Genomic DNA, 72,089 nt, shown 5'->3' with positions numbered 1-72,089 from the left:
GCTCGCAAGCTCGTCAAAAAGTCCACGGCAATTTGATTGAAAAACGGAAGCTCGCAGGCTCGTTAAAAACTCCACGACAAGAATCAAAAGAAAGGAATTAACAAGCAAGCAAGCTGGTGAATTAATTTAATCAGACACACAGCTCATTAATTAAAGCAAGCAGGCTAGTAGCTCAATCATATTTATTTCTTTTTACGATGAACTGCAATATATATTTTATCTTTGTTTCATTCGTACTTATGATTGGCTAACTTTTATACTGCCTGGGTTTGGATGAATACTTTGTAGACTCGTTTTATTTTTGTTCTTGGGTTATTTTTGATTGGTTCATGCTTTGGTAAAGTTTTTATTTTATTTGATTGTGATGCATATGCGTATTTGGTATTAATTTATGATCAATTTATTGTTCCATATGCGTCTTTGTGAATGTCTTTCAAGTATGGATTCATATTAGGTTGTTTACTGTGTGTTTACAACTAGTTTATGGTTTATTGTTAACGTATTCCATAGGAGCGTAATTGAGACTTTAGAGATACCTTATATTCTGCCACTTAAGAGACGGGAGGTAATTAAGTGTCGCTTGTTGTAACATCCCGAAATTTCTAAATTAATATTAATTATACTATTTATTTTTGGTGAGAAAGTTTACTCGGGTTAGCGGAGAAATAATAAATAGAGTAGGAGTTATCATGGGTCGTGCTAGTGTTGGGTAATGGATATGGGATATGGATTTGGGTTAATAAGGAAGGAAGATGGACCATGGGCTCAAGCCCATGATCCATAATATTTAAGCCTTAAGTCACCCTTTAATCCTTTCATTTCACATATTCCATACACCACACAAAACACACACTTAGCTCTCTCTCATCCTACTTTCTCTCTAGCCGAAATAGAAGAAGAAACCAAGCATCAACCCGAGGTAATGATAGTATGATATTGTAGAGATACAAACCCGTTAGATTTAGTCACGAAACAACGAGCCGGCACCGTTAAACCGTTGAAGTCATGAGATCCAGGTGGAATCGGGTATAAACCGAACCTAAGATGAGCTTAGGGATCACCCTAGCTCAGATTTGGATCGAACGGGACGAAAAACGGTGAAAACGGTGGCCAAACGAGTGAGATCTCGCTTTTCCGACGAGATTCACGTTTTTCCGGCAACGGCGGCGCCGGAAAGGCGGCGCCGGAGGTTGTGTCACATCAGATGTGACGTCTAACGTCTGACAAAACCCTAACCCTAATTCGTTACGGAATTCTAACGAATTAGCGGTGATTCGTTAACGGAAGGGTAGCCATTTCGTTATGGCAATTCGTTAAGGTGGGAGAACGAACTAGAAGCAACTTGCTAAGTGATTCGTTAAGGAGAAATGACGAATGAGGATAACGAATCAGACCATGTTAGCTGATTCGTTACTCGTCCATTCGTCATGGCAAGATAACGAATTAGCTCACTAAGTTCGCTAAGTCAAGATAACGAACTAGGCGGTGTTTTGATACCGAATTAGATAGTGTTGTGATAACGAATTAGGCAGGGGCTCTGCCCCTTGGACCCTGCTAGGGGTTGCCGCCCCTAGACCCCGCTGCCAGGGGCGCTGCCCCCGGACCCCCGTTCATTGTGGGTTGTAGTTGAACTAGAAAATACGATATGGATAGAAATATCTAATTGATATGTGTAATTGTTATACAGTTAGCCGAGCACAGCTCAAGAAGGGAATAACTATTAACAGTGAACGTAACCGAGTTCAGGTGAGTTTCTAGCCCCATTTCCTTATGTTTTCGGGGCTGAGTGCATACTCGATGTGAAGTGTGAATACACTTACCTTAAGTGGTAAGTGTATGTTATAGATGTTATACGAGGTAGCTATTATATAATGCTTGTCGATGCATGAACGATCTTCGGATATTGCACGTATCGCCAAGGATAGTGATTGCCAAGTGGATGTTAGTGTGTACAAATGCTATGATGTGACTTGCTTATTATGTAATGATATGAAGTGTGTTGTAGACAAGTAGAGGTAGAGTGTGTTAGAAGTGGCAAGAGTCTAGTAAGTGTGTTAGTGGCATGACGATAGTACGGGGTAGGGTAAGCCTATACGTGACTTCGTTATCAAAGTGGCAAAGTGGCATAACGTTATACGTTATTAAAGTGGCAAAGTGGCATAACGTCATTCGTTATTAAGTGGCTAAGTGGTAGGGGTAAATAAGAGGTTAAGTGATAAGGTAAGCAGGTTAGATAGTGGGCTACGTGTCTTCGGATATGTAGTGGTTGTATGATAAGTTGCTTGATTAACTAGAACTCACTCAGCGTAACTGACTTTTAGTATGCACGCAGGTGATCTAACCAAAGAGCTAGCATAAGGATGGCACATGGAATGGATTGAACGGCTGGCATCTGAAGATAGAAGAAAATATGTTTTAAATATAATGTTTTGTGTTATGGTATCAAAGAAAAGATTTAATGTTTTGTAATGAATGGTTGATGTTTTATATTCCGCGAAAAGTTTTTAATAAACTCTGATTTGTAGAACTGTGTTTATGAGTAAATCCGACGCTAAAGTGAGGCACCAGGAACGGGGCCTTACACTTGTTTTGGTCTTCTGTGGGTTTGGGTAGTGATTGCACGGGAGTGAGTTACCCTAGATTCTTTTAGATTCTTACAGATCCGAGTTATAACCGAATTAAATAAGAATACCCCTTTACGCCTTAGGGTGTTTTGTGATTAGAGAGACCGGGAGGTAATTTAGTCTTTGGGTACCTTAGCATAGTTAGGCAAGGTGAGACCGGGAGGTGATCCGAACCATTTAACCGTTGAGCTTTACTTGATATTTAGGGTTCTTAGGTATTGTTGGTGAGACCAGGAGGTGATCTAGCATACTTTAGTTATTCCTTAAGTTTCATATTTTTAGAATATGGTACCATTCATAAATCCAATTCCGAAAGTTTTCGAGTTGATTAGTAGGATTCCTTACCTAGGTAGTTGTTCCCCATATTTGAGTTCTTGTCCGATTTGTCCGTGTCTAGTTTTCATGTCAATTTTAGTTTAAGTATTATTTAGTTTATAGTTAATAATTAAAAAAAGACAAAAATAAATTAAATCAATTTACTTAAGTTATTAGTCAAATTCTAGTTTAGGTGTCGCTAGTGTCCTTTGGGTTCGATATCCGGACTTCATTAGCCTTTACTACAGTCGATAGGTACACTTGTCTGTATAGTGGTCTAGCATTAGGAGAGTCTAGGTTTATAAATTTAAAACTAGCGTGTCTAGGCTAGGTTATATTTTAATAGACTGTTTTGCACATCAAGTTTTTGGCGCCGTTGCCGGGGATACTTAGGCGATAGCGAAACTAGTTTTTATTGAACTTAGTTGATCAATTGGTCTTTTTGTGTCTTTAGTTGTGGTGTGTCGTGTGAGTCCGTGTCTTAGAGTCAGTGCATCTAGTCGTCTTTAGGATAATTTACTATGTGTTTTTTTTATCAAGTCTAGTTAATATGTTTAATAGATCAAGTCAGTTTAGGAGTATTTTATATCGAAGATGTTGGAAAGAGACGAACAAGAGGAACGCGAAAGACTCCAAAAGATTGAGGCAATCGAAGCCAGGCTTGATAGGTTGTTAGAATTAAAAAGACTCCGTAAGATAGAGGAACTCGAAGCTAGGTTAGACGAGATAAGTGCTAGATGTCAAAATGAGAGTTTTTCTTACAAGGAGCAAGAAGCCGTCTATGAACATATGATGACTTCTGGAATGATGATGATGAGGGCATGCTAGAAGATATGGAGTTAGAGCTACCTGATTACACGAATCCGAGTGAAGATGTTGTTGTGAAGCCACTTGACCTGATGGAAGATGACGAAGAGAAGGAACATGCACCATCTTGGGAGGATGAGTTTGGTGATGAGTTAGTGGGTTTACCAGTTTTTGAAGAACATGAAGAATTTGACCCTGTTGGCGATCTTATCTATTTAGAAACACTAATAATGGGTGAGCCAACAATGGAGATCAAAACGTCATCAGAAGAAGAAAAAAAAGATGAAGTGACAAAGAAGGAGGATCATAATATGGTGGTAGTTGAGTCGCCACATCGTAGGAATGTTAGCAGGTCTGTGGAGGAACTAGATAGTGGATCGCCACCGAAATCGACAAAGCCACAGAAAAGGGCACGGAAGTGCTTGGATCAGCACGTTTTGAGGGTTCAAAATGGTACATTAAGAGTTATAAGACAACACTAAAATGCAAGAATAACCATTGTCCTCATTTTATGTCACGTATTAGGTTTGGTCCAGGTAAGTTTAAGTATTGGTGGTTTGACACGTTTGAATGTTTTAAAATGCTTTTAAGTTTCACTATGTTCTATTTGTTTAAATATGTTGGAATGGTGGAATTAAACGGGTTAGACCGGGGTTGGATAAAAGAAAAGCCTCCTGATTGAGATTTTGGGAGCGAGCCCGGCTGAAGACTCTTCTGTAAACTTAGCGCCTACCGGGAGTCAGCCCGGTAGTATGTTTTTGTTTTTACTTTTATTTTTTGGGTTTCTCGCTTTCTTTTGTTGGCCGTGTGTTTTTGTTTTTGTTTTCAGGTTGCTTCAGGATTGCTTGTGGAAGTTTGATTATACTTGTTTTTGGGTAGTATGTTTTTATTTTATTTCATTTTTATTTTTGGTGTTTCTCGCTTTCTTGTGCTGGTTGTTTCTTGGTTTGCTTTCAGGTTGCCCCAGGATTGCTTGTGAAATTTGATGATACATGGTTTGGTTCAAGTGTGGGGAGGTCATTTGTTGATTGATTGTCGCATTCGTTCGTAAGTGATAGCTTGGTAGAGAGCACTGGAGTGTGAGGCTTTCGTTCGAATTGGAGGGCAGGGGATACGACTCGCAAGGCAATATCGTCATATTTATTAGGGGAGTTTGTTCCACTTTACTTATATTTGAATATGCTTTAATTTTTTTCTTTTTCCTGTCTCATTGAGAACAATGTGACATTTAAGTGTGGGGATGGGAAACTGGCGTTTTTATTTTAAAAAAATAAAAAAATTGTAAAAAAAAGTTTAAAAAAAATAAAAAAAAATGAAAAATGTCCCACATATTTATTGAAAATTTTTGCAAATAATGGAAAATGATAGAAAAATTTGAGATTGGTTTTTAAAACTACTATGATATATGAGATTAAATAAAAGATAACACACTAAGCTTGGCATGTGTCGGTATACCCAACTAGCTTTGGTAGCCCTCTCTACCAAATTTTGTATATCTAATAATTTGAAAAACGGTGAAACCGAATTTCGATGCTTAGGTAGGATTACCATAATTTAAAAATTTGAGATGGTAAGACTTAGATGCACTCAAACTAGCACACCACCGCCATATCCATTTTTTATACGAGCTTATAAAAATAGTTATATATTAGGATAAATATGCCTAAGAGCACAAAAAAAAAAGAAAAAAAACAAAAAAAAAAGAGTATGTTTTGAAAGTGTATTCCAAGAATTGGTCCGAAAAGCAAAAGAAAGATAAAGTTATGTATTGTAAGATGCCAAATAAGCATTCTCAAAATATAAAAAGAGGCCAAAGTTGCACATACTAGACGGGGCTCAAGGTTCTTAGTCAATAAATATCAAATTATGGATTTATAGGACAAAGTCCAATAATATTTAGGAATAGCTCGTGCGGCCTCCACATGACCATTCATCCATCAAATTTCACCGAGTGCATCTACTTAGTACCATCAACGAGTCCTTGGCTTATGGTGATTTGTCAAACCAGTCTGCTTTGACTCTAGTTTTTCTAGCTCTCTTCGTCTGAGATGGGGTAGGTGTAGCCTTGGTTTTTGAACTTAAAACGCTTAATGCAATTAGGGGCTAGATAGGCTAGTGGCTGGGTTTAAGTGGACAACAATATCGGCAATCGCGGTTTTGCGTTTATCAGTGCTTAAAAGATAACCTGTATGTTTTAAAGATCAATTTCGAATTGTGATTCCATTGCATTATATATTTTTGCAGGGACGAAAAAGGTTTAAGTGTGGGGATATTTGATGTGGTCTAAAATATACATATTATTAAATAAATATATCCTAAACTTTTAATACTTTTGAGCCATGTTTTTATTGAATATCATTCGTAATTGGTTCATACGTGGGGTTTTAAGTTTTAAAGATACAACGAGCTAAAATAGAGTATTTTACAAATCTTAAGACCAACGGTTGAAGGGGGAATACATTTTATATATTATCATTATTAGTATATACTTTTAAATTAAAGATGCATCGTAACACTAATTTAAAGAATGGAATATTAAATTTAATTGTAAGTTATCATAATATATTCTAAAGTTTTGCATTGATTTGTTTTGGGCAGTATTTTAACAAGGAAATATTGTGAGCTACAAGATTTGAATTAAGACTTTGAGTTTGGTGGTAGTAGGATTGACAGATCAACAAGATTGATGAGCACAGTTAAAAATCTTTATATGTTCAAGAATAATTACTACTAATAAAACTGGAGGCCCACAATTTAAGAGAGCGGCCCATGTGAATTTTGTAATGTGCCTCGAATATAAAAGGCATTACAATATCAAAAGAGAGAGGCAAGTCAACAGGAGTGGACGGCAATCAAAAGGGAGCCATCCCTTGTGGAGGGCTACTGAAGCTCGTAAGCTCGTCAAAAAGTCCACGGCAATTTGATTGAAAAAGGGAAGCTCACAAGCTCGTCAAATAGTCCACGGCAAGAATCAAAAGAAAGGAATTAAACAAGCTGATGCAGATTTATCACTTTATTAGAATTATAAATTTTAATATCTTTTATTATTTTATGTTTATTTAGTTTCCATGTTTATCTCTTTTTCTTTTACTATAAATAGGGTTATGATTGTTCAGTTTTATTAGTTTTTGATATTGAATTTGAATTATAAGAACTTTGTTCTTGAACCTTTGGTTCGGTTTTATGGTCTTTGTTAATCATGAGTGTCTCGAGCCATTGATCGCTTCCGAAACTGCATCAGTTGGTATCAGAGCTTTTGGTTCTCAAATGGCTCGACGTGGGGGCGAATACTTTCTTGATTGTAGAGTCGCCGACAGATGCAACGATAGGAGTGTTTTCTGTTCACGTGCTCATGGAGAAGATCGACATCCTACTCGCAGAATCCCCGACTGAGGCAGCGGTGGAGTCATTTCCGACCCACGAGATCTTATGAAGATCAAACGACTCCGACAACGAGTCAGCGATCTTGAAGAGATTGAACGGCTCCGAAAACGATTTCGTGATCTCGAGTCACAACGGGAGATGCGTAAGGTGGAAACCGAGTCGAGCACCGTCATCTGGGACGAAGGTGGCGACGGAGAGGAGCATCCGTTTTACCATCTCCCACCCCGGTACGATGAACCGATCTATTACAAGTGTGTCTCGGAAGACGGTCCAATGTTTGTATCAGAAGAAGACGGGTCGAGGTTCGATGAAGAACTGAGGTTATTCGATGAAGCTGGAGGGGAGGAGAAACAACCTTTTGTTGCTGGTTTTATCTATGCGTTTCCGCCCGTGTATTACGAGTATGAGGATGAAGAAGATTATACAGTGGGGGTTGGTTCAGTTGTAGTGACAAAAGATGAAACAAGTAAGTTTGTCAATCAGGAGATGAATATTAGTTATATTAATGTGGAATTTGAAAATAAAAATAATCAAATGGTTGAAAAATCTTCGCGTATTTGTGATGCGGATAAAAAAAATAGAGATTTGAATTTCCTTAAAGATATGGATGACAGTAATGATATTGATTTAGTTGGGAAAAGTGATTACAGACAAGAAAAATATATTGGGTTCGTGGATGGATCAAAAGTAGGTGATGGAGCATACAGATTATTGAATAACATTCTTGAGCCATTTATTGAACTAACTGTTTGTTACAAATAAGTGACACAAGTGTACAAGACACCTTGCAATGCTCCGTTTGATCCGGGTGATACAAGTTTAAAGTTGGGCAATGCGATCCATTACGTTGGAAAGTTTAGGTGGGTGGTGATGATAACAAAAATAGATGGAAGCGGGTTGATGTTCCGTTTGACCCTGGAGGCAAAACTCGAGGACGAGTTTTTTTTCAAAGACGGGAGTATGATGCAGATTTATCACTTTATTAAAATTATAAATTTTAATATCTTTTGTTATTTTATGTTTATTTAGTTTTCATGTTTATCTCATTTTCTTTTAGTATAAATAGGGTTATGATTGTTTAGTTTTATTAGTTTTTGATATTGAATTTGAATTATAAGAACTTTGTTCTTGAACCTTTGGTTCGGTTTAATGGTCTTTGTTAATCATGAGTGTCTCAAGCCATTGATCAATTCCGAAACTGCATCACAAGCAAGCAAGCTGGTGAATTAATTTAATTAGGCACACAGCTTATTAATTAAAACAAGCAGGCTAGTAGCTCAATCATATTTATTTCTTTTTACGATGAACTGCAATATATATTTTATCTTTGTTTCATTCGTACTTATGATTGGCTAAACTTTTATACTGCTTGGGTTTGGATGAATACTTTGTAGACTCATTTTATTTTCGGTCTTGGATTATTTTTCATTGGTTCATGCTTTGGTAAAGTTTTTATTTTATTTGGTTATGATGCATATGCGTATATGGTATTAGTTTATGATCAATTTATTGTTCCATTTGCGTCTTTGTGAATGTCTGTCATGTATGGATTCATATTAGGTTGTTTACTATGTGTTTACAACTAGTTTATGGTTTATTGTTAACGTATTCCATAAGAGCGGTAATTGAGAGTTTAGAGATACCTTGTATTCTGTCACTTGAGAGATCGGGAGGTAATTAAATGTCGATTGTTTTGGTCTTCTGCGGGTTTGAGTAGTGATTGCACGGGAGTGAGTTACCCTAGATTTCTTTAGATTCTTAGATCCGAGTTATAACCGAATTAAATAAGAATACCCCTTTATGCCTTAGGGTGTTTTGTGATTAGAGAGACCGGGAGTAATTTAGTCTTTGGGTACCTTAGCATAGTTAGGCAAGGTGAGACCGGGAGGTGATTCGAACCATTTAACCGTTGAGCTTTACTTGATATTTAGGGTTCTTAGGTATTGTTGGTGAGACCGGGAGGTAATCTAGCATACTTTAGTTATTCCTTATGTTTCTATTTTTAGAATACGGTACCATTCATAAATCCAATTCCGAAAGTTTTCGAGTTGATTAGTAGGATTCCTTGCCTAAGTAGTTGTTCCCCATATTTGAGTTCTTGTCTGATTTGTCCGTGTCTAGTTTTCGTGTCAATTTTAGTTTAAGTATTATTTAGTTTATAGTTAATAATTAAAAAAAGACAAAAATAAATTAAATCGATTTACTTAAGTTATTAGTCAAATTATAGTTTAGGTGTCGCTAGTGTTCTTTGGGTTCGATATCCGGACTTCATTAGGCTTACTACAGTCGATAGGTACATTTACATGTCTAGTGGTCTAGCATTAGGAGAGTCTAGGTTTATAAATTTAAAACTAGAGTGTCTAGGGTAGGTTTTATTTTTAATAGACCGTTTTGCATATCAACTTTCAATTAAAATTTTTGGAAATCCCATATAGATTATGATTTGGATTAGGTCGATTCTTTTTTAATCTCTATACGTTCAATTCCCTCGACGCCAGAAGATGTTTTCATATTTTTTTGTACATAATTCTTGATATAATCTCTTATTTTTTGATCTTCTTGTAGACGCTCAGAATAATTTTTTGGTTGTACGAACCAAAGGGATGATGATCTTGGGTTGTACCAAGTTTGAAACCAATTGAATTTATTTTTTGTCCCATGTTCCCCCATTACTATATATATCATAATACAACATAGTTGTATCCTTTTTTTCCAATTAGCTTTTTGTGACCATGTAATAGAGTCGGTATCTATATATTCATCTAAGGATATATCTTTCATTACAATAGTTACATGGCAGGTCGGTTTTTGTATTGCAAAACTACGCCCGCGAGCTCGATGTTTTAATCTATTCATGATCGTACCTTTATTTACTTCGGCTTTACTAATCTCTAAATTGGCTTCACTCGAACCCATATTGGAACTAGCATTTGCTGCTGCCGAATAAACTAATTCAAAAATGGGATAACATGCTCGATAAGGCATGAGTTCTAATATCATAAGTGTTTCTTCGTAGGAACGGCCCCCGAATTTGATCAATTACTCTTCGCGCTTTGTCAGCAGACATAAATATATGTTGACCTAAAGCGTATACTTCTGTTGTTCTCTTATTTAACATAAAGTCCATCTCCTACTAATCAATTATAGATATCTATATATATTATTATACATAAACAAAAGTTTTTTAACGACGAGATCTATTATCGTTTTTTGCATGTCCTCGAAATTTAAAGTAGGCCCAAATTCTCCTAATTTGTGTCCTACCATACGATCTATTATATAAATAGGTGCATGTTTCTTTCCATTATGGATACCAACAGTATTGCCCATCATTATGGGTATAATGGTAGATGCCCGGACCAGGTTATTATTATTTCTTTTTCTTCTTTTGTGTTAAGCTTATTTATTTTTTTAATAAACTATTCGCTACAAAAGGATTTTTTAGTGAATGTGTCAAAGCTTCCTCCTATTTTTTTGTAAAGACGAAGAAAGAAATTCTATTTTCTCTCCTATTTACTACGGCGACGAAGAATCAAATTATCACTATAATTATTCCTTTTTCGACTTCGTTTTCCAAGTGCAAGATAACCCCAAGGGGTTGTGGGTTTTTTTTTCTACCAATTGGGGCCCTCCCTTCACCACCCCTTTATGGATTGTCTACAAGGTTCATAACTACTCCTCTTACTACAGGGCGCTTACCTAGCCAACGCTTAGATCCGGCTCTACCCAAACTTTTCTGGTTCACCCCAACATTCCCCACTTGTCCGACTGTTGCTGAGCAGTTTTTGGATATCAAACGGACATCCCCATAAGGTAATTTTAATGTGGCCGATTTCCCTTCTTCTGCAATCAATTTTGCTACAGCACCCGCTGCTCTAGCTAATTGTCCACACTTTCGAAGTGTGATTTCTATGTTATGTATGGTCGTGCCTAAGGGCATATCGGTTGAAGTAGATTCTTTTTTTTATCAATCAAAACCCCTTCCCAAACTGTATAAGCTTCTTCCAAAGCATATGGCTGTCTGGATGTAGATGGTGATATCTATACAGATGGATCTTATATTTATGGTATAATGAAGTACCACATGGGTGGATATATACGAATCAAAATCTGCCGAATAACTCATCTACATCCTAGGTCTTCCCGTTCAATCATCTGGCTTATGTTCTTCATGTAGAATTCAGACCGAATGACTCTATGAAATTACGTTGATACTTCCACATATTATGGGTAACGTTGGAGACATATCTATCCCCCCCTGGGAATCTTTAGATTTACCACTACTTAGCTTTCAATTCGCCTCTGACCATCAAATGAAATGTGAATAATCCGTCCTTTTCTCTTTGAAAGAAAGGGCGCTTCTGATTCTGGTCGTGCTTGAAACAATTTTGTCTTCTCCATATTACTATATCTCTAGAGTCAATAGTTTTATATGAGGAACTATTGGACTCAATCACTTGTTTCCGTAACTCTTCAGTTTTCTCTTGAGGTCTATCATGTAGAGGTACTCAAATTGAATCAGTGATCGATTTCTAGGTTTCATCGTAAACCTAATTGGTTACTTCCAATTACGTAAATCAATAGTTCAAACCGCACTCAAAGGTAGGGCATTTCCCATTTTTATAGGAACTTCTGTACAAGAAACAATGGAATCTCCAATTATAGCCCCCCCCTGGGATGTAAAATATATCTCTTATCACCATCCCTATAGTGTATGAGACAAATGTATGCATTTTTATTCGGGTCGTATTCTATGGTTACGATTCTACCATATATTTCTTTTTCATTCCGTCGAAAATCTATTTTACGGTATAGACGCTTATGACTTCCCCCTTTATCCCCTGCGGTAATGATTCCTCCGGCATTACGACCTTTACCACAATGATGTTGTCCATAGATCAACTTATTTCGTGGATTAAATTTCACTTGACTGTCTACGGTTCCATTACGTGTGCTCGGGGTAGAAGTTTTGTATAAATGTATCGCTATGCTAATAATTATTTTGATTTAAGTTCTTTTCTTTCTAAGAGATGGAATAGAATAACCCGGTTGAAGCGTAATGATCATACGTCTGTAATGCATTGTCTGTCCCATAATGGGTCCCATTCTTCTAGCCTTTCCCGAAGTCGATGACTATTCATCGCGATTACCTTGACACCAAAGAAGAATTCGACCCAATGCTTTATTTATGTCCTAGTTGATCCTAATTCGACATTAGAAGTATATTGATTTTTCCTCAATAACCGAATACTTTTGTCTGTAAATGTTGCATACCTGATTGTTCAAATTTAGTGCACAAGATCAAGTTAATCTTTGAATACCATAGGATAGATCCTCTTCACTCGTAGGAGATAGACATTATAGCTATTCTCCATATGTAAACATAGTATCTATTTAGATACGCTCAAATGACCCCTTCTCACAATAAGAATGTATATAACTCTATTCCGATTTGGTCCGATATGAAATGAATTTATAATCATAGAATCGACTTGATCATCAGATTATAGATTATAAGTTCATAACCCAAGCCCATTTCCATTTTGGGCGGAACAGATCTACTAATTCTTTGAATCCAGTTAGTAAGGTTAGTAAGAGGTCATAAGAATCCCGTCTCCGTCTACCAAATACCAACTCTCTAATACCCTGTAGGCTGAGGAGCAAAAGGAGGAAGCCGCCCGAAGAGGGGCTCGCGTCTGATTAGCTAGTTGGTGAGGTAGTAGCTTACCAAGGCGATGATCAGTAGCTGGTCCGAGAGGATGATCAGCCACACTGGGACTAAGACACGGCCCAGACTCCTACAGGAGGCAGCAGTGGGGAATTTTCCGCAATGGGCGAAAGCCTGGCGGAACAATGTCACGTGGAGGGAGAAGGCCCACGGGTCGTGAACTTCTTTTTTCGAAGAATAAGCAATGACGGTATCTGGGGAATAAGCATTAGCTAGGAAGACATAATTTTTTCTGAAGAATTCGCCATGATATATTTGATCCATGCATAATATCATGAAAAATGGATACAAATTTTTGGCTGCTACTTAGTATTGGCAATAGGTCTGAAAAAGTATCTAAAAATAAAAACTTTAGATATCTGTACCCTGTCGAAGTAAGGAACCATGACATATATGTTTGGAATAGATTCCATTTTGAGAGAGTTGAATAAGCACTATCTCGTTGAAAAGTTCTATACATCTGCTCTTTCTCAACCCATTTCTTTAGACAAAGACTCCATTTTTCCTCTTTTCGGATGATAAAGATTTCTCAGAACATGGAGTGTGAATCAAACCCATGTTTGAATTGAAATTGAGATAATGATACAAGTTCTTCCCTTCTGAATCAAATAGATTCATATCTGAAAGAGGTTGACAATAAGTTCTTTCAAAATTGACTATTTGTCCCTCTGTTAGATTTTCCAGAAATGTCTGTGATCGAGTAAATAGCTCTATGAATGAATGGATTGGATTGAGTTGGAAAATAGAAAGATTTGTACAAGTTAGACGTTTCATCACCACTTTGTGAAAAAGCCTTAGGTATGAATATGTTAGAAACCTGTGACTCGATTGCTGAAATAATATCTCTCAAATTTCACAAAACATTTGAAGATGGAGTAAGTTTCAAGAATTAGAACTGCGTTATGCTAAATTCTCTTTATGTCGTAAGCATTTATGAACTTACAAATTATAAAAGGCTATGGAAACTTCTCGAAGGAGAAAAAATTAAATTATTAAAAAAAGGTTTTAAAGGAAATTAAATGAACAAAGAAAAAGTCTCGTTCAAAAGAAATAAAATAAAAAGAAAATTAGGGATAATTATGGAACTTAGGATAATCAAATATGAGACATTAGATTAGTTGCATTCTATTAAAAAAAATTATACAAAGTAAAATAGTTTAAAAACCTAAAAAGATTAGAAAAATATGGATATAAATGAAGAAAAATACAATTAAATAATAAAGAGAGAGTATGTGATGATTGAAGAGAGAAAAAGAGAATCAATATGAGATAGACTAAAATGCCTTTAATTATATAAAATAATATGATAAGATGGATTAATATAAGTATTGAGTTCTTAAAAACTTAAAATTGAGTTAAGTTTTTAATTGAAATCATACCCCCACCCTTCTCTCTATCTTGAATATACAGGGATAGCTTATACGAGAAGTGATTTTACAGCGAGAAGTCTATCTTAACTATTTATTATGTGTAATCAATGAATTAGCTAGTTTAATATTGGTTTACTTAGACCGGGTCCGGAGCTGTGGCCGGCGGCAAGTCGATCACCACTCTGTTCATCAAGCAGCAGCAACTATACACACTTCTTCCTGGTAACAAACAATCTCATCTTTACTTTATATTTTGTTTTAAAGCTTACTCACTTACTTCCAAAGGATATCTGCGTAATTGAATCTTTTTTGTGAAATCTAACTTCAAGTACAAATGCTTTAAACTCAATCATCATTATTTGTGCCTTGTCCATTGAACCTAGACATAGTACAATCTTGCACCATGCTCTTTCTGAATCCAGAATTCATTTTGTTACTTGTGGATTTTTCGCTTTTGATGCCCCTGTGGAACTTTTGACTAGGGTTCAGCTGGTTCGTGTTTTCTTTGGCCCTCAAGACCCAAAATTTTGTTTTTAGTAGAATTGGGCATGCTATCCAAAAAGTGCTTATGCTATAATCAATTTTTTCATATACTAGTGACAAGTTGTGGATATAATAACCAAATTATTTTACTTATAGGCAGGGCGTCTCCGAGAATTTATATACCTCGGCTGAACCGAAATAAAAAAGGCCCATAGGCCTTAACGAATAACGAAATGCGTAAGCTAATTTCTTTTATAAAGAACGATTAATTTTATAACAATAAACATAGTAAAAATATAGTAGTAATATTGTATAAATTTAATACTTATACAAGTATTATACAAAAATATTATGTTGTTGAAATAGAAGTTATTAAATTAAGGGTGGAGTATAATTGAAAAAAAATAAATAAAAGTGATGAGTATGTAAATAATAAATTTAATAATGAAATAAAGAGCATAGACTAAGTTTATCATTCCTTAACACTTGATTTTGAAGTCATCCCTACCTCGATTTCTTTTTTGGATTAGTAGGTTTAGGAAACAACTTATGGATACTAGGTGTACGGATACGTTAATGATGAAAACTAGGTATTTCGCCATCTCAAATGGTGGAATATGACACTTTATCATGTTTTAATGCTTTCAAACTAGTAATGTTAGTTTTTAAACTATATATGAATCAACAATATCTCTTAATTTATAAAAACACAAAAATTACGCTTTAATTGGTTTCAAATGCCATCCATTTTAGCGTGAATTCGTAAGTACATTCTGGTTAAAAATCTATTCTTTTATTTCTTTAGAAATCAAGTACAAGGGTCAGTAAAATAAGTTGTAAAACTTGAAGGTTAACACTTTTTTTGTTTAATTAATATTTATTGTAAGTCGAGATTGGAGATAAATATTTCTAGCATGTCCAAAAAAATAATAAAATAAAATTATTGTATATCTAAATTAGAGATGACAATATGTTAATATTAAATAGGAAAATTGGTTTTAAATACTCCTAACTATACTATATTGGCAAATAACGGTCCCAACTAAGCATTTGGTTAGTGGCGGTCCAAACTAAAGATGCATTTGTTTGTAACAGTCCGCGACTAACGGATAGTTAACTCTGTTAGTTCGGTGCTTACATGGCGCGTCTAGGTGTCCAGATATTGCTTATGTAGCGGCTTGTGTGGCAACTAATAATAATAATAATAATAATAATTTCTTTTGCATTTTTTCATAATAATAGATCATCTTCATCTTCATCTTTGGGGGCCTGGGCTTCTCTAAACCATAACCACCACAGCCAACCATCTTTGTCGGCTGCCACCCACTTCCACCATAGTTACCATTGTCGGCCACCACCCACCTCCACCACAACCCACCATCTCTTGCAACCCAACTCCCTCCCATCTCCCCTTTATTTTCGGTCCAATCATGCCACCGCCAGCATTTACTTAGTTTGGACCGCCACCAGCCAAATGCTTAGTTGGGACCGTTATTTGCCAATAGAGCATAGTTGGGAGTATTTAAAACCAATTTTCCTATTAAATAAGTCAGGGACTAGTTTTGCCATTTCTCCTAACTTGATTTGCAACAAATTTCAACTTCACGTGTGCCTGTCTTCTCCTGCTGGGCCTCTAATATTCCGGCGCACATGTCTTTTCCAGCGAGTTTTCTACAGCCAAATTTAAGGCCAAATCGACCAATTGACAGCGGCGTTTGACTTAGGATCATTTACCGATAAATACATATATACATAAAAAAGTTTTGGCCCCCGAAAATTACGTGCCCCGGCCGAGGGTGCGGCTCTCACACCCTCCGGGCCGGCCCAGTTATAGGACTTTTAGAAAAATGACTTGTAGTTGTTTGCATTCACATTTGCCATAATTGGTAGCTTTTGAGTTTTGATGATATAGCTTTCTGTTTTAACAAAACACTGCATGATATCCACTATGGAATTTACAGTTTTGTTTATTTTAAACATGTTTCAGAGATTTATGTAAGAAAATTGGTTTGAGACTAACTTGTGCAAAATAAGAGAGTATGTTGGTGTTTTACGGCATTAAAACTTGTTTCAACCGCTTCACTTTCTATCAAAAGTAATTTATTTATTTCTTCAACAAACACCTAGGCTTGTAACTAGATCCATATACTTCCTAGTAGATGCTTTCATTCATAGTTTTTAAGTTTATCCATTTTTTTTTTCTAGCGATGGAGTATGGACATTGTTTCAAGTAGCCTAACGGCTATATCATTGCTATGGACGCCTATCGAGGCATGTTTCTTTTATTCAAGAAAATTGGAAGAGAGAGTAAGAACACTACGGTGTGAGATGGAAAGACTAACCAGTAAAGAAAATGATTTAAAAGCGGAAATAAATAGTGCTGTGGTAAACCAAAGAAAGAAACTAAGAAGTGAGATACAATTGTGGCTTCAAAATGTTGAGAAGCTTGTAGCTGAAATTAAGCAAATGGAGACGGAAATCGAGAAATGTATGAAAGGATGTTCCCCCAATTATCTTTCGCGTTACAAATTAGGTAAAATGATGGTGAAGAGAATTAATGATATGAGTCAGCTTCATGCTGAAGGTGTATTTCCAAATGGACTGTTTATTGATTCTTCTCAAGATTCCGGTAGAATCTTACCAACAAGTGGATTGGTGGGCGATAAAACTTTTAATAGAGTTTCGAAGGCGATTTGGAAACTATTGACTGATACGAATACTAGTATGATCGGTGTTCATGGTATGGGGGGCGTTGGCAAGACGTCTGTTATGATGCATATTTATAACCAGCTAATCGAATGCAAGATTTTTGATCGGGTCGTTTGGGTGAATGTTTCAAAAACTTACAATGTGGAGAAATTGCAGCTAGATATTGCAGACGCAACAAACTTGGAGCTGTCAAAAGATGAAAATGTGATATGGAGATCAACGCGGTTGCTTGAGCATTTGAAAGGAAAAAAGTTTGTTCTCATCTTTGATGACATATGGCATAAATTTTCCATAGAAGAGGTAGGTATCCCACAGCCAATCATAGACAATGATTGCAAGGTTGTGTTTGTAACTCGCCTTATGGAAGTTTGTCGTGGAATGGAAACTCAACGGGAAGTTAAAGTCGACCTGTTGACCAAGAACGAAGCATGGGATTTATTCACCACCAAGTCAGGACCAATTCAGAGTGATGAAATAGAACCCATCGCAAAGGCGGTGTGTGAAAACTGTGGTGGATTGCCACTTGCGATTATCACTGTGGGTCGGGTCATGAGGAAAGTTAAAGATAAAAGATTATGGAAGAATGCACTGGAAGAGTTACAAACCTCAAGATCAGAACTTGTTGGCATGGAAGAAGATGTGTTTGCCCGTCTCAAGTTTAGCTATCTTCACTTAAAAGATGACCATGTCAAAGCTTGTTTTCTATATTGTGCATTGTACCCCGAGGACCATAAAATTGATGCTGCAGAACTTATTGAGTACTGGATGGCAGAGGATTTGATAGCTGAAGTGGGAGACCGAGAGAAAGAGATCAACAAAGGGTACATGGTGCTTGAAATGCTTAAAGACGCCTGCTTGCTGGAAGACATCGGATCAGATTATGTCAAGATGCATGATCTAGTTAGGGATATGGCTATCCGGATCGCTAGAGAGGGGCCGAGGTTGATAAATAAATCTTCAATGAAACAAAACCGATTGGCAAGGGAATGGATCGAAAATGTTGAGTGGGTTTCTGCAATGGATAACAATATTACTATTCTACCAGAATACCCAAACTGTCAAAAACTGTCTACTTTGCTTCTTCAGCAGAACCCTCTTTCTGAACTCATTCCCGATTCATTCTTTATGCAGATACAGTCTCTTAAAGTGCTTGATCTCTCTAAAACCGACATCCAGTCATTACCGGAATCGGTGTCGACTTTATCTAGCTTGCGTGCACTCTCTTTAAGCTTTAGTAAGTTGAAGGAGATTCCTTCATTAACCATGCTAAAGGATCTGAGAGTGTTGGGCTTGTCACATAGTCTTTTGAGAAAGCTACCAAACGATATAGACGAGTTGAAACATCTAAGGCGTTTGGATTTATCATGCACTGAGAAACTGAAGACATTCCCATATCGCGTTGTCCAGAAGCTTTCATGTCTAGAGAACTTTTCGATGTTTAGAAGCAAATGGAGATGGTCATCAGTTAAGGGAGTCGGATTTGATCAAATTTCAAGCTTAACCAGTCTTGGCCTTTCTTTTGAGGACCGAACCAGCTTCATAGAGTATGTGAGATCTAAGCACTGGCATGATTTGCAAAGTTACCATCTTGGTATCGGTCAGCTGTCCATTTTTCTACCCATTTCCAAGGGAATGCGTAGTATTGAAATTCAAGGTTATGATCTTGTTTTCCAAGGCGCGGTAATTGAGCTTCCAGACAACATCCAGCAGTTGGCCTTGCACGGTTGCCATGATATCACATCTTTATCAAAGTTATCTGACACAACCAACTTGGAAAATCTGAGAGAGTGTTACCTCTCCAACTGCAACCGTATGGAATTCATAACAACTTCTGGTAAACATTTTCCAAGTCTTGAGCTGCTAGTCCTACGAAAGCTACCCAAATTGATGGCTGTATCTGACGGCCTTACAGAAAGTCAGATTTTCACAAAGCTAAGAAGTCTTGAAATCCATAGCTGCAATAGCATGCAATATTTGTTTTCATCTGGTATGTTGCAAGACTTGCAGAACCTTGACGAGATTGAAGTATGGAACTCAAGCTTGATCCAAGAGATCGTACAAGACAAAACCGGACTTTGTTTGACTGCTTTACTTCCAAAGCTTCGTCGTTTGTCGTTGTCTGCATTACCAGAACTGAAATGCATCACAAAAGGGATTCTGATTTGTGATTCCCTTGAAACAGTTAAGGTATGGGATTGTGAGAAACTGAGGGCTCTTCCATTCTCCATTAGCTATTTGCCATCAACTCTTGAGCACATTAAGGGAAGAAGAAGTTGGTGGGATGCATTGGAATGGGATGAAACTGATTGCAAGAATCTTCTCCAACCATTTTTTGATCAAGGTGCATAAATTTGGCGGACCTAGCTTGTAAACTTTTTATCGGTAATGCAAATTTTTTAATCTTTTGGTCGGTTTTTCGTATTTCACTACCCCTGAAAAAATATAACGTTGCCCCTACTTGTATAAAGTCCAAACCAAATAAAACAATTGTTCGTTGTTCACTAATTCTTGGAAACTTGGTTTAGGTTGGACATCAACATTCAACAAAACAAAGTTTCATTAAGCCGATGGCTGCTTCCACTCTACGCTTCCCCGACCCCCTGATACCCTCCTCTTGTCACCCGACCTTCATCCTACGTCCGATACTCCCTCGGTCCCTCTTTTACAGTTCGACTTCTACTTGTTCAATTTAGGTGTTCTTCTACTTTAATTTAAAATTGTAATTGTTAATTTGTTTATATGGTTTATGGGCAATTTAATATTTAAATGATTGATTATGGTTTATTGGATATATGGATACTGTAAATTGGAAATTGGAATTGATTAGAGATTTAGGGTTTGTGTGTAAATTAAATTTGATTATGGGTTTATGGTTTAAATTTTGTTTCTTCTAAAATTAGGGAACCTAGAAGATGAAACGTCAAAATCTAATTGGCAATCGTTTTAAACTAAAATTCCAAGAAAACGATGATATCGGTCCAACACCAAGCTACAAAAATCATTGTATGAAATACGGTGAGAAAAAAATTTCGTTATTGTATGAAATACGGTAAGAAATAATTCGGTTATTTTATAAAATATGATAAAAATTTCCGTTTATATTGCATGAAATATAGTAAAAAAAAAATTTGAACGTTACCCTTGAAATTTTGGTATAGATCCGCTACTAGCATAAAACAAACACTTATGTATCATGGGCATTTCTTTTGGACCACTCAGGCTCCTGCAGATGACTTATGTAAGCCAACTTCTTGATATTATGGAACCTACACGCTTAGGGTTCTTGTTTCGAGATCCAAGTTACGCGTGCTTCTCCGCCCTTCGGTTGCACGGGTGATGGGCATATCAGACAAGATGTATGCATTGTGAAAATCATACATGCTTTAGTAGGCGGTATCCATGTATTTAAATTTTTATAATGGATGAAAACCACACTTTTGATTAGGGCTGTAAACGAACTGAACGTTTAGCAAATAGTTCGTGAACCGTTCGGCAGGACGTTTGTTCGTTTAATAAATGAGCGAACACTAAGAAGAAGTTTTGTTTGTCTAGTTAATTGAGCGAACATGAACAGAGGTCGTGTTCGTTAAATTGTATTTGTGAGCGTTGGGTAATGTGTTCATTTATGTTTGTTTGATTATGTTTTTAGTTAAAGGTTTGTTTTATATTTTTATAGTATTCTAATTGTAATAACCAACCTAACATTTAAATTTTATAGTTATTTGTTTATGTTCAGTTTATTTTTTTAAATAATTTTTATAGTATTTTATTTGTAATAACCAACCTAGCAAACTTACATGCAGATGTTTTGGGCGATTGCACGGCAACAAACATCGCATTCAAACTCCGGGTATGGATTCACATAAAGCATCGAAAGCGCGTTTTCATAGTCTTCCCGCCGTACAGTTTCTGGTCAGTTGGTGCATGTCACATGACTGCAGTGGTGGATCTAGACTTGAAACAATGGGGTAGTGCTAAAAATTTTTTTTACATATTCCATACAATGTTAACGAAATTTTGTTTTTTCATATTTTATACAATATCAACCATGTTTGAACTTGAAGTTGGAATATTTAAACTTGGTGATGAACCATTGTCATCGTTTTCTTTTCTTTGAAGTTTAAAAAGGTTGCTAATAAGAGGTTGCTTATTAGTCTTCAAAGTTCCCTAAACAAAATTTGAACCAAAAACCTAATAACAATTCCAATATACACATAGACTAAATCCCTAATTAATTCCAATTTAAACATAACCCTAAATACCTAATCAATTCCAGTTTAAACATAAACCCAAAATCCCAAATTAATTCAAATTTAAACATAACCATAAATTCCTAAATACAAGAAATCTTACTGGAAAGGAGAGGCCGGAGGTGGAGTGGCCGAGTGAGGTCAGGAGGTGGCGGCAGCTGTGGTGAACTGGTGGTGTGTGGTGAGCAGAGTCTAGAGAGGCAGAGAGCAGTCCGCTGTGTGCCCATGTTCACAATATCCCGATCTTTTTTTACTGTTAAACTTAAAAGGATTATTTGAGTTACTGGGTTTTTTGGTTTGTGCTTTATAATTTAAGTGGTTTTTGTTGGGTTTAAGTTAAATTGGTTGAGCTTAAAATACATAAGGGTAATGTTATTTTTTTCAGCCACGAAAACCGATCAATTTTTTTCTTTTTACACTACCGGCGAAACGTTGAGGGGTAGCCCCCTCCTCCTAAGCCAGGTCCACCCCTTGCCACAGGTGCGTCATAGCCACAAATATAACAATTGTATAAATCGCGGTTCAGGTTGAGGTTAGTACCACAAACATTACATATACCCAAACCACTTGTGTAAGGTGGTTTGGGGATATATTTCAATGGGTGGTGTGTAAGGTGGTTCGGGGATATATTTCAATGGGTGGTGATTTGAGCGTGTTTGACTATTCGATGGAGGGTTCGAACTCGGGTTAGGGTTTGGATTCACATGTACAATTTCCAGCGAACTAGTGATTTGATTTGGTGGATAGTCCGGGTTGAGTTTAGGTTATTATAATCGCCATAGAAGTCGAGATCGAAATCACAAGCAGAACCACCAAAAGAAAAACCCGAACCGGTTTTAAGATTTGCAAATGAAAAAGCAAACACAAAACTAGTTATGAAAGTATTAGCTTAGAAGAAGGATATGAAAGTATCATGCACTCTTTCATTAAAATCTCACTAATTCTATAAAAACAATAACAAAACTAGTTATGTCTAAAGAACACAAGACACACACAAACATAATGTTACATATTAAGCTTCTAGCTCTACCGTAACGGACCACCTATCCACACCCATTCGACTAACAACCCACTCGGTTTTATTACTTTGCTTCGTCTGATCCACCGGCGGTAGCCCCATGACCATCTTTACCAGCACCACCGTCGGCGGTGGCACCACCGTCTTGCATACTTCCCCTCCAGATATCACTAGCGGCTGAATTTGGCGGCACACCGCTTGGCCCACCGGGCCTAATGCCCATCTGGGGTTGCATAACTTGTGGGCTATTAAACTGCATGGCTGGCATTTGCTGTGGAAAACTAGAAGGTTGTTGAGCCATGACAGCCGCCTGAGGATGCTGCTGCATGAAAAATTCTGCTTGTTGCGGGATACCAGCGTGTCCAAGTGGGCCCATCTGCATAGTGTATGAAAATTCATAATCGCAACTCCAAACATGAAAATCTAAACACACATTTATACAAAGGGAGAATTCCATATATATTACCTTTAAAAACTAGTTAAAATATCACATTTACCCCCCATATTTTTTAAACCAATTCAAAGGTGACCGTTTTACCCTTATTCTTCTAAAGTTTAAAAAAAATCATATACACCCATTTTTAGCCTCAAATTTTATATTTACCTATCAACAATATTCCTTTTTATTTTTTTTTTGTAACTTTTTACTTTCTTTTTATAATTCTTTTTTAAAGTTTAGGTAAAAAACCTAGAAGTTTTAGAAAAATAAGGTAAAAGAATCACTTTTGAATTGTTTTTAATGAAACAAGTAAATATGATATTATATGAATTGTTGTTTTCCACGTAACGAGTAGATATAATATTTTATCATATACTTCCTTAAAAACTAGTTAAAGTATCATATTTACCGATTTCGTAAAAACAACTAAAAAATAATATTTCACCCTTATTCCTCTAAAGATTAAAAATTTCATATATACCGATTTTCAACCTTCACATTTTATATTAACCCATCAACAAACTTCTCTCAAAACTACGCAATTATTTTATTTAAAACAACTCATTTCTAACCTTTTTACTTTCTTTTTTAATTCTTTTTTACAGTTTTACAAAAAATAAGAGTAAAATAGTTGTTTTTGAATCGTTCTTAACAAAAATGGTAAATATGATAAATCAATTGGTTTCTAAAGGGCATATATAACATTAACTTTAGTTGGGTATATATGACAATTCACAAGTTTGTAAGGGTATACATGTAATTCTCGCTTAGATAATTATAGAAATGGACCTGAGATGAGATTGTCGGTGCGGGTGTTGGTGTAGGTGGTTGAGCATCAGCAATGGCTGCTAGATACATCAAATTCTTCTGCAATAGAGCCTGATACCTATAACATATAAATTAAATTTATTTTAGAAATTGCGATACATATTATTATATATATGCACATTGACATTTAAATATTTAATGTGATTGAAGAGTTCTACTCACTGGGCACATTCAGCAAGCTTTCCAAGGTTTTGGTTGGTCATTATTGCTAAAATTAACTGCTTGTTCTCGTCAAGAAACTGTAAACATGGATTTACAACAATAATAATGTATCAATATGTAACGTATAAGAAAAGATCATAAAAGATGATGTCATGGTCATCATGCATAAGTTGTTAATTTGCATCAGAATGTATATGCAGGTAGAACCAACTAAAATGCAGAAAAATTTGTTGACAAGTAACATTGCAAGAAGCATAATATAAAGATTAATCCATCACCGCTTATTGTGAACACATAATATAAAGATTAATCCATGACTAACACAAAGACACCATACAGACTTACACGAACATGACTCAGTTAATATTGTCAAATGAATCTTGAGTATTTAACATACAAACATTAAAGGTTTGAAACATATTTAACATTAAAATCAACTTATTGGTAATAGTACCCAAGTTAATTAAATGTTTTAAATTTTTTTACAATGAATCAAGCTCAACTAGGCTAACTAAAACCGTTTCCGGTTAAGTCAAACTAGTAACATAACATGTGTTAAGTGGTAATATCTGCATCAGTTTCTAGGTGTCAAAATTGTTTCAACTCAACATGTAATGTGCTTGGGTACAAGGTTTAAAAAGACGGAATCGCGCCTCGAGGCGTTTTCCCATAGCCTCATGAGGCGTAAGCCTCGAGGCGAAACGAGGCGTAAGCTCGAGGCGGGATTTAAAAATAAATATAAAAATAATATATCTTATTAAAAAAATAGTTAACATCAAACAAAGAACTTTCCAAAATAATTTCATCATCAGATTCACTAGTCATGAAAAACACACAAAAGTCTAAACCATAATAATAAATACAAGTTTGAAACCCGACACCAATTTGGTAGAAGAAGAGAAGTCCAGATCTTTGTATTTTCTTGTGTGATGTGCAGAGTTAAAATAGGCAAAAATTATGGTTAATACTAGCGTCAATTTTTTTACCGCCAAAATTTTTACTGTAAAAAAAAATAGGTTTTCCCGCCTCTCACGCCTCAGCCGTACTTTCCGCCTCGACCGTTTTTTTCCGCCTCAGCTATGAAGAGGCATACGTTTATTTTTATCCCCTGAGGCGCCGCTTCAAATTCGTTTTGTTACCGCCTCGAACTGAGGCGCGCCTCGAGGCGCCGCCTCACAGCGTTTTTTTAAACCATGCTTGGGTACAATCACACAGAAGTCGATTTCTATGTTAAATATGTTTTCAAAGATTCACCATCCCTTTGTTAAATCTCAATCATCATTCGATGAGTATTAAACTATTAATCGTGAGTAATGACCTTGAAAAACAATGTGATTTTTTATGTGTTTCATGGATTACGCTTTATATTATGTACTACTCACAGCAATAGTTAATGAAATATTTTTTACATTATGTTACTCAATCTTGCAATATTCATTACCAACATATTTCTCTTCATTTTAGTTGTTTTTATACTCGCAGAGAGTGTTTATTTTAGACATTATATACTTCATCTTTATTTACTTTATTTTGCACAACCCACGTGAAGGCCCAAAAAGCCCAAACTCTAGAGCCAAACCAAAGACACCCCGTTAGTAACGATTTGGTTTGATTTGGTGTTTATTTGTAACAGTTACGCTTCAATTCTATGTTTTCAAAACCCTTCTAACGTGCTCCTAGGCCAACAAATGAGGCAAGTTCGTTTGAGATTTTGGAGAGATACTGGTCAAGCCTAAACATGCCGACAAATTTAGAAAATTGTGAACAAACTAGTCTGAAAGATCTAAAATCGGCCTAGAGCCAGCCTAAACCTTGGTTTAAAAAAGCGTGAGGCGCCCGAGGCGTTTTTGAAAACGCCTTATTTTAGGTAAGGCGCTAAAAAACATGAGGGGCCCTGAGGCGCGCATTTAGCTGGCGAGGCGTGAGGCGCTTGAAGCAGCGCCTCATGTGATTCAGTCCAAATTAGATTGAAAGTGTAGCTGTTTGGGCCATCTACTTAAAATAATAACGTTGGGGCTCATTTATAAAACATTACCCAACCGCATTATATATATTTATCACTCTATTTAATTCAAACCACTCTTTAATTTTCATATTCAAAGTTTATCTTCTCCAAATATCAACCTTCTAGTAAAATATGTTTAGTTTTACAATTATGTTTTTATCTTTATGATTGATTTTCAAGTAAATATGTCATGTATAATTAATTTTTAGTATTTTTAAATAAGAACGCCTAACATACGTGAAGCTCTCGCTTCGCGCCTAGCGCTTAGCGCTTCGGATTTTTGAACCAAAACGCCTCGCCTCGCCTAACGCTTTTTTAAACCAAGGCCTAAACTAGACCTAAACAAGCCTAAAACCACAAATAATAATATGTTTATGCTATGCGCTTTGCTTATCTTAGGTAGGCTAAAGGCTCAGCTATAACACCTTGCAAACTATGCTTTAAGTTTCAATAACAAAAGACCGTCACTAAAACCATCAAAACCGGACCATGAACACCCCTTACATTTTACTAATGTATTAATAAAAGTACACAACTTCTATTGCAAGAATGTATTTCCTTCATGTTCTAAAATTCAATAGTTTATTCACCTTAAATATCAAAAAATAAACCCTAAAAAACCTAAATGTAGCAACCAAAAATTGGTCCTGTTTCATAGACGTTGGTCGGGTCGGGTTCAAGCAACTTGACACACTCATCCCATATGAACAATCCCCATTTAGTTAAAACTTTTCAATTTGACCCATTTATTTAGTACAAAACCAAATCGACCCGTTTGTAAGTAAAGGAGTCAAAAATGCAAGCTTTATATCCAACCTAGAAGAAATTAGTATTAGTAATGGGTTAGTGACAGCTCTATCTATTTCATCAATTAAAATTAGGGTTCTACAAGCAAACAACAAGAATCTTAAAAATTGAAATTCTAACTAGTGTAAATAATAATCAAGAAAAACTGAAATGAATTTGAATATGAAAAGGAAACCTTTTGGATCTGATCAGTGGTGATGTTTGTAGGAGGAAACGAGGAAGAAGACATCATGGGATTAGGCATCATCGGCTGCTTCATTTCTTCGATGGTTTTTAATCAATTTCAATTTCAATTTCAAAATCAATCTCAAAAACTTGTAACCTAATAATTATTATTGAAAGATATGAACGGTAACGGTGGTGTTAGGTGACCTCTCAATGTTGAATATCTATATATATATATATATATATATATATATATATATGATTTTCTTTACACACTTTTTTCTTACTCCATTTTCTTTTCTTCTCATTTTTAAACGCCAAATGGACTAGGATATGATCGGTTTTGGTCGGGTTTTGACTGTTTATGGTTTGGTTAAATGGTTTTGGTGGAGAAAGTTACAAATTGATTTGGTTTTGGTTTGATTTTCAGGTCGGTTGATTAACCGGTTTATTTGCCCATCTCTATTCAAGGGTAGTCGAAGCAATGAAGTCCATCATTTCCTATTTTAGAAAAAACCCGCGACTCAAAGACCCACAATAATAAAACCCTATTGGAATCGGATTCAAACCGCTTTATTTGTCGGGCTCTGCTTTGTGGATCCCAAATCCAACTTTACATTCACTTTCCTTGAAATACGTGCCTCGATCCCGTCGTCCCGATGATTCATTCTCGAAGTACGTGCAAGGTGTAGAAGTGTTATTAGTTCATTCCCTCGACACCGATGACAAGTAGGAGTGTTGCCCGCGTTAAGCTTAGGCATTTTTAGAAATACAAGCCATACAAGGTAGGGGTTCGACTCGAGTATTTTATTATATATGGCTTAGACCCATACCTTGAGTATGAAATAAGTGAAATATGATTTTCATAAGATGGTATAGATAAACTATTGATTCTTTATTAAAAATAAAGTTTTACAATGTTTTTTAAGAAAGAAGAAAGTTGGTATATACGTTTCTTCATGAGGAAGAAACGTAGTGTTTAATTGATAAATGTTTTGGACTAAAAGTTCTAGTATTTTATAAAAAGAGAAATGATTATCAAGGTAAAGAATATGCGAATAGAATAAAGGTCTAAAACTAGATCATTGATCTAGTATTTATAAAAAGTTATTCTCGTACTACAGGTCCAAGGTAACAAGAAGATCAAATTAGTGGGATACGCTGATCATAACAAAGGTGAATGTGTACAACTCTTTACAACTTATTAAATCGAGTCATTAAAATGATTACATGGGATTGCGTATCCCTAAAACGTTATAAACAAAGGTAATCGCTGGCCCTCAGGCTATTGTATACGTGTGTGTATCCTTTCATATGTGGGTAGATGGTGGACACACCACACCACGCTTGATTATGCCTCCGCCATATTGGGCTGGACCTACGATGTTCGAGTGAGGATGATCGTGTGTATATAGGTAGTGGCTACGATCTCGAATGCTGCGGTGTTCGCTGAGCGGTTTCAAGTTGAGCTAGATTTTGTAATAGTAATTCAAACTTTTAGAACTTGATTGTTTCCTAAGCCACGTTGGGTCGAGGCCTACGATGTCTCTAGGGGATAATTAAGTATTAAATTATTTTGTGTCAACATATTCACCAGCATGCGTTGCTAACGTATTTTATAACTGTTTTTCAGAAAACCGAGATTAAATGTTTGGAGATGATGATAGCCGTTAGACGATCAGATGGCTTAGCCGCAGTTTTATTATTAAAATATTGTAAAATATGGTTTTTCATGTTCAAACACTTTGTAACAAACTAACGTGTGTTTAAATTCCCGTCTTTTTGGAATATATTAATATCTAAATTATAAACGTCCGCTTTACAACCTTAAACTTTGATATATTTACAAAACATGTACCAACTATTTGACACACGCCTAGGCCCTAAGTTGGGGTGTGACAAGTTGGTATTAGAGCCATCGATCTTAGCGAATTAGGTATTTAATCGTACCTAAGTTTTGATCAAGGGATAAGTTTTAATACTAGATCATTGATCTAGTATTTATAAAAAGTTATTCTCGTACTACAGGTCCAAGGTAACAAGAAGATCAAATTAGTGGGATACGCTGATCATAACAAAGGTGAATGTGTACAACTCTTTACAACTTATTAAATCGAGTCATTAAAATGATTACATGGGATTGCGTATCCCTAAAACGTTATAAACAAAGGTAATCGCTGGCCCTCAGGCTATTGTATACGTGTGTGTATCCTTTCATATGTGGGTAGATGGTGGACACACCACACCACGCTTGATTATGCCTCCGCCATATTGGGCTGGACCTACGATGTTCGAGTGAGGATGATCGTGTGTATATAGGTAGTGGCTACGATCTCGAATGCTGCGGTGTTCGCTGAGCGGTTTCAAGTTGAGCTAGATTTTGTAATAGTAATTCAAACTTTTAGAACTTGATTGTTTCCTAAGCCACGTTGGGTCGAGGCCTACGATGTCTCTAGGGGATAATTAAGTATTAAATTATTTTGTGTCAACATATTCACCAGCATGCGTTGCTAACGTATTTTATAACTGTTTTTCAGAAAACCGAGATTAAATGTTTGGAGATGATGATAGCCGTTAGACGATCAGATGGCTTAGCCGCAGTTTTATTATTAAAATATTGTAAAATATGGTTTTTCATGTTCAAACACTTTGTAACAAACTAACGTGTGTTTAAATTCCCGTCTTTTTGGAATATATTAATATCTAAATTATAAACGTCCGCTTTACAACCTTAAACTTTGATATATTTACAAAACATGTACCAACTATTTGACACACGCCTAGGCCCTAAGTTGGGGTGTGACAAGTTGGTATTAGAGCCATCGATCTTAGCGAATTAGGTATTTAATCGTACCTAAGTTTTGATCAAGGGATAAGTTTTAATATTATATTATATTAAAGGGATAAAATAGGTTGGTATTCTTTCCTATCCCTCATCGTTCTAAAATTCAAAATAGATGTCTTTCAAGAAGTACATGGATACCTTTGCCAAGGAACGTAGAGAGTCGAACTGCCCGGAACCAGCGATTCCTAACTGAGACAAAAGTGACGATTATTATGTATATTGAGAGTTTCCGGGTATCATTTGATCGTATTCAGGATCCTTTGATTGTTCTCGAGCACATTTAAGGGTTTTTGACCAACATTCTGACTTCTTGGTGGATTTCATTGGTTCAAGGTCAATTTCTCGGGTTCTCGGTCAATCTCTTGAGATCTCGGTTAAGCTCTCGGGTTCTTGGTTCACAATCTGGGTTCTCGGTCAAAGCAAGTGGTTCTCGGCTGCTACTATATCATTGGACAGTAGGTTTGGGCCTTAGTGATTTTGGACCATGTAATTTGGGCTATCTAATTGGACTATATTTTGAAATGGACCAATTAACTAATATATCATCAAATGCTTCTCAACATCAAGAGTTGAACTTCATCATGGGAACTGCCACTGGTGTACCTCTTTTATTGTCTCATGAGGGGTTCGACGAGTGAAAGTTCATATTTGAGAAATATGTGAAAATGAAAGATGCGAAGATTGGAGGAGTATCGTACGGGGTCCTTAAGTTATTACTTATCAACGATAAAAATTCTGATGAGGTGGTTGTGAAGCTTGCCGAATAGTATGTCGACACAGATTTTGAGAAGATTGAAGAGGTGTAACATCGTGAAAGTTTCGGATCAAAAATATCAAGTTTCAAAAGTTAAATGACCAAAAATGACAAGTTCTAAACTCCAAGGTCTAAATTAAAAAAATCTGGTTCCCAGACCCATCACGATACGCGATAGATCAGAAGGGAAACCCAACGCATATCGCGATGGGTTGTCTGACAGGCAGAGCACGTGGCCTGCCACGTGTCCATACATGGCACACCGTCCGCCACGTGGCATCACGACTTCCACGTGTCGCCACGTGGCAAGCCTAGTGGTGACGAAGCAGGGCAACATCGCGATATGCGATAGGCTAGCCAAAGGGCCATCGCGTATCGCGATGGGCCCACTGGTTGGCCTATAAATAGCAAGCTCGGGTTCATCCATTTTCACACCCAAATTTCATATACATATCTCTCTCTAACATCTCTCTAAAGCCTCGTAAAGCGTACCCTCGATCACCTCGTAAAACATGCCCAAAATCCTCGATTTCCGTGCCCAAACCAAAGTAATCCCGAGATACCGACGATGTTAACTTGAAGAGCGTGCCATCCCGACGTCCCGAAGACTCGCCTAAATAAGAGTGCCGACGAGTGTGGTGAAGATTGGAGTGCATCGTTTTACATGCCAAGGGAAAGGTGTTGATCAAGAAGATAAAGAAAGGGTAAAGGAGTCGAAGTGCTGCTCGATTGTCTAGGGTGAATATAAGCCAAGAAAGGTAGGCATGATGCCCGAATAAAATAATAATAAAATATCAAAGGCTTAAAACCCTAAGTCGAGGATATACTCGATGCATCGATAAATAAAATAAAACATAACAAAGAAAAGAAAAGAAAAGAATATATATATATATATATATATATATATATGTATATGAATACGCCACAACTTTAAAAACTTGTTTAATTGAGTCAAAAGATTAAATTAAAAGAATTACATGGGACTACGTGTCTCTAAAACGTTTAAGCGCTAGCCCCCAAGCTATCCTGTACATTTGTTTGGATCCTTACATATGTGGTGATAAAGTCGGTGAGTAAACCGCGCCACACTTGGTTATGACCTCCGCTACGATGGGTCGGACCAAAGTTACGTTCGAGTGAGAATGATCATGTGTATACGTATGGTACCTAAGTAATGTCGAACGCTGCGGTGTTTGCTGGGGTGCTATGTGTAGAGTCTTGAGTTTATAATTGTGTTTGTTTTAAAGCTTGATTATTCTTAAGCCACGATGGGCCGGACCTAAGTTATGTATTGAGGGGTATTTAAGTAACGAAAATATTTTAGCATCAACATATTCACCAGCATGTGTTGCTGTAGTATTTTCTAACATTTTGCAGGTAATCAAGATTAGAGCTTGGAAGCTCGAAGTGCTCAAGATATCCGATGGCTCGGATTATTTTGTTAAACCTTAATTATAAATGGTGGTTTTGTAAATAACAAGTAATCTTACTTAAACACTAAACGGGAACTTTCATTCCGTCTTTTGTTAATGTGAATATTATATTTTAAATCCACATAATATAAAGACTTACGCTTTTGAATCTTTAACTCTGATATATTTACAAATGTGGTATCAACATATGTGTCGCGCGCCTAGGTCGTGGTTTGGGGTGTGACAAGTGTTGGTATCAGAGCCATCGATCTTAGCGAATTAGGTATTAAAAGATAATACCTAAGCTTCGATCCAAGTATAGGAAAAATATTTTATTTGTTTAAATTTAAAATATGGATAAGATAGGCTCGAAAAGAAGCCGAAAAAAGAAAAGATAAAGAAAAAGAACAAGAGAAAGAACAAGAAGAGAGAATACCTGACAACTACATGAATCAAATACAACAAATGATAAAAGAAGCCGTTAGGATTGAATCACAAGCTAGAACTCAATCTAGTCAATCTAGGCAATCTCATTCCGTTGAACCCTCTCGTAAATCGGTCAAATCCCGTCCTAAACCGTCTCACGTTGAAAAGAGTGTTCACGAATTTAATGCTGATGGTGATGTTAGACAAAGGTTTAAGAAACTCAAGATCGAAGGTTGCTCGTATAAGGATTTCAAGTATTTTGGACCCAAGGAGTTCTATGGCGACAAAGGCGATATTGCTACTGTTAGATGGTTAGAAGAGATGGAATCAATTGTGATTATAAGCAAGTGCTCTGAGCATGATAAGATCCAATATTCTGCTCAAATGTTTAAAGGGAAGGCTCTGGAGTGGTGGAACACGCTGATATTGAGCAAAGGTCGACAAGTGCTATACAAATTATCATGGGAAGAGTTTAAGGAAATGATGATGGAAAAATTCTACCCTATGCATGAAACCTACAAAATCCAAACGAAATTTCTTAACCATAGGGTCGTAAGAACAAATCTGTGAGAATACAACACAAAATTCCACGAATATTGCCAACTCGTACCTCAGCTGGTTAGCCCTGAGTCAGGCAAAGTCACCCGTTACATTTGGGAACTTCCGCGGGAAATCCGCGATATGGTAAGATCTCACTTTCCTCAAACAGTCGACTCTGCGATGGAATTGACTAGATATCTAATGGGCGGACTTGTACGCAACAAGGAAGAAGACAAAAAGGTCGTGTCAACCAACGACCAAAAGAAAGGAGTAAATGCCCGATTCAAGGGCAAAAGTGTTGATCAACACAAGTCTAGCTTCAATTCCAATATCCCACAATTCAAGACTTGCAAAAAGTACCATAGGGGTCGCTGCCACTTTGCTCCGTCTTCTACCACAACCGTTTGTGACTCATGTCACAAACCTGGCCACGCCACTGCCGATTGTTGGAAGAAGACGATGACTTGCTTCAATTGCAAGGAGATGGGACACCTAAGCTTTTAGTGCCCTAAGAACAAGCCCGCTGCTGGTGGTGCGGGTGGAAGTAGCCAAGGAAAGAAAGGAAATGCAAGCGTCTTCATGCTAGACACTAAAAAGGCGACCGACATGCCAGAAACCATCACCGGTACGTTCTTAGTTAATGACACATATGCTAGAGTTTTGTTTGATTCTGGTGCCAACTTAAGTTTTATAGATTATAGCTTTTGTAGTCTATTAAACAAACCATTAACAAAACTAAATAAAACTTTAAGCGTTCAGACCGCTAGTGGCGAAATAGTTAAAATCTCCGAAGCTCTTGAAAACGGAAAAATCTTATTAGCTGGTTATATTCTGCCTATTATATTGCTACCCATGACTCTTGATGGTTTTGACATTGTACTTGGTATGGATTGGTTATCAAACAGTTATGCCTGTATCATTTGCAATAGCAAAACTGTCAAACTTTGAGCCCCTGATAAACAAACCATTCGAATTGAAGGGGACAAAGACACTGGCCAAGTTAGAATAATTTCCATGGTTACAGCTAACAAATGTTTAAATTAAGGATGCTTAGCATTCATGGCCTACGTCACCGAAGAATCCAAACCGAAGGATATAAAGGACGTGCCTATTGTCTCCAAATTTGCCAATGTTTTTCCCGAAGAACTTCCTGGAATCCTTCCCTGCTCATGAAGTAGAGTTTAGGATCGATATTATGCCTGGTACTACTTCGATCGGTAAAGCCCCGTATCGACTAGCACCGACCGAAATGAAAGAACATAAGAAACAACTTGACGAACTGCTTGAGAAGGGTTTCATTCGACCAAGTTCATCACCGTGGGGAGCGCCAATTCTATTTGTCAAGAAGAAAGATGGATCAATGCGCATGTGTATCGACTACCGAGCTCTAAACAAAGTTACTATCAAAAATCGATATCCACTCCTCGAATCGACGATCTGTTCGACTAACACCAAGGTGCCAGTTATTTCTCTAAAATCGATCTTAGTTCTAGCTATCACCAACTCAAGGTTCAATTCGAAGACATTCCAAAAATCACGTTCTGAACAAGGTATGGCCATTATAAGTTCACGGTTATGCCGTTTGGTCCCACTAATGCGCCAGTCGTGCTCATGGATATGATGAATCGAATCTGTAAACCTTACTTGGATAAATTTGTTATCGTATTCATCGACGACATACTTATTTACTCTAAGTCTAAGGTAGATCATGAAACTCACCTCCGAACCCTACTTGAATTACTTAGAACCGAAAAGTTGTACGCTAAGTTCTCGAAATGCGAGTTCTGGCTTCACGAAGTACAATTTCTTGGTCACATCATCAATTGAAGCTATCTCTAAGTGTGAGATCCCAAATTCGCCAACCGAAATCCGAAGTTTCTTAGGTTTGGTCGGCTACTATCGTAGGTTCATTGAAAAATTATCTTGTATAGCCGTTCCCCTAACTTCTTTGACTCGCAAAAACATCAAATATGAGTGGGGAACTAAACAAGAAGAGGCGTTCGATATACTTAAACAGAAACTCACCCAAGCACCTATACTGGCCTTGCCAGAAGGTACTGAGGATTTTGTAGTCTTTAGTGACGCGTCTCATTCCGGTTTGGGATGCGTACTGATGCAATGATAGAAAGTGATCGCTTACGGCTCGCGTCAACTAAAAGTACACGAAAAGAATTACACAACTCACGATCTAGAGTTAGGCGCCATAATCTTTGCTTTGAAGATATGGAGGCACTATCTCTATGAAGTAAGATTTATCGTGTATATCGATCATAAAAGCTTGAAACACATATTCGAACAAAAAGAACTCAACATGCGTCAAAGGCGCTGGATGGAAACTCTAAAAGACTACGACTGTGAATACGTCTATCACGAGGGCAAAGCCAACGTTGTGTCCGACGCCTTGAGTCGTAAAGAACATGAAAAGCCAAGAAGAGTCCGAGCGTTAAGACTAGAACTCCAAGTTGATCTCATCGAACAAATCAAATCCGCTCAACTACAAGCGATTAATGAAAACAATATCTCCGACGAAAAACGAAACGGCACCATTTACTTGCTGGTTAAAGGTGACGATGGTATTCTTAGACTCGGAAATAGAATTTGGGTACCAATCGTTGGAGATTTGCATGAAAAGATCTTGAGCGAAGCTCACAAGTCCAAGTATATGATGCACCCCGATAGTGACAAAATGTATCAAAACCTAAAGCCCAACTACTGGTGGAACGGAATGAAAAAGGACATCGCTTCGTATGTTGCGAAATGTCTAATTTGTTTGAAAGTCAAGGCTGAACACCAAAAGCCATCGGGATTGCTTCAGTAACCCGAACTTCCCATTTGGAAGTGGGAGTTAATAACCATGGACTTTATCACAAAACTCTCGAAAACGACTTGACAACATAATGCTATTTGGGTTATTGTGGATAGACTAACAAAATCTGCACACTTCATACCCATCAACAAATCGGACTCAATGGATAGATTAGCGCATACCTATGTGAACAGCACCGTTGCTTTGCATGGAGTACCGTTTTCTATAATTAATGATCGAGACAGCCGATTCACATCTCATTTATGGAAAAGCTTCCAACAAGCGTTAGGCACAAAGTTAAACCTTAGCACCGCCTATCATCCACAAACCGATGGGCAAAGCGAAAGGACGATTCAAACGTTGGAAGATATGCTCCGCGCTTGTGTGATAGACTTAGGTGGAAGTTGGGACGACCATCTACCCCTAATGGAATTCTCGTATAACAATAGCTATCACACGAGTATTCAAGCCACACTATTCAAGGCGTTGTATGGACGTAAATGTAGAATGCCCGTGTGCTGGTTTGAAACTGGAGATAATCAATTATCTGGACCCGAGATAGTCCAAGAAACCACCGACAAAGTTTTACAAATCCGAGAACAACTTAAGACGACACGTGATCACCAAAAGAGTTGCGCCGATGTCCTTCGAAAGCCGTTAGATTTCAATGTCGGTGACAAAGTTCTTTTAAAAGTCTCGGTATGGAAAGGCGTTGTTCGCTTCGGTAAGAAAGGAAAACTTAGCCCTCGATTTGTAGGACCGTTTGAAATACTCGAGCGAATAGGTATTGTTGCATATCGATTGCGACTACCCGAAGAAATGCAAGGAATACACGATGTATTCCACGTCTCTAATATGCGAAAATATCTACCAATGAATCTTTATCTATGCCGTTAAAAGATGTTGAAATAAATGAAAATTTAAAATTCATAGAACGACCATTTCAAATAGAAGATTCAAAAACAAAGAAATTAAAGAGACGAACTTTAAAAATCGTGAAAGTAGAAAGTAAAGTGGGACTCACGAAGACGCCCCGAGTATACTTGGAAACTTGAATATGAAATGAAAAAGAAATACCCCCAATTGTTCTAAAGAAGCAATCTCGAGGACAGGATTTATTTCAAGGTGGGGAGGATCAAAAACATCAAGTTTCAAAAGTTAAAGGACCAAAATGACAAGTTCTAAACTCCATGGTCTAAATTGAAAAATCCGGTTCCCTAACCCATCGCGATACGCGACGGATCAGAAGGGAATCCCATCGCGTATCGCGATGGGTTGTCTAACAGGCAGGGCTCGTGGCCTGCCACGTGTCCATAAGTGGCACATCGTCCGCCACATGGCATCATGCCTGCCACGTGGCATCACGTGGCAAGCCTAGTGGTGACGAAGCAGGGCAACGTCGCGATACGCGACGGGCTAGCCAAAGGACCATCGCGTATCGCGATGGGCCCACTGGTTTGCCTATAAATAGCAAGCTCGGGTTCATCCATTTTCACACAGAAAATTCATATAACTTTCTCTCTCTAACATCTCTCTAAAGCCTCATAAAGCATACCCTCGATCACCTCGTAAAACGTGCCCGAAATTCTCGATTTCCATGCCCAAACCAAAGTAATCCCGAGATACCAACGATGTTAACTTGAAGAGCGTGCCATCCCGACGTCCCGGAGACTCGCCTTGATAAGCATGCCGGCGTGTGTGGTGAAGTTTGGAGTGCATCGTTTTGCGTGCCAAGGGAAATGTGTTGATCAAGAAGATAAAGAAAGGGTAAAGACGTCGAAGTGCTTCTCGATTGTCTAGGGTGAATATAAGCCAAGCCAAGAAAGGTAGGCATGATGCCCGAATAAAATAATAATAAAATATCAAAGGCTTAAAACCCTAAGTCAAGGATATACTCGATACCTCGATAAATAAAAGAAAACATAACAAAGATAAGAAAAGAAAGGAATATGATATATATATATATATATATATATATATATATATCAATGTGATTATTATTTAAGTAATTATGAATATACTTAAATAATAAAGAAAAGAAAAACATATGTTTCTTAGAGAAAAAGAAACGTAGGATTTTAAAGAAAGATTAACTAACGGTTTATCTTATAAAGGAAAAAGAAAGACTTTTAATTTATAAAGGGAAAGAAAGAAAGAATACTTTTTAACTGAGATTTTAAAGTAATGAAAATATAATCAAGGTAGCGATTATAAAAAGAGACTAAAGGTCTTAAGCCGGATTGTATACGACTAACAAAAATTTATACTCGTACTATAGGTCCGAGATAGCAAGAAAAGGGAAAGACCCTCAGACAGTTTATTGAAGCTGGCCAAAAAATAAAAAGGTGAATACACCCCAACTTTAAAAACTTGTTTAATCGAATCAAAAGAAATAAATGAAAAGAATTACATGGGGCTACGTGTCTCTAAAATGTTATAAACAAAAGTAAGTGCTAGCCCTCAGACTGGCGTGCTCGTTTGTTTGGATCCTTACATATATGGTAATAAAGTCGGTGGGCACACCGCGCCACACTTGGTTATGACCTCCGCCAAGTTGGGCCGGACCAAAGTTACGTCCGAGTGAGAATGATCATGTGTATACGTATGATACCTAAGTAATGTCGAACGCTGCGGTGTTTGCTGGGGTGCTATGTGTAGAGACTTGAGTTTATAATTGTGTTTGTTTTAAAGCTTGATTATTCTTAAGCCACGATGGGCCGGACCTAAGTTATGCCTCGAGGGGTAATCAAGTAAAGAAAATATTTCAGCGTCAACATATTCACCAGCATGTGTTGTTGCCGTATTTTCTAACATTTTACAGGTAATCAAGATTAGAGCTTGGAAGCTCGAAGTGCTCAAGATATCCGATGACTCGGATTATTTTGTTAAACGTTAATTATAAATGGTGGTTTTGTAAATAACAAGTAATCTTACTTAAACACTATAATATAAAGACTTCCGCTTTTGAACCGTTAACTCTGATATATTTACAAATGTGGTATCAACATATGTGTCGCACGCCTAGGCCGTGGTTTAGGCTGTGACAAGAGGATTAAAAGGCTCTTGCTACCTTAAAAATGGCACTTTCACCTGAAATTTTCTTGGGATTTAGTGAGTTACATTCTGCTAAGGCATTATGGGAAACCCTTATTGAAGTGTTTGAGGGAAATGAGGATATGAGAAGAAGCCGACAAGATCTATTACAACAAAAGTTTAACATGTTTAATCATGTTCTGGGAGAGTCTTTGGAAACACGGCTGCAGAGATTTATATCACTAGTCACTGAAATGCGATTCGCTAACATAAACCTGACCTTAGTTGAGACTAATAATAAGTTGGTCAACTCCATGCCACAAAGCTGGGACATGAATGCTGCAGTGATTAAGAAGACAATGGATCTAGCCAGGCTAAGTTTGTCAGAAGTAATGACAATCATTAAATCATGTGTCATGGATGATAAGTAGCGTGTCATAAATCATGCCAATTCTAACAATGCGGTCGGCTACAGTGTTTCTTCTAATAATGCTTTCGTCTCACAAGACAACTTCTCTATGTTCAAATCCTCTCAAGGTCAGTATGCTCAGCCACATCAGTCTCAAAATAATTTTTCAATGTTCAAGTCTACTCAAGGTTAATTCACTCAGGCTTCACCACAGCCTACTCCCATGTTCTCTCAACAATCCGCTCCTGCTACTAAACCTCAGTCAACTGCTGCATCCTCCAACCAATCTCCTACTCAGGTTCCTACTATTTCGAAGGAGACTCAAGAAAGCATTGCCTTGATGGCAGGTTTCATGAATTGCTATAATGCTTTTCTTTTTAGAGATCTGGCTCAACCAGTTGTAGCTGCTGAGTTAGATCAAATCCATCCTGATGATGTGGAGGAAATGGATATCTCTTGGCAAATAGCCATGGCAGTGTTTCGAGCGAAGAAATTTACCAAGAGAGCATGTAGAAACAACTGGAATGTGCTAGCTAACCAGAAGGTGGGATTTAACAAAGACACCCTGAGGTGCTACAACTGTCACGAGCCAGGTCACTTTGCTCGTGAATGCACAAATCCAACTAAGGAGGGAAACAGAGAAAAGGCATTGGTTCCAGTGAGTAATAAAAGAAAAGATAATACGGCTGGTTCAAATGAGAGCGAGCAGGGATTGGTAGCTCAACAGTTTTTCTTGGAATGACCAGATGGCAGCTCTCAACATCAGCAATCAGACTGCAAATTTTGCTTGGATTGATGTTGCGAAGAAGAAAACAATGCTGAGGAACAAGTTAAGGATCTTCAATTTGCGTTCATGGCTTTCACGTCTTCCAGCTCATCCGAGCTAAATTCTGAATTATGTTCTCAATCTTGTGTTAATAAGGTAGATTTATATAAATCTCATAATAGTAATCTGATTAGAGAAATTGAGAGAATAGAACATGAAAACTTCACTCTTAAGAAATTCGAAATGGCTTTAAAGAAAAACTTGATGCACAACAAAATGATTTCTCTAAACTTCAATATGATTTTAGCATAAAATGATATCACCACTTAGATGTCAAACAGAAAATTGTTGATCAAACTGCTGAATTAGAAGCCTCTAAGTTGGAGATTTCTATGTTAATTAATAAATTTGAAAATGTTGAATTCAATTTTAAGAAATTCATGTTTCTAGTGTTGTTGTTGAGTTCATGATTGAAAAACAATTAAGATGGAAAGAAAACAAGGGTGAGGGTATTGGGTACAGTGTTGTTCCCCCTTCATTTAATGACAACTACATTGGACTTCCTCTTACCAAAGAAGAGGAAGAAATGGAAAATTTTATGTAGTATAGTAAACTAACTGAAAATGGCAAAGGTGCTCTTGGTTCAGTAAAAGCTACCGAATCAATCTCAAGGGTGAATGATAATAATGTGTTTGCTTCACGTGCAGATGAAGTAATTGTTGAGGATTGGACTGATAAGGATGATGATTTACCTGTTTTGAACAATAAAGACATTAATTCTAATGTTCCTTTGAATTTGCCTGTTTTAAATTCTATTGCTTCAAATGTTTGTGTAGGCTCTTTTTTAAGAGCAAAGACAATTGTGTGGTTGATTCTTCTAAAACTATTAAATCTGGTGATGTGTTTTCAAATAAATTTGATAAAAACAAAAGTTCTCATAAAAAGTTATCATCTAAGTTTGTTAAATAAGGAAGCTCATGTGTTCACAATTGTGATAAATCAAGTGAGAAATCAAGTGTAAGGTCTAAAGCGAGACAAACTAGCTCACACAACATATCAAGACCAGGAGTAGACCATAATGAATTTTATGTTAAACTTCAAACATGTTTTAATCGTGGCATTCCTGGTCATATTGCTAAAAATTGTCTACACCGTTCTTATGTCCCATATTATGGATTTCATCAGAGGAATATGCCTCGAAATACCTTCTACAAGTATACTTATAATAAATCAAGGTATTATGAGGAAAATCCCTTTTGACGGTGATTTGAGAAAAGAAACAAGGCTGACAGTTTAAGCTCTCATCAGACCAAGCCTAATATGTTTCAGAAGCGTGATGGAAATTCGGTTTCGGTCCCGAAAATCAAGTCGGCCTCTAGAGCGAAACCAATTTGGAAGTCAAAGTCAAATATAATTTCTGCTCGCAAACTGAAGACAAAGTCAACCGTTCATACAAATAACAAAGTTTTAAAATCCAGATATGAATGGTTTCCCAAATCTCTGGTGACCAAGCCTTAAAAAACTCCCTACTCAATCTTAGATAATCAGGAAGACATGTCATGGCAACCCGTGACATGCTTAGATAAATCAGGCCTACCCGGCACTACTATGGATTGGGTACCAAAAACTAATTAATCTCGCACATCGTGCAGGAACAGCTATGGAGGAATATCATCAGACCTTGGTATGTTGATAGTGGCTATTCCAGGAACATGACAGGAGACATCTACCAACTGCACGACATTCAAATATTTAATGGTGGGTATGTGTCCTTTGCGAGAGCAGAAAAAGGGAAGATTACACATTTAAAATCCAATTTTCCTTTACAAATTGTGTTAAATGGGACGAGTCATTATGAAAGAAAAAACCGTTAACCTAGAGAGAAAGGGACTAAAAATATTGGTAGATCTATCGGGCGACACCCCCGTTCTTCCAGTCGCTATGGTTGAAAAGGTGGGAATATTTTGATTTTGGTATGTATCAGGTTTATCATATTGATAATCATACATGTGTTTTTATCTTTGCTCGTTTACAACTAACACATTTTGTTTAAAAATATATAGCTATGTTTGGAAAAGTGGAAAATTAAATTCCCATTGACTAGAATGGTGAATTATGAAATTTATCATCGATAAAAATGATGAATAAATGGGAGTAAAGTCGAGAACTGTTAACTCCCGGTTTTTTAATTGAGAAACTCACCAACATTCGTGTTGACAAAATTATTTTAACATACTTTTCTGGTAAATGAAGAAAATGGATGTTTAGTGAAGGATTAAGGAAAATGGTGTTGTGCGTTTGAATGAATGATAGTTGGACTTGTAATTTAAAATAGAACCGTGCATGTTTGACACGCGTAAACTCCGATATTAAATAAATTCCAAGTTATGGTTCATTTTAATATGATTGGCTGAACGTCGTATCTCACCGCCCAAATTAACTAAATTAAGTCTTCCGTTGTAAACGATTTTGGGGTGTCATAGAAGGTGGTACAGAGCCAATGGTTATAGCGAACTAGAAATAATCTAGGAAATATTTCTAGACTATAACCCAAGTATTTAAAACAAACATTTTCACATTTCACGAAGCTAAAATAATTTATAAACAAATTTTCATATGGAATGCAAAAGAAAAGGTTGCATTTAATTTGTTTATATATTATATGAAATTTAATTGATAAATTTCTACATGTTATTAATATATTAATTTTATCAGGATTACCTTGTAAATATTATGTCATGAACGCATAATTCACACACTATTAAAGAAATACACAACACTAACATTGATTTGGGAGACCGCATCCACCTACCCCTGTTATGCTGGAAACTGTGCACGCGCTTCTATAACTTACGCCCTTACTAGATTTAGGCTATATGTCATCTTTCTACACATGTCAATTTACATTTGTTATTGTTGGCTCTTCTATGGCTAACTCATGTAATAAGTGGATTGAGGAAGACAATGTGACCATACCTCTATCGATTCTCGAGGTTTTGTAACTCAGTTGTGGGTGCTATAGCTGTTTTAGTTTATGTGTTAGAACCATTGATGGAGTACTTGGACCTCCAATAATTTTCTCTTGTTGATCTAGATAGGCATCGCATGCCTTGGATATTTTGATATGGAAAATTTAAAAACTTGTGATTGGTGCTGATGCGTATTCACACCTATTTTAGTAGTTATTTTATTAACTTCTAAACAAGTATTATAATTTTCCAAGTTAAAATGCCACAATGATCTTTTGGTTGATTTATTGATTATTGTGCGAACTGATTATTTCCTATATTTAGTCACACACTTGTAATAATTAATAATGAATGTTGTTTTATCTATGTTATCCGAAAATAACATAAACGACAATATGCCACTGAAAACAAGACAAAATTGTACTAGTAGAAGATATGGATTACCGACCTACTCTGAAGGATTATCTCAACTAATCTCTTGACACGTTAACACTGGTTTAGAATAGTGAAAAAGCCAAGGGTGCTATGACTGGGATTTTAACAATGCCTAATATTTCAGTGTAAATATTCCAACTGTGGCGTGAAGACTTGGTCAACTTTGGTGTACGTGGTTACACAAAATAAAGTCCTTGCATGGATTCTAAAAATGAATTGGTGGGATATGTGATTAGTACTTAATACATGTATCTTTGTGTAAACTTGTGATACCTATAATTATGACCCACAATAGGAGAATACTAGAATGATCTTGTAAGGTAAATTGACAATTATACTTTATATCACGTAATTGTGAATTTACAGGTACGAGAGAATTCTAAGAAATTATATTGTGATGACCTATGAGTATAATATAATAGTTAATTACTAATGACGAAGCGATTGTAATCATCAAGTCACCCATCCATTCGTATAATGTTGTGCTAAAACAAATGTGGATTCTCTAATCAGGAGTTTATTGAGACCATATTCTAGTTTATGATTTTGATGAACCCTTGATTTTGATCCCCATTGATCATTTCATCATCCCTGGGCTTAGTCATTTGTATTTTGCGATGGGCCTTGCACCATGATTGCATTCATACGTCTTGACTATATTGATTTCTTGATGAAATGTCATTAGGATGATCATTCCTTCATCCATGATTTCTTGATATACGCGTTGGTCCTTATTCCTTAAACAAGTTATGCTCCGTATCTACATCTTGATGATCATGTCATTAGGATAAATTATGAAAAAACTTTTTTTTTCCGGATTTGGGATATTACAGTTGATCATGTCATTACAAATTCTTTGAATGAGTTAGCTCTTTGCGAAATCTTGATGATCATGTCATTAGGATAAATTATGTACAAATTCTTTTGCGGATTTAGGATATTACAGTTGACTATGGTAGATGCATCAAAGATTTTTGAGCATAAATGACAATATCATATCTTTGTTAAAATAATTGTCTTCGTTGGAATTTAGGCGTGAGTAGGATATTCCTATTTGTCATACCCAAGATTGACATTATGCTTGAATGAGTTAGTTCTTTGCGAAATCATAATTACTTCTTCTCTTAATATTCAAATTTGACATTTCCTTTTATGCGCCTCTTGCATAATAAGCAACGTTATCTTTAAATATGTGTGATACCTAAATGTGATGTAAAGACTAAACCAAAGACAAGTAGGCATCGTAGCTCTTGTCAAAATCCTAATACACCCATTATAAACACGTGACCTCAAATCTATATATAGAGAACAAACTGCGTAACTACCTCAGCAATCGCTAAACAACCTTTATGATTGGAGGCACTTCAGAGATTTTGAGTGTACTACCATGTCTGGCATATTCATAGTTGTACCCTAAGCTCCAAAGTTACACATATACGCAAAATTTTGTCGACCCAGATGTTTCAAATTCTCTACTAATGGACAAAAGATAAGTTATCGTCAACCAATCAATTGTCCATAAAAGATTATATGATGGTAATGCTATTTGTATTGAATAGAATATATTATCGGCTTAAAAATTTCTTGACGGAAATTAGAAAAAGGTGATTTTCTCAAATCGGTAGGCCCCTCACTACCGATAATGATGATGAATATAATCACACCCTTAAAACTTCAAACTCTCGAACCTTATACCAAAAACTCAAGATCATCATCTAGTGAAAATTCACAACTCAGTTCTCATAGTGGAAACATCGACCCCAATTCGACGTAAAATAAAGATTTTGTGAGATTAAGCCTTCAAGAAAAATGTATCCATCCTCAATTTTCTTTAAAAAGAAATTTCGATACCCTTGACATCTTTAAGATCAAATAAAAATTGATATGACTAGAGAACCTAGTTATCGGAATAATGTTTATTCTAAATGCATGCGATAACAATCTTGTAGGATCATTACCGTATTGTGTTAAAATGACACGTGGTCATTTTACTAATCCTTGGATGTAATAAATTTCAAGTTTTATTGTTTTTTACCTTGTACTTTTAGACCTTACCCGCAACCCTAAATTTCAGTCAATTTATTAATTGCCCCGAGCAATAAATATATGATTTTTTTTCGTCTGGAATTCATCACCTATGATTTCGTTATTTTCCTCCTTTAGTAATGATAACTAACACGCAGGTGGTACTAATATCGTTACTTGGTAGCAAAATTCCGCAACATAGGATTATAATTAACACTTCCTTCCATTAAATTGAACTGAACCTCCTTGGTGCTCGCAACACTCGAGCTTCTCAGTAAGTTTGAATTATTTGATCTTACATAGGTATCTCGAATCTATCCTAACTTCAAATTCAATCATTATTACATGACATGCATCGTGTGCATTCATACTAATGCTCAGTATATCTGGATGATACACTAACTCTGTGTTGTTTAAAAAGTGGAACCCTTAACTTTTTATCCTTGAACAAATAAGCTTGTCTAATGTACATAGACCCCATCGTTGTTACTATTAACCACCATTGAATCTCCTTTTTCAGTTGTATTGCGTATATACACAAAATTTGTCATTCCCTCGTATAACATCATATTGTTGTCACTTCAACAAATAATGATGGTTGTTTTTGACAATAGCGGATCAACGTCTTATTTTGGCTACGATTACTTGTAATTAAAGATGAGTATAGTCTCGTAAGACTTAAGCTCGAACACAAAAATAAGTGTGATTTACTAATGTTCAATGGCAGGTCGACCTATTCCTTAGCTAGAGAAACGTTAAGTAATATGGAATGAATGTGTCATCGGTACAATTTTCAAAGTTATATTGTGACTTCTACTTCTTATGAAGTTACGTAATCAAAGAATCATACACCGAAGTATTTTGTACTAACAAATCGCCATTGTGAAAATTTGAGCACTCTAATGAAAATGTGTGCTTAGATAGAAATAATATATATATATATATATATATATATATATATATATATATATATATATATATATATATATATATATATATATATATATATATATATATATATATAAGAACACCCAATCATATGTTATAGAGTAGTATACAAAACTTTTGACACTAAAGATTAAATCTTAATCAGATGCTTGTATTGTGAAGTCATATTAAGTTATACCTAATACTTATGCTATAACAAAGTGTGATAGTAGTTCACACATAACTCCATGTAATCAATTGATCACGTATACCATTAGCTGGTAAAGTATATATACGAACCATGTTCATAAACACAGTCACGCCAAACTATATATAGTCATGCTGAATTGTATTTAGTGATGTTGAACAGTGTGTAAGACTTACCTTCCGTTTCCCGATTGCATTCTTGAAAAACATTAATGAGTAAAAACTTTTTGTCAATCAGAGATAGTGTTAATGTGTTATCCTTTGTATATTCATCAACTTCGTATTCTTCGAATACTGTGCAACGTTTGCAACCAGAATATAAAAAGATATTTAAGTATCATTGTAGCTACGTCTACCAATTCTTTAACCCTAATGTGAAATCATTGTTTTAATAATCTATTTGATTCCAACGTACAATATTTACCAACCTTTCATGGTAAAGAAATATTAAACGTTTAGGTCCTTCTGTATAATGACATTTTGCATTTATGTAATACTGAATGAATGTTTGCGCTTAAAGTGTAATAGATCCCTAAACTCTAACAGATAGTCTTAGGACAAAATTCTTCACGACTCGTCTTAAAGAGAAGCAACATAAAGAAAAGGTGTTTGTATAAATCTCTTTTCAAGACACGAAATGCACAGAATTATAGTAGTACGTCTAAAGACCGGATATTATCATTTCGGAAAAGACTAACTTAGAAGGATGGTAAATATGGATGCGGATGTCGACAAGATAAATTCCTCATCAAGTCAGAGACATTATTAACCTCAAAGAACCAGTGTTTAAAACTAGAGGTGAGATCTAGTAGTTTACTTTGATAGAATTATCAAAGTTTGGGTGTGTACTTACCTAATGAAGTAGAGTATGTGTTTATGAACAGCACAGTTGCACTCATAATGATAACTACTTGACTTATGATCCGGAGTTATTAAGGATCTAGATATAAATGCTCATACCATGATAAGTAGCTAACGCTATCGCCTCAAGGAAGATTACTTACGATCAAGGAGAGATATTGTTGTTAATACCGAATAAAAATTTTAATCGTATCAGAAACGTGCACCTAATGACGATAAAGAACCTGAAGATTAATATAACGGTAAGTACCGGCAAGCTAGCGAGTTAGACCAAAGCATTGGAACGTTACACCCTATATGCTTAGTTGAATCTCGAGGACGAGATTCAAATAAGATGAGGAGAATGTGACACCCTGCAAAATAAAAAGTATAAATATATTCCATGAACGAGATTAAGACATGTTTAGACTGGGTTATGTGAGATTTAGTATCCATAAGATAAATATAGTATTTTATGCTAGGAATGAAGGGAGTATATATATTGTAAAACATGTGAGAAGTTATGGGGAATAAATAAAGTTTGGTGGTAAGTTAAGAAGAAACGAATGTTTTCGGTTAAACGTGTGAATATTCAACCCGACATTAGAGAAAATGTAGTTGAATTCATCTTAATATTGTAGAGAATTGAAAAGCGAGAATGCCGGCGAAAACGTGACTCAATTCTGAGTTATAACGAAACGAGAAAATGCAAATTAGCATTTTCGAACACTATCGTTAAAGCACATGTACCGATGAGCTTGTACAAGTGAATACTATCGTCGTATTTGAGATTTATTATGTGGGATAAGTTAAATTGAATAGACCCCATAAGTTTGGAAGAGTGATTTTTGGGAAAAACAACTACACTAGTTTTATTAAGTTCGGAGTACCACGTAACAGACACCCGGTAACGATCGTCAATAAATTATTAGCGGAAATCATAAGCTAGCGAGACAATTTTAAGTCGAGATTGAACTTAGTATTTTGATGAAATTTATTTGAAAAATATAACGCCACTTGGAGTGGCGGGTTCGTTTAAACGAGAGACTGAATCGCGAACGCAAAACGCGCTGAAACCGCACTATATATGTGGGCCTACCCACACTCTACATTCAATCTAACACTAATATTTATTAACACCATTCAATTTTGTTATCCGTTTGTCCTAAATCTGAGCTTAAGTACGTTAAAAACATGTTTTGAAATCTGGACAGATTATATTAGTCTTGCTTGTCTGCAAAGATCAATTTATAACAGAAGATCTTACTGTCCGATCATCTTTATTTATATACAGAGGATTCATAACCCATAGATAATCATTTTGAGTGGTGGAGATAAATATCAGAGTTGTTTAACTTGAGTTTCTAAACTAGTTTTCGTGTTCAACTCGTTAGGCGGATTTTTGGAAACGCAGCTTTAAAGAAATGCAGAATCACGGAGATCTGAATGTCGGATCGAGCTGAAATTTTCGGTGAATCTTCCTAACATACAGATCTTTAGTTCCACCAAAGTAATCGATGATTAGATGTCTGGATGGTGAGTTATAAGCTCTATAATTTACTTCTCAGATTGTTGAACGAAAACAGTTTCTTAAAACGAGTTGCATGTAGGTCTTGTGGTAACTTACGGACGATCCGAAATTCGAGAAACGTTCGTGCCGCAAAAACGAACACTTTGGTATATCCTTATCGCATTGCATGCGGGTTTTGAGCAGATTTATAGACTCGAACCGTACGCTAGGAGGTATATCTTTAAGTGTTGAAAAAGATAGATAACAAGATATTAGTAAAAATATTGTTATCGGAAATAACTTGGACAAAATGGTGTTAATAATTATTTACAAAACCGCTAGATAATATCGAGTGATATAAGTAATACAATCGAGACTTGGACAAATTCGTGTTTGTATACATACACGATAATTTTACTAAAATAGTTTATCCGGATAGTGACCACCATTAATATTAAAAATAAATATATTTTTAGATAGTGTAAACTTTTATATAAAATATGAAAACAAAGGTTTTATATTAAGTATATTAATATACGCGCTTCGGTATAAATAATAATAACGATTATATTATGTTTTCTAAAAAAAGTGGTGTATAATATATTTGTCAGAATTCAAACACGCGTCTATTAATAAAAGAATATTATATTTTAAAATAAATACTTTTTATTACATAACTTCCAAGTTTAGTTTCGAAAACATATATTAGTTTTACAACGATTCTTTGAAGCTATGTTGTTCTAATATATTTGTATGATATTTTAAAACGTTCGATTCATTTACGATTTTTCCTAAACAATAAAAGTTTGTAAATTCTTGATTAGAATTATAATAAATAAGACACGTGAGGATAAATAAATTAAGTTAGGATAAGATTATATTTGTATCTATGTTTATGTGTTAATATAATTGGTATTTAACCTAGGAATACAGTTATCACTTGGATGAATGTTAATAAGATCTTGACGTTGATTGGCATATTTTCACACTTGATTGTTATTTGAGCTGACGCAAATGTGAGTTTTCTCATAAATCCCTACTTTAAATGTTTTAATGATTTATAAATGTTTTTGGGGAAAAAGTATGTAAAGAAAGGGCTATATATTTTACAAATTGTGTTAAATGGGATGAGTCATTATGAAAGGAAAAACCGGTAACCTAGAGGGAAAGGACCTAAAAATATTGGTAGATCTATCGGCGTGACGCACCCCGCTCTTCCAGTCGCTCTGGTTGAAAAGGTGGGAATATTTTGATTTTGGTATGTATCAGGTTTATCATATTGATAGTCATACATGTGTTGTACTCTTTGCTCGTTTACAACTAACACGTTTTGTTTAAGAAATATATAGCTATGTTTGGAAAAGTGGAAAAATTCCCATTGATAAGAATGGTGAATTATGAAATTTATCATTGATAAGAATGATGAATAAATGGGAGTAAAGTCGAGAACTGTTACTTCCCGGTTTTTTAGTTGAGAAATCACCAACATTCGTGTTGACAAAATTATTTTAACATACTTTTTAGGTAATGAAGAAAATGGATGCTTCGTGAAGGATTCGGGAAAATGGTGTTGTGCGTTTGAATGAATGATAGTTGGACTTGTAGTTTAAAATAGAACCGTGGATGTTTGACACGTGTAAAGCTGTGATATTTAATAAAGTCCAACTTAAGGTTCATTTTTTTATATGATTGGTTGAACATCGTCTATCACCGCCCAAATTAACTAAATTAAGTCTTCCGTTGCCAAGTTAACGATTTTAGGGTGTGACAGTTTTTATGAAAAGTTTGTTAAGTTTTTCAAACGTTTTTGTTCATAATATTTCTAGTTTTTTAATGTGTAAAAATGATTATTATCTTAACTAAACTACACACAAACAGGCAAGTGACATGCGTATCCTATATGTTGTACATTATAGTTAAGAACCAAGTATCGATCCACGGACACACTTATTTGATTTTTACTACTAAACCGTTGTATTTATTTAACCGAAAGTAATCATCATAGTGTTTTTGGTTTGATAAATAAGTTTAAAGAGAAATTGAAAAGAATAAACAAAAGACAATATTTTTGTATTTTTGGTTTTTTAAAATAGATGATCAAGGATATAAAAGAAGTACCATCTTGGTTCAAACTCCTCTTAACCTGGTTTAATAATCAGTTAGTAGATATTGTGATATGAGCTTGCTATGGAGATTAAATGTGGGAATAACACCATATTCCTAAGTCATGTTATTCCATGATAATTAAAAAAAAGAGATATGCATAACTTCATGACCTCCACTAAAACATCATTTTATGTAAACAAGTGGTTTTTAATAAATATTCATAAAATAACTCACTTTGAAGATGAGACAATCCCTTATATTACTAAGTGAATTTCTCTTGATATTTTAGCAAAAATAATCTTTGTATTATACATAAAACACCAATTAAAATTAGTTGAATTGTAAAGGATTAACCTTACATTACCAAGTATTAATTCGCACAAATCTTGAACAATTATAGAACTCATGTAATAACCACCCAAAAGTTATTTAAAATAGGTTATGTTGCACACTCACTTAACAAGAAATTAATTGATTTTAGTAGAAATATCAATAATCAGTTTTCCAAAACATTGTTGATGGTTACCATTTTAAAATGATCAATTACTACTAATAATTCATTTGTTCCATGTTCATATTAGGATTTATGTTTTCCACACAACCAAGCCCTTACTAGAGTGACGATTTCTTGACCTATCATCAAGCTCGGAATCTTGGCATCTCTTTAAAGATTCATAATTTATCAACCAAACCTTTACAAGAGTTGCAGTTCCCCGACTTATCATCAAGCTCGGAACTTGGTGTCTATTTTAAGGTTCGCCAAGGCCTCACAAGACTAGAAATTTCTCGACTTATCGGCAAGCTTGGAACTTGGGGTATCTTTTATGAGTATTATAACATTCCTCATCAATTAATAATTGCAACATAACCTTTACTTATTAAAAACCTATCACATGTTAACCAATATCAATAAACTTCAATTAAGATTAATTATAAACCAAGATGATACTGTGAAACTTTAGCCAATAATAAATATAATGTTACCCATCAAAGTAGTAGATACAAACATGATCAAACTAAAACATCTAACCAATTTGGATGATTAATCTTTGATGCTAATGACTTCTTTCAGGAGCTTATTCTTCTTAATCTTCAAGGGTTGGATGGATGAGATAATTACCTTATTAATGGTGGTGAAAAGAGGAGGTTGAAGTGGAGTAAATGAGGTTCCAAGGTGTATTGAATGTGGAAGATGATCATTCAATTGATAGGCTGATCTGAGAGCCAAAACTTGGTCGTGCTAAGCAAAGCACAATCACGGTGAGATTTTTGTCCTCTTGCATTGAATGCTCATGTCAGATCGTACAACAAGGGAAAACACAACCAAGGTAAGCAAAGCACGACCATGATGAGTCAAGAACAGCCCAAATTTGTCTTTTTCTCTTGTACTTTACATATGGGGTGTGTTCTGGGAATGCAGGACGATTGTAAGCTTCAGAACCTTCTATTTTATCTTTTCCTCTTGTTCTTGATAACATGGGTGTGTTAAGGTTAACATGACCATGTTTTGGCTTCCTAATTTTTGTCTTTACTTCGTATGCGCTAAGCATGGCAATGCCTTGATTAACCATGTGGTGTGTTGAGTCTGTTTTCACCGTTTTTTCTGTTTTTCTTCGTATATCAGCTCATTTAATTATTTAGGGTTGTGTTTACCTATAGATAGAAATTATAAACATTAGTGGTTATTTATTATAATATAACTACCGATATTAGGCTTTTTTGGACCGAAAAGATGCATAAATTCTTATACATCAAATCTCCCCACGCTTGAACAGTTCTTGTCCACAAGCAAGTTTTGAACAAATTCTTCAAACAACACGTTAACCGAAGCTAAACATCCCGAGAATTTTCAGAAAGTCCCGGTAATTCATAAGAGAAAAACATGTTTGTATATGTAGTGATATTTAAAACTATGGTTTGCTTTTTTGAGCTTCTTCTTATGCAAAACGTCACGTGGTCATGATGTTCACACACACTTACTTTATATATGGACATACTTGTAATGTTGTATGTATAAACCTCTTATCCAAGATATGACTTACTAAAAATATGTTTGTTGAGAGATCAATTCCCCCACCAACTTTGTGAAGTGCTGCATACGTTAAAAATATTATATTTACAAATGTTTTGGTGTGTGGGTGATAGGTTTTGTCGGGGTATTTTGGCAAACGAGTTTTTCGGAGGGGTACGACCAATAGAGCTTCTTCTTCAATATTTTCTTCCTTTTCTTGCTCTTGCTCCATTCTTCGTCCCGAAGTGTGGTGAATCAGCAGTGTTTTTTTATAATATTCTTTTATGATCAGATCATCAAGACCGGTTTTATCCAAGATGTGGATCAGGTCTTCCTCAACCCTGCTATTAACATAACTTCAAACTCTAATGGATCGTTTGTCTTTAAGCCAAATAGCCTACATCCTAATTAGTATCGTATATTCGTATTCGGATAGTCTTTGACTTACTCTACATCTTATTTCGTGAGACCAGTTTTCGTAGCCCAGACATCGTTCATATCTTTTTGCCTGTTTTTTCATTGCGCTTTTGTAAATTCCACAAAATGGTGGCCTTTGTTCCTCTTGGTGCCACTTTTCCATCACCTCATTGCTAAAGAGAAATATTCTCTCCCAAAGTTCTAGAGGCAACCTAAGTTTCGCGAACTGTAGGCAACAAAGTAAATTGAAATCGAAAGAATGTATTCCAGTTCTTTAAGGTCTGCCGGTAAAAGACCAATGTTGAATTCAACCAGTGAAAGGGTAATTTGTTAGGATACGTTTTGGGTAGGTTTAGTGTTTTGGTGATAGGAATATGGTTTATTTTGGTTATGGTTATTTTTTATTTTTGGAAATATATTACCTTTCTTTATGCAACATTTCGTCTGATTTCGAATAGAATACCCAAGACAAGTTCTAATCCACGAGTAATACCTGACTCACTCAAAAGTTTCAGTCAAATATATGAGTATTTTTCTGGATATATGCATGAAGACTTAATTCTCACAAAAGGAATGATTAAGTGAAAACGTCATATTTTGCATAAAGTTAATCTCAATATTTCAAACCATACTTTTAGTTTTATCACTTTCGGAGTAAATTAATCATTTTCAAATTTTTCTCGTTATTTCTTAGTTTCTTGGTTTGTCAAAAATATTTTAAAAAACTAATGGTTTTATTGCTGAAAAACATATTTTTGATAAAATTTGCTCCAAAATTTCGCATTTTAGACTTGGTTTGACCAAGTGTAAACCCCCCCTCCCCACACTTAAATCTCATAGTTTCCTCAATGTGAAAAGATATAAAGATAAATGGAAATGAGGTAAAAAGAAATTTAACTTCCCTACGAGCATATATGAAAGTTTTGACATTTTTTGTATCATAAGTTGTTTGGAAGTTTTGAGCACTAAAATAAATCTTTCCTGCATAAAATCTACAAACACAACATATTGCACATAATATAAAACATAAACATAAGTATGGGTATCTATTTACCCATACCGCCATGAAAATGGGAACCATACATAATGAGAAATCGTCTTAAACATCCATACGAAGGAAACAGAAATAAAAATTGTTTTAACACAACCATTAACATAAACAAAGATCATAATCAGTCATCATTAGAAACAATGATAAAGTCATGTGGTGGTGGGTCAGTGGTCACAAGTGTCGGGGATCCTAAGAGTTCACACCATACCTATTTATCCTCTAGGGCCAGTGTCTGTCCATCCGCTCCTTAAAATACGTCACACTTCCCTCAAGTCAGTCAAAGTGGGTGGTTAACGGATGGCATAGGCCCTCAAAAGAGAATGGGTCAGGATGTGATGGACCTGCACCATAATCAATATGTGGTGTGTCGGGTCGACGACGTGTATAGTGTACCTGAGCTATCGACATATCATCATCCTCATCAGTTGGGGCCTCTGGATCCCAAATCCTACCACGGGAATCCACCAATTAGGAAACTAAATCAACTTGTTAACTTAGATCCTTCTATATTCACCCCCCCATAATTTTGAAAACCGTAACTATAACTTGATTTTTCTTGTACTTCAGCCATTGATCGTCTTCGGTTCTTGATCCAGTACTTTGGATCACGGTTTTGATCTGATTTCAGTACTTGATACAGTACTTCGGATCACGGATCACGGTCCATCCGCTCCTTAAAATACGTCACACTTCCCACAAGTCAGTCAAAGCGGGTGGTCATCGGATGGCATAGGCCCTCAAAATAGAATGGGTCAGGATGTGATGGACCTGCACCATAATCATTATGTGGTGTGTCGGGTCGACGATGTGTATAGTGTACCTGAGCTATCGACATATCATCATCCTCATCAGTCGGGGCCTCTGGATTCCAAATCCTACCACGGGAATCCACCAATTAGGAAACTAAATCAACTTGTTAACTTAGATCCTTCTATATTCACCCCCCCCCCCCCCGTAATTTTGAAAACCGTAACTGTAACTTGATTTTTCTTGTACTTCAGCCATTGATCGTCTTCAGTTCTTGATCCAGTACTTCGGATCACGGTTCAGATCTGATTTCCAACTTAAAATTAAAAATTTTATCATTTAACAATAAAATTAAACATCGGTCTTCTTGTCACTAACTTGGGCAACAAATATGACTTGGCTTTAGTTCCGTGGTTCCCGGAATTTATAAAGAAGATATGCAGCGGCTTCTTGAAGCAATCGATCGACAGTCCTTAGATCTTCCTTGGCGTCTCTGGTCAGTTAACCCTAGATCTCCTTCCGTAGATCTCTCATTGTCAAAAAGGATCTGCCCTAGATCTCTTCACGATGACGAAAGGCTTCCATGCGGTGGCTGGACCTTGATATAAATCTCAGGTACCTCGAGCTTGGGCCACGATTACACCAAGCTTTGATACCACTTCAAGGCACATGATCGATCAAATACTTTATTATTGCAAGAGAAAACTGACTCAAAATCTCATTACAATAATTCTTTATTGATCACTCAACTGAAGCCTATAACTAATCCCTATAATTATAATCTAACCCTAACTTGGTGACCAAGACATTACTATAATAATCATATTACAATTAGGAAACTAAATCAATTTGACCAACTTGTTAACTTAGATCCTTCCGTATTCACCAACTTGTGACACATGGTCCGGATTTACCAACACAAATTATCAACAAATCAGTTTACACAATGAACTTAAAAAATGTATATCTATTGCAACCAAGACGTATCTCACCGTTTTTGGTCACCATCATTAACCTAGGCTTTAGAAACGAAAGGAAATCGAAGAAACACATTTTCAGTGGGAAACCATTATAAACGGCTGTCAGCAAAAACAACATTTTGCGTTGTCGCCACTGAAAACTGCACAACAAAGATTAACCGGCGAGCACAACCTGCTGCCAGACAAAGGAGACGAAATTTAACCAGCGATATAGACGAACAGAAGCACACCCAAAACATGCATAACAATCTGAAAAATATGTTGTGACAGTATCAAAATGAGAGTACAAAGAATGTTCATAAATAATATGGTAATAACTTCTATTTTTCCCTTAAGTATTTAACTTTTTTTTAAATAGTTAACAAATGATTTTGTAATTTAATCTATGTTGAAGAACTTAAATGGATACTTTTGATATTAATTTTTCTGAAGCTGCCAACAAGAAGAAATCTTTTATCACTTAGATTAATAAAAAAAGTCTGGAATATTGTTTATGTTAGTGTGGTGAACGATATTATTAAAAACAGAAAAGGAAAAAGGTTGTTGATGGTTATATGGAAGAAATAAATGAAATCCACATCAAAGGAGTCATTAAGGTTAATCTCTTGTGTTTCTAAAAGATTATTGTAAGTACATATTATTCCTTACACCACTATTGTCGCATTTGAATTGCTTACTTGTGACTAACTTTCAAGAAATAGGGTTTTTATTATGACTTTATCTAGTCTAGAAACTTAATACCTATGAAGATTTTGAATTGCTTGGGTAAATTTAGAGAAAGGATGGGTGTGTTGGGGGGGGGGGGGGGGGGATATACTATGGATATATATTAAGGTTAAGAACATGTAAGAACATTGCTAATTACATGGTAAACTATGTAAAGTGATTTGAATCAAATGATTTTTTTACATTTCTTACTTTACGATGAAAACAAATTATTTTTGTTTTAAAAAAAACGTTGATCGGTTAGTAGTAGTTTTCTTAGTTTTTATTATCTTTATAGTAAATTTTTCATGAATCCTCCCCTATATATGTGTAAGCATGTGTAGGTAAAGCTTATTTGTGGTGAAGCACAAATCAAAGTCTCTCAGTCTCAAATTATATTATCGAAAAGTTATGGCAAGCATGCATGAAGATTTTCTTTAAACAATTTTTTTGTTACTAAAAGTAGACCCATGGTTGCAACTTTTGTATGAGGTTCATAATCTACCTATACTATTAAAACAAAATCAGTTTTCACAAATTATTCAACTAGCCAACTAGGATGTCAACTAATACAATTAACATTTATAGAATCTACCTATACTATTAAATCAATACCTTTTATGCTCACATGGCATCTTCTTATTAGATAAGTTTACTATCTTTCATAAATAACAAGGCATCCTAGAATTTTTTACCAAAAAAATAATTCAAAAAATAAAATGATTATTAACTTTTATAACCGATGTCTTAGTGTTTTAATTGTAACCCTAATATTCATCCATTTCTCTCTCTCTCTCTCTCTCTCTCTCTCACCGTTTGCAATCACCAGAACTCCCCCAAACCTCCATTCGTTGTCTCCTCTTTCGATCCCTTCTGTCTTCTCTATCAAATCAGACATGGGTTCGTTGAATTTGTACATCAAGTATTCAAGGTAAGATCCGAATCCATATCAAACACATACCTCACCTTCTGTATGAAGTTTAATTTGAATGACGGTTCATTGTGAAACATATCGGACATCACATGTTTTAACAAGGTTCTCATTCAACTATCCATGTATCCACTTCTTCTCTTGAACTCCGGCGAGTTTCCCGACACCGGTGATGGTTATCAACAACATCAAAATCGAAATCAAGGCAACCTATGTGTATATTTATATAATATATGCACCCATGCTAAGTTTTTTGGTTTCACTACTTTCACCCTATCTGCCTTCTCCACGTTCATCAGGTATTATTTAATCGATTTCGTTGCAAATTAGATTAAATGATTAGGTACTTTTATGAAGATGTAGTTGGATTAGTGTATTCGATTTTCAGTTGGTCGATAATTAGGTTATCCAATTCGGGTTTTTTTTCTATAATTATTGATTAAAGGGTTGTATATAGATTTAAGATTTGATGTTAATTTTGGTGTGGAATGATTCTTAGGGTTGTATATTTCAATTTATGATTGATAATTTGAAGATCAAATATGTTATGAATTGTATATGAAGCACTTTTGGAAAAACATTATGTTTATCTGAGAGTTCTATAATTCTTACTATTAAGTACGTACAGAAAGAACATTGGGAACGAAGGTCGAAACCCAACAACGGTGATCCACGATGGAGATGAGGTTGACTAATGTGAACGAATACATTGACACACCTAGATAGCCTCGATTACAAAACTACCCTCTAAAGAAATTAAAAATGAAAAATAAGAAAATTATGTGATTGGTTTAAGTGAGTTTTCAAAGTTCTTACATAACTAATAGGTTCTCATTTGAACCCTCCCATATATATATATATATATATATATATATATATATATATATATATATATATATATATATATATATATATATATAGAGAGAGAGAGAGAGAGAGAGAGAGAGAGACACACACACACACATATATAAACTAGCAGTAAACCTGCACGATGCTGCGGCGACGATAATATGTTTAAACGATATTTAGTAGTGTAGATAGTAAAACTGATTTGCTGACGTCACTCTTTTGTCATCATGCGCGTGAGGGTAACGTCTTGTGGATGACTTCTGAGGGAGTCCTATGTAAACTGTAGATAGTATTTGGAATTGTTCTTTAGTTTTCTTTTGACTTAAGTTATGCGGGTGATGAGAATGTTCCATAGGTGACTTCTGTGGAAGTCTCGAATAACCCGCGGATGATCCGTTATGGGCCTTTAGGTCTTTTGACTACCCTTCCTCTATAAGTTACCCAGTCCATTGTTTCTTCTGCATGAAATTTTATGTGGGTGAAATTTTGGACATAAGATATTTTTATGAGGATTTTTGAATTTTTTGCGTGTGCTTGTGGAGATATTTCTTTTTTGAAGATAACCATGGACAGTGTGATGTGACAGGTCTGTAGGCGCCGCAAGGAGATGTGACGTCTGTGTCGGCTGTCACCATACCTATTGTACCTCCTTTTTCGCTTTTCCCGCGTGACATGGTGTATTATGACTGGACCCTTCACTTTCTCTCTGCACTGTCATCTTCCAATCGTATTAACTACGATAGGTATAAATAAGACTTTTGGGTTTCTTAATGAACTTTTATCATCTTTTGGTCTTCATTTCCATCTTTTTACTCTCGCATCTGGTACTATTATTACTTACAAACTTTGTTCATCGCCTTTTTAGCCATCATTGCTCGGTGATTTTCATTATCTTCTGAAATAATGGCTCACGAGAAGAAGGCATCGACTTCGATAGAACATATCGAGATCAACCGGAAGAGATCTTAGTTTGAGAAACTCATTTCTAGATACGACATAGCGCTAGAATGGGGACCAGAATACCCCGCTGCCGGATCTCTTGTTAATAAGCCTCCGGCAGGCAAGATGGCCTTATATGCAGAATATTTCACAATTAGGAATCTTAGGTTTCCGATAACCAAGTTATTGAGCAACATCCCTACCCGGCCATGGAATCCACCTATCACAACTCCACCCCTTTGGCCTTATGCGGATTCGACACTTAGAATTCATCTACAGAGCCAACAATATAGTCCCCAAGGTGGACAAATTTGCAGTTCTTTATAAGATCAACGTGCGGGGTAGCTAGTTCAACTGTTCCACTACTTCGAAAGGAATAGTCGGTACTAAACCTACCCGTAGCGCGTATGAGTGGAGGACAAAATTCTTCTAGATTTCAGAGAAAGAAATTCCAATTACCATGGTTTGTCGTCCGCTCAATGAAAAGTTTCCTGATGCAGCTTGCATGGCATGAAGGAAAAGCGTGGGTTAACACGCTTACTCAAACTCCGACCCTGATGTGTGCCATATTTGAAGGTGCCCTTGTTTGGGCTGGTATGAGCCGTATATGGCCATATCCTGAGTTTGAGCCTTTTTTCCAGAACGCGAATGAGAGTAAGTATTTATTGAACGCTACTTTTGTGATCCTCATTCTTGAACCATATTTTAAGTGTATATCCACGCGGTGTTTGTAGGTGAGGGGTCAGTTCTAAACGTACTTTTTGATAATACAGTGGGGTGTATGCAAAAATGCCCATGTGATCCAACTGCCCTCCCAATCCTGGACAAGATGAGGACCACTTTCTATTCCCAAAAGACTTGCGACCTGAACCCGTGGTGTTATAGGTAGTCTTTCAACTAGGTGTATTTTCTTTGAACCCTCGTCCTTTGAACACCTTAACTTTAGACGGGGTGATCGTGTTGCTATCATCAAGGGACGAATCACCCCGTGAAGAGCATCATTCTAATGATAATTTTGATACGTCGGCTATTTTATGTGCTTTGGCAGATCTTGAAAACGCAAGAGGAAACATCGTTCCTCTAAATTTGGTGAGGCGGACAAAAGCCACGCCAACACTGAAGAGGAACCCTCGAAAAAGAAGTGGGCAGCGGGCCCTAAAAAGTCAAAGAAAATCATTCTTGAAGACCGGGTCAAAGAAAAATGGCTATGCGATCACATTCAAGTAATCTATTGTTTCCATCACATTTCGACAATTATTTCTCTTGTATCCCTAAATTTTGACATATTCTTTTCCATCCGCAGAGATGACAGTTGCACCAGATCAAGGTGTAACGATCCAGGAACCACCATATATTCCGCAGAGAGTTATTATTTCTGACGACGCTTCTGGTTCCAAGGGGAAGGACCCATTGCAAGATGTCGAGGGTACGAAGACAGAGGATTCACCACATAACTCACCACATTCTCCCCTGCATTTCACATATTCTTCTCCACTTCATCATGCCAGTGGTGGAGGGACATCCTTCACCCAACAGTCTCTAGAATCCAGGAGGTTCCATCGGCCTTCTGATTCTGACTATTATGGGATGACCAATCCTTGGAAGGACGACCATCTGCATATACCATGCTGGACACTAGTCCAAGGATCACGCTTCACCGATGCGGAAGTTTGTGCTGAGTTTCTCAGTCACGGAATCTCGCCTGCGGAGCGTGCATTTCATCGTGGTCGTTCACGTCATGATCTTGCTCGTAGCTTCAACTTTGTTATGGCCAACACCGTGGCTAGCGGGCAAGAGATCTTTGTTAGGGAGTGGCTCTCCATGGGGGAGAAATGGGGTGAAATGACGAGGCAAACAAAGGAAGCAAAAAAGACCGCCAAGGAACAACAATTAGAAGCTAACACTGCTAAGTGGAAGTTAAAAGACCGGCAAGGTGCTACAACTCGGTCATGGGATGAGGCATGCAAAAAGCAAAACACCATTCTTGCTGCTGCCCGTGAGGAGACCAAGCGCAAAGAGGCAGGCCTAGCAAAGGCTTTGGAAGCCAACATTGCATTTGAAAGCCAGGTTGCTGTGCAGGGTGATCTGATCAAGTCCTATGAAGAGGAGGTGAAGTTGCGTAAAGAGCAGGCGGATGAGATGGACAAACGTGCGGGGGAGTTGAGGGCTGATAATGTCAAGCTCTCGGAGGGGTATAAGGAGTTGGAGAAACAAGACAAAGTAGTTGAGGAGGAGAAACAATGGTTAATGTCTGAGGGTCTTTCTCAGGTATGTTATCTTCCTTTTTAGAATTCCTTCTCCTACTTTCTGTTATAGGCATTTACTGTTTTTTTATCCTTTGATAGGTGATTGACCACATCAAAGACGGGCAAGATTTGGGTGATTGTCTTACTATGTTACTCAATATTTCTTCTCAGGCTGGCCGCAAGGTCGGTTTTGAGGAAGGTATTGAGTATATGAAAACCTAACGCCCGCTCTAGGAACATCCACTACATGATCACAATGTTGGAGCGGAATACAGTAAGAGGCTGAAAGAAATTGATTATCTGCATTCCCTCTCCAAGATATGATCCGCTGATGTAAATGGTGTTAAGTTGCTTTTAGAATACTTAGGCGGGTCTTCAGATGACAAGACATCCACTCCTCCTACTTCTCCAAAACAAGACACTTCACAAACACAAGATCAAGAAGGTCCTAAAGTTCAAGAAATAGTAGAATAGGGTTTCACGTTTTGATAACTTAGGGAACTTTTTGTAATCGCAACTCTTATAATCCCCTTTTGACATATATGAAGTAATTTCCCTGTACACTTTGTTTTATTGTTATAAATAATATATGTGCTGCTTAGGAACTTCATAGATGTCAATAAAGGATTGCTTTAGAAAATATTTTGTCAAACCAGAATATTATGACACGCGGGTCATTTCTGACACTCAGGTCAGGTACAAGTTTAATGACACGCGGGTCATTTCTGGCACGCAGGCCAGGTATAAGTTTAATGATGTGCGGGTCACTTCTGGCACGCAGGCCAGGTATAACAATAAGTTGTATTCAAAACATATTGCGGGTAAACGATTTCTTAATAGGAAATGGCACACAAGCCTGTTTACAATATAATATTTACGCAAATCACTTTTAACTATCATTAGCACGCATGCCAAAAATAAAAATAGAAATGCCAATCTGCTATAATGACACGTGACCGTTCATATGTAGCATCTTTTGAACTAGGTGATGTTCCATGTTCTTAGAGTCTCGGTTCCATCCAACTTCTCTAACTTGTAAGCGTCTATAGATAAAACTTCTTTAATTAGACATAGCCCTTCCCAAGTCGGAGCCAATTTTCCCGAAGGATCTTTTCCTAACGCCTCGTTATTGTGGAAGACACAATCTCCCGCATGGAACCTGCAAATTTGACGCATGGAACTTGAAAATTTGAACTTATGAATCGTAGTACTTCGGAAGCTGACATTTGTAATTACTTTCTCGAATCAATGCTAGCTCGCGTCTATCTTCAAGGAGATTAAGATTCAAACGTAATTCTTCCTCATTATTAATGTCAGACAATGTTCTTGCAGATGGGACTCCAATCTCAGTGGGGATCATGGCTTCAGTACCATATGTCAGACTGAAGGGTGTTTCTGAATTGCTTGTCTTCTTTTGAGTTCTGAAAGCCCATAATACACGAGGCTATTCATCAACCCACCCTGTTCGTTTAGTTCCCATTCTTGACTTAATTCCATCCTTAATGGTTCTGTTAGCTCTTTCAACTTGATCATTGGCCTGCAGGTGAGCCACTGATGTGAACACTTGGCTAATTTGGAGTTCTTTCAGCCATGCTTGCAATCCACCATACGCAAATTGAATTCCATTGTCACTGACCAATGTTTGCAGAAGGCCAAAGCAGAAAATAATAAACTCCCATAGGAAGTTTTTCACACTTGCAGCAGTGATCGAAGAAACTGGCTTAGCTTCAACCCACTTGGTAAAATAATCGATTGCCACCATTAAAATTTTTGACTCACCCTGGGCTTCTGTGAATGGTCCCATGATATCAATTACCCACTTCTGGAATGGCCATGCGGGTGATACTGGCACCAATTCGATTTTTGGCCTCAAGGTATTAGGTGCATGTTGTTGGCATGAATCACATTTTCTGATTTCAGCCACCGCGTCGACATGCATCCCTGGCCAGTAATATCCCGCATTCATCAACTTAGCCACCACCATTCTGGGGCCCGCGTGTAAGCCACATATTCCTTCGTGAATTTCTTTTATCAGATAGTTGGCGTCTTTCACATCTGCACATCTAAGGAGCGGACCTAAAAATGATCTACGGTAAAGTATCCCATCTTGCAATTGATAGTTTAACGCCTTGTGTCGAATCTTTTGTGTTGCTGACTTTCTTTCTGGGAGCGCTCTGGATGAAAAATATGCAATAATTGGAGTCATCCATGATTCGACTCTTGTCTGTATGACTAGCACCTAGTGTTGTGGAACTGAAGTGCGATCTAAAACCTCGATACGGGTGTCTTTTGCAAAGTGTTCAAAGTTCGTGGAAGCCAACTTGCTCAAAGCATCGACAGGTTTTTTTTCACTTCTTTTGATATGAATGACTTTACAACATGTGAATTGAAATATAAGTTCCTTTGCTTGAGACAAGTATGAGGCCATCACCTCATTTTTAGCTTCATAAGAACTATTAGTCTATCCCGCAATCAACATTGAATCAACAAGCGCTTCCAAATGTTGTACACCAAGTTTCTTAGCAATCCGCAATCCTGCCAGGAATGCTTCGTACTCTGCCTCATTATTAGTTCTTTTGAAATCTAACTTGATGGCATAAGTAAACTCGTGTCCTTCTGGATTGACCAGCCTAAGACCCGCACCAGATCCTTCACCGCTTGACACACCGTCTGTGAACAATGACCATATTGATCTTGTTTCGGAGGTGTAGGGGTTTGTTGCTCAATCAAACACTCTTTCTCTTTATTATGTGGGACTTCTATAAAAAAATCTGCCAATACTTGTCCCTTGATTGTGGGTCTTGGTTTATATTCAACTGTATGTTCACCCAATTCGATGGCATATTTGGCCAACCTTCCAGGAAGTTCAGGTTTGCTTAAAACACCTCTTCAACTTATACCCCGTCAACACATTCATCGGGTGTCCTTGAAAGTATAAGCAAAGATGCATGGCCGCATAAACCAAGGCCAAGACCAATTTCTCAAGCATTGAGTATCCGGTTTCCGCATCTGTCGGTGTTCTGCTTACATAATAAATCGGTGTCTGAAAATTTTTCCTACCTGTTAATATCACTGCCCCAATGGCTATGGCGGAGGCTAAAAGGTATAAGGTTAATGGCTCACCCGCTTGTGGTGCGGATAATGTAGGAAACTCCATTAAACATTTTTTTGACTTCCTGAAACACTTGTTCATCTTCCGCGGTCCACTTAAAGTGTGCTTTCTTCAAACAATTTCTTAACGTTGATACGAAAGGAAAAGATTTAGCCGTATGATTGGCTAGAAATCTGTTTTAAGGCCACTAATCTTACATTCAGCGTTTGCACTTCTTTGAGGGACGATGGTGAAGGCATGTGGGCAGTTTCTTGGACTTTTTCTGGGTTAGCTTTGAAACCCGCTCTTGTACTATGACGCCCAAAACTTTACCTTCCTCCATCCCAAACGAACACTTGCTGGGATTAAGTTTCATGTTAATTCTTTTCAAGGTATTAAATGTTTCTTCAATATCCTGCAACATTTGGTCTTCTTCAACACTTTTTATCACTAGATCATCCATATAAACCTCCAAGTTATGCCCAATTTTCTCTTTGAAAGCCTCATCCATCAGTCGCTGGTACGTTGCACCCCCTTTTTTTAACCCAAAGGGCATCATTTTGTAACAAAATGTGCCTTGGTCTGTGCAGAATGCGATTTTATCCTCATCCCAGCTGCCATGCGATATCCTTTCTACGCATCAAGGAAACACTTGAATCTAAATGGAGCGACCGCGTCGACTTTCAGATTGATTTCTGGTAAAGGGTAACAATCCTTTGGACACGCCTTGTTTAAATCTTTAAAATCAATACACATCCTCCATGTTCCATTACTCTTGGGAACGATAACCGGATTTGCAACCCATGTTTGATATTGAAATTCTAGAATGATCCCAGCGTTCAATAAATATTGAACCTACTCATTCATGGCCTTCGTCTGGTCATGCCGCATCTTCCGCTTCTTCTATACAACTGGAGTGAATGCTGGATTGACCCTCAATTTATGTTCTGCAACTTCTCTTGGAACACTAGTCATGATGCGGGTTTCCAGGTGAAAACGTCCATGTTCTTCACCAAAAGCTGCTTCAAAAATGTCCTCACTCTTTCAGAAATAGTGGGACCAATTGTAATTGTCTGTTCTGGAAACTTTGGATTCATTGCCCATTTCTCCGGCTCAGTTCTTTCCAACTTTTTCGGAATCTTACTTGGTTTTGAACTTTCTGTCGTAAAGCAATGTTTGTTACGCCTGTGCGTGTTGGAACTCCTACCGCAGCATGAGCTGTAGATGGATTAGCATTGAAATCACCAATTGTCTCTATTCCCAAAATTATATCATGTTTTGACTTGGCTGGCAAGACCAAAAATTTCTACATCTTCGGTCCGTGAATGAATGGCATCACTGAGGGTAACCGGGAAAGAAATGACCCCTCTTGGATGCATAACTTCATACCCAAACCCAGACACCGGCGCTTGAATAGGTTTCAACCTCGCCTTGTCTTCTTAGTCCAATTGCTCAAAATATTGTTTGTACATAATATCCGATGTACTCCCTGTGTCAAAGAAAACATATCGGGACATGTAATGCCCAACTAATGTTGTGATAATCAACGGGTACTTCATACATGGACCTCCTTTGACCCGGGGGAACACCACTGGTTCATTCTTCCATTCCTCATAATCAATTTCTTGTCTCTTTTGTCCACAGAGCTTTCCTTCTTAGATCATGTGGACATTTAAATCCTTAACCTGCTTTTTGGCGGGTCAGAATTGTCTTGTGCGGGTGGTTTGCGGGTCTCGTGCCTTACATTTTTCAACAGATGTTCCAACTTTCCTGACTTGATTGCTTGTTCAATCTCATTTCTTAAACTAACACAGTCATCAGTATGATGACCTATATTGTTATGGAACAGACACTGTTTATTTGGGTTCAAACATGTTCTTTTCAGAATTGGTTGTGGCTTTCTGAAATTCACATTTTCCGTAGTTAAAATCTCCGAACTAGTTTTTGTTAAGGTGGTCCATCTGTTATTATCCTGCCCTAAGTTGCGATCGTTATTCTTGTTTCCAGTTAAAGATCGAGCGTCCAGCTGTTTTGAAGTTTCTGCGGGTGATTGGATTCTAGACCAAATTGAACCCTGCACCGGCCTGTTCATTTGCGGCCTTTTGAACTCCATTTTTGCGGTCTACTTAGGACTTCCAAGTCCTAAAGTTTTCTCTGTTCTAGAAAAAAGTTTTGCTGCTGACATGATCTCGTCCCAAGTTTTGGGCATTCCATATTTTCCAATTAAAAAATGAATTAAAGCACAGCTCCGCACATTCTTGCGGAAGGCTCTGCACAACATATCTTCGTTGATTCCGCCAATGTTCAGACTTTGCTCATTAAAACGAGTGACTAAATCTTCCACATATTCATTATCCCGCCTAATGACATCCAAAATTTCATACGGATAGTGTGTGTGCTTTTTTCAGTTGACTAAATTGCTGTGAAAATTTGGCCATCAAATCATTCCAATTCTGAATATGTCTATCTGGTAACTTTTCGAACCACTCGCGGGCAGCTCCAGTCAACGTCAAAGCAAACATATGACACCGATAAGGAAGAGTCAAACCACTGACCCCTCCAACTTCAGTGAAATTAAGCAGATGATCTTATACTTCCCCAAGTTGGTAGGAATTTTTTGATTGACAGGGAAGGGAGTTGTAGCAATGTGTGGGACAAATTTTGATTTCTCCACCAACGCTGCTGGACGATAAGTGTTGGTGCATAATGTCAGTAGTTGATAGTCTAGTGTCTGTAATCGAGTCTGTAATGTTAATTATGTTTTATATATGTTTTAAGCGAAGTTGTTAACAAGTTCGCCTAGGCGAACTTGTTAGTCAAGCGAAGTTATGGACAACTTCGCCTGAACATGCCAGGCGAAGTTGTCGTGTATAAATAGTCCTAGGTTACGGCTGTTGTTGAGAATCAGTTGTTCGTGTTAGCTTGTTCGAGTTGTTACGAGAGCTGTAACGTGTGTCTGTAATAGTGATATCGTATCACGTGTTTGAGTTATTATATAACGTGTGTTCGTTTCGTGTGATTCGTGTTCTATACTCGTAACGATCTACGCAGGGATTCCGCACCTGAGTTGATCGAGATATCTCGTGCGATCCGTCCAGGGAACCTACAACTGGTATCAGAGCCTTAGGCTCTTATGCTATGGTTCGAGATCTGCGTTTTGGTGTTTCTGGCACGTTTCTGGGCGTTTCTGGCCGAACAGCGCCGCAGGCGAAGTTATTGTTCATCAGGCGAAGTTGCCGTCACTGTTCGTAGGGTTTCAGCGAAGATATAAGGTCTGGCGAAGTTATGAACAGGCGAAGTTATAGCCAGGCGAAATTATGAACAGGCGAAGTTGACTTTAGGCGAAGTTGACTTCTCGGCGAAGTTAAAAAAAAAAAAAAGAGTATTTGGAGTTTTCGTCTGTATGGCCAGGTGTACACGATTATTGTGAGACCGAAGACGTTGTTCCGTCAATGAGTGAAACTTGTTATATCTTGGTCTTACGTGTGAACAAATACGTGTCAACTCTGGATATGGAGTTGAGTTTGAGAATGGGATATTGATTGAAACTGGATATTGACACATATTTGGGTGTTTGTGGGCAATGAAATTGTTGTTGTTTGAGGTTGACCAACTGAAGAAAGTCAAATTGAACTGAAGGTTTTCGTCATTACTGGATTGCGGTCAGAGCATATTATTTATGTTATTTTCAAGGCGTTCGAGAATTGGATCCTGAAACGTGATGCTCATTTATTAGAGTGAAAATTCTGGAACAAGTTGGATTTAATCGGGAATTAAAGTGTTTATGTTCTTGATCGTTATCCCTGGTGATTGAAGATGCTTCAGATTAATTAATGGTCATGTGTTAGATTCTGTCAAGGTGGTTTTGTGATGAAATTGATCACTTGATGTTGAGTAGTTGAAGATTAAACCTTATCGTATGCCGACGAGTTGGTGAAGTTGTGGAGGACGCCCAATTTCACGTGTTGGTGAAGTCAGATGGACTCACGTGATTGGTTGAGATGATCTATTGGCACAAGGATGCATGCATTTCAAAGACCTCAATCATTATAGTCAGAGAAGCTTACACTGAAGGGGAGATCTGATATGGAAGACGTTGGGTGATTGGTAGATTTGTGAAGCTACAGGACAGTTTCAGACACGGCTGGTTGATGAGCAAACAGAAGATCATCAGTTAAGAGGGAGTCTGTTGGTGCATGTTTTGTAACAGATGATCTTTTGTGTTTGTTAGAATTGAGAGCAACGGTCAAAGGGGAGACTGTTGGTGCATGTTGTGACCGTCGCTATGCAATTCAGACCAGCGGAGACGCCATAGGTGAAGTTAGAACAACTTCGCCTTAGGCGAAGTTAGAACAACTTCGCCAACGGCGTAGTTAGGACAACTTCACCTTAGGCGAAGTTATCACAACTTCGCCATAGGCGAAGTTATGAACAACTTCGCCTACTGACGCCTACTGAAGTTTATATATATATATATATGTGTCTTGTTTAGGATAAGAATCCAGTAATCCAGAAATTAGTGTGTGTTTTGAGCAGTTTGTTTGTTTAGAGAGAGTAAGAGACAAGGAGAGTCGTGTGAGACGACCCGAGGTCGAGCTCACCTCGGGTCAATCGTGTTTTCTGTTTGGTTACGGTATGTAACGTGTTTTGATTATTATATATGAATCTGCAGATTTGATTATCCCGTTCTTGTATTTGTTCGTGTATTTGTTCGTGTACGTGATTGTGTTCTTCATCTTGTACACCATTAATGAGTCTAGGAGGATTCCGCACTCCTAGACCTCGTGCGGATATCGTATCGATCGACTGAAATGGCCACGGAAGAATCATGCCTTATGACAAAAGCGAGCGAATCGGAGTCCGAATTGTGGCATAGGAGAATGGGGCACATTCATCTTCGGAAGATGAACCACATTGTCAAGAATGGACTTGTGCTGGGCGTTCCCTTGAAGAGTTTCAATTTTGAAGATAAATGTATAGCGTGCAAGAAGGGAAAGCAGCACAAGAAATCCCATCTCACCAAGAAAGTCAATTCAATTGCCAGTACCCTAGAATTGCTTCACATGGATCTCTTCGGTCCCGTGAATGCAAAAAGTCTAGGAGGTACTTCTTATTGCTTGGTGATCACTGATGATTACTCACGATATTCGTGGGTATATTTCCTGAAATCAAAAGATGAAACGGCTCAGATGGTGAAGAATTTGATTACCAAAGTTGAGAACGTTATGGATAAAAGGGTTAAGTTCATCAGGAGTGACAATGAAACGGAGTTCAAGAATTTTGAGATGGAGATCTTCTGCCTTCAGAAAGGGATCGAACACCAATACAGCGCTCCGTATACACTGCACAGAATGGAGTGGCTGAAAGGAAGAATAGAACATTAATTGAAGGAGCCAGAACTATGCTGGCTGATTCAAAGCTTCCTGTGGTGTTCAGGGCTGAAGCTGTTGCTACAGCCTGCTATATCCTCAATAGAGTCTTGACGGTTAAACGACTTAATAAAACGTGTTATGAGCTTATGCATGGGAGGAAGCCCAACTTGAGTGGTCTTGAACCATTCGGGTCCCCTTGTTCGATTTTAAAGACAAATTCTAAATTTGGTGAAGTAGCCGATGAAGGAATCTTAGTCGGTTATGTTGTTGGGACTCCCAACAGACGTGTCTTTAATACATCGACCAGCAAGGTTGAGGTGGTGTGTAACACCGATATCACAAGTTACCAACCGCCAAAACCAAGCAACGGACCTGCTGAGTTTTTCGACTATGATAGACTTTTTAAGTCTTTTAATATACCGTTTTTGGATAGTGCAGAAGAAGAAGAAAGAGTTGCTACGAAGATGATCCTTGATGAGGAAGAAAATCTAGTCCAAAGACAGCTGTTTGATAAATGTCAACCTTCCTCATCAAATGCTGTCAATACCCCTGCTGCCTCGACTGGAGAAGAATTTTTCAATCTGTTTCACTCTCAGCAAGAAACAACCATTGACGAGCTCTCTTCTAACTTGGAAGACAATTTGCATGTCGGTTCTGTTCCGACCACGAGAATTCATAAAGATCACCCTTTGCAGAATGTGATTGGTGATGTGTCCTCCGTTATACAAACAAGACGTAGCTTGAATGAGCACACCTGTGTTTACACAAGCATTAAGGAGACAGGCATAATCAACGAATGCTTGTACACCTGCTTTATCAGCCAGATTGAACCAAAGAATTATCAAATGGCTCTCAAGGACAGCTCGTGGGTCGAAGCTATGCAAGAAGAGTTGGCTCAATTCAAGAAAATGGAAGTTTGGACTTTGGTTGAAAAACCGAAGCATGTGCATGCGATAGGCACAAAATGGGTTTTTAAGTGCAAGAGAGATGAGAAAGGGATTATTATAAGGAACAAGGCGAGGTTAGTAGTTAAAGGTTTTAATCAACAAGAGGGGATTGATTATAATGAAGTGTTCGCTCATGTGGCAAGATTGGAAGCAATTAGATTGTTTTTGGCGTTCGCTGCTTATAAGAAGATGAAGGTATTTCAGTTGGATGTGAAGAGTGCGTTTCTGATGGGAAAGTTGATGAGGTTGTGTACGTTGAGCAACTTCCGGGTTTTCCTGACCCAGACTTTCCCGACCACGTGTACAAGTTAAGCAAGGCGTTGTATGGACTTCATCAGGCACCTCGTGCCTGGTACTCAACTTTATCAGATTACTTGCTTGAAAATGGGTTTGAAAGAGGGAAGATTGATAGCACGTTGTTCTTCAAGAGAGAAGGAAGCGACTTCCTGCTGGTGCAAGTCTACGTGGATGACATTATCTTTGCTGCATCAAAAGTCTCCATGTGTCAGGAGTTTGAGGCTGTCATGAAGAAAAGGTTTGAAATGAGTGCTATGGGTGAACTAACTTTCTTTTTAGGATTGCAGGTTGATCAGAAGAAGGATGGGATGTTCATTCATCAGACCAAGTATGTCCATGATGTGCTCAAACGCTTCAAGATGGAGGACAGCACTCCATTCGACACTCCAATCTGCGTCAATC

At 36.9% G+C, this 72,089-nt stretch overlaps 2 protein-coding genes across 2 annotated transcripts; one reads left to right on the top strand and one right to left on the bottom strand.

Annotated features, from left to right (window-relative positions):
- The first annotated feature begins 16,908 nt into the window (after positions 1 to 16,908).
- LOC143562051 (disease resistance protein At4g27190-like) lies at positions 16,909 to 20,147 on the top strand. Its single transcript, XM_077049972.1, has one exon. The coding sequence runs from the start codon at positions 16,926 to 16,928 to the stop codon at positions 19,767 to 19,769; it is 2,844 nt and encodes a 947-aa protein (XP_076906087.1). The 5' UTR covers positions 16,909 to 16,925; the 3' UTR covers positions 19,770 to 20,147.
- Positions 20,148 to 22,569: 2,422 nt separating this feature from the next.
- LOC143562046 (GRF1-interacting factor 2-like) lies at positions 22,570 to 49,692 on the bottom strand. Its single transcript, XM_077049969.1, has 5 exons — positions 49,688 to 49,692; positions 27,105 to 27,192; positions 24,118 to 24,194; positions 23,917 to 24,013; positions 22,570 to 23,064 (listed from the first exon to the last, which is right to left on the bottom strand). The coding sequence occupies exons 2-5, from the start codon at positions 27,186 to 27,188 to the stop codon at positions 22,753 to 22,755; spliced, it is 570 nt and encodes a 189-aa protein (XP_076906084.1). The 5' UTR covers positions 27,189 to 27,192; positions 49,688 to 49,692; the 3' UTR covers positions 22,570 to 22,752.
- Between the last annotated feature and the right edge of the window lie 22,397 nt (positions 49,693 to 72,089).

Source organism: Bidens hawaiensis, unplaced genomic scaffold (assembly GCF_021521415.1).
Source record: "Bidens hawaiensis isolate Kalapana, Puna unplaced genomic scaffold, B.hawaiensis_p1.1 tig00020897_1, whole genome shotgun sequence".
Lineage (NCBI taxonomy): Eukaryota > Viridiplantae > Streptophyta > Magnoliopsida > Asterales > Asteraceae > Bidens > Bidens hawaiensis.
Note: the sequence above shows the minus strand (reverse complement) of the source record. Positions and strands in the feature narration are given on the sequence as shown.

Coding starts and splice junctions, on each gene's coding strand:
- LOC143562051 (XM_077049972.1), top strand. CDS start 16,926: ATGGACATTGTTTCAAGTAGCCTAACGGCTATATCATTGCTATGGACG.
- LOC143562046 (XM_077049969.1), bottom strand. CDS start 27,188: ATGAAGCAGCCGATGATGCCTAATCCCATGATGTCTTCTTCCTCGTTT. Junction 24,014..24,117: donor AAGCTTGCTGAATGTGCCCA/GTGAGTAGAACT, acceptor TATATGTTATAG/GTATCAGGCTCTATTGCAGA. Junction 23,065..23,916: donor CACCGACAATCTCATCTCAG/GTCCATTTCTAT, acceptor TACACTATGCAG/ATGGGCCCACTTGGACACGC.